This window comes from Nicotiana tomentosiformis, chromosome 5, assembly GCF_000390325.3.
Source record: "Nicotiana tomentosiformis chromosome 5, ASM39032v3, whole genome shotgun sequence".
NCBI lineage: Eukaryota > Viridiplantae > Streptophyta > Magnoliopsida > Solanales > Solanaceae > Nicotiana > Nicotiana tomentosiformis.
Window position 1 is genome coordinate 79,139,335 of NC_090816.1, and position 72,089 is coordinate 79,211,423.

General features: G+C 39.5%; 1 long non-coding RNA gene across 1 annotated transcript; it reads right to left on the reverse strand.

Moving 5' to 3' along the window:
* Positions 1-17,620: 17,620 nt before the first annotated feature.
* On the reverse strand, positions 17,621-26,749 carry LOC138891545 (uncharacterized). Its single transcript, XR_011407865.1, has 2 exons — positions 26,624-26,749; positions 17,621-20,536 (listed from the first exon to the last, which is right to left on the reverse strand). It is a non-coding gene; the product is annotated as an uncharacterized lncRNA (long non-coding RNA).
* Positions 26,750-72,089: the final 45,340 nt, after the last annotated feature.

A 72,089-nucleotide genomic window follows, 5' to 3' on the forward strand; every position in this document is an offset into this window, starting at 1 on the left:
CATGGTGGAAATACGGGTAATGATAAGATTAATCAACTATATGGTTCCATGGAATCAACCAAGTCACAATTTTTACGGTGCACGCCCACACTCCCATCACCTAGCATGTGCGTCACCTCAGCACCAATCTAATAACACGTAATTCAGGGTTTCATACCCTCAAAACCAAATTTAGAAGTGTTACTTACCTCAAACTGTATGAAACTCTCCTCCAACAAGCCCTTGCCTCGTGAAACGGCCTCCGAATCTAGCCACAAACAATTCGATACGATCAACTCAAGCTATAGGGATCAATTTCATAAAAAAATACTAAATTCTTAATCAAAAGTCAAAAAGTCAACACACAAGTCGCCCCCCGAACCCACATCTCGGAATCTAATAAAAGTCACAAAATCCGAAAGCCCATTCAACCACGAGTCCAACAATGCTAAATTTACCAAAATCCAACAACAAATCGACACCCAAATCCCCAATTTAAACTTTAAATCCCTTGCCTCAAACTCCCAAAATAACACCTCAAAACCATACAATCTAGGCGGGAAATTCAATGGGGGAACATAATTGTTGAATAAATTTAACCACAAGTGACTTACCTCAAGAATCCCTTCGAAATCCCTCTCAGAAATAGCCCAAATCCGAGTTTGGAAAGTCAAGAAATAATAAAACCCTCGGAACCCAATGTTTATATTCTGTCCAGACTTTCTCGCATCTGCGACAACTTACTCGCAACTGCGGCTTTGCGTGTGCGACTAAAGCATCCGCTCATTCGATTGGCTACGCTCATGCATACCAAAATTATGCACCTGTGGACTCGCTTTTGCGAGAACACTGCCGCTTCTACGGAGCCAGCTCCCTTTCCCATTATCGCTTCTGCGTTCAACACTTTGCACCTGCGACTCGCAGGTGCAGGCAAACTCTTCGCACCTGCTAGCACCGCCCAAATCCACTCCTGACCGCTTCTGCGATGGCTGGGGCATAAATAGGACTTTTCACCTGCGATAAAAACCTCCGCAGGTGCGATTGCACCTGACCTGGTGTTTCAACAATCTTTTAAACTCCAAATTTGATCCGATAATCGTCCGAACTCCACCCGAGGCCCCCAGGACCTCAATCAAATATACCAATAAGTCCAAATCACGATACAAACTTAGTCGAGCCTTCAAATCACACCAAACAACGCTAAAACCATGAATCGCGCATTGATTCAAGCCTAATGCACTTTTGAACTTCCAGCTTTTACATTCCATGCCGAAACCTATCAAATCACGTCTGAGTGACCTCAAATTTTGCACACAAGTCACAAATGACACCATGGACCTACTCCAACTCCCGGAACCCCAATCGGAGCCGGGTAACCATAAAGTCCACTCTCGGTCAAACTTCTAAATTTCCAAGTTCCGTTATTTCAAGCTTAATTCAACTATAGACCTCCAATTCACAATTCGGACACACTCTTAAGTCCAAAAGCACCCAACGGAGCTAGCGGAGCCATCAAAACTCCATTCCAGAGCTGTTTACACATAAGTCAACATCTAGTCAACCTTTTCAACTTAAGCTTTCAACCCTTGAGACTAAGTGTCTCATCTTATTCCGAAACCTCTCCGGACCCGAACCAACTACCCCGGCAAGTCACATAATAACAATTAAGCAGGGAATGAATAGTAAATGAGGGAACGGGACTACAATTCTTGAAACGACCGCCTGAGTCTTTACATCCTCCCCCTCTTAAACAAACGTTCGTCATTGAATGGGTCTAAAAACGTACCTGGATCTCAAATAGGCGTGGATATCTGCTCCGCATCTCCCGCTCGGTCTCCCAAGTAGACTCCTCAACTGGCTGACCTCTCCACTACTCCTTCACTGAAGCTATATCCTTTGACCTCAACTTTCGAACCTGCCGACCCAAAATGGCCACCGGCGCCACATCATAAGTCAAATCACCGTCCAGTTGAGCCGTGCTGAAATCCAAAACATGAGATGGATCGCCGACATATTTTCGGAGCATGGAAACATGAAATACTGGATGCACACTCAATAGACTAGGTGGCAAGGCAAGCTTGTAAGCCACCTCTCCAATCCTCTGAAGCACCTCAAATGGCCCAATATACCGAGGGCGTAACTTGCCCTTCTTCCCGAACTTCATAACAATCTTCATGGGTGACACCTTGAGCAGTACTTTCTCCCCAACCCGAAAGAAACATCACGAACCTTCCGATCAACGTAACTCTTCTGTCTAGACTGCGCCGTGCGAAACCGATCCTAAATCAATTTAACCCTGTCCAAAGAATCCTGAACCAAGTCAGTACCCACTAGCCTAGCCTCACCTGGCTCAAACCATTCCACCAGAGATTGACACCATCTCCTATACAAAGCCTCATACGGAGCCATCTAAATGCTCAATTGCTAGCTGTTGTTGTAGGCAAACTCTGGGAGTGGGGGAAACTAATCCCATGAACCCCTGAAATCTATGACACAAGCGCGTAGCATATCCTCCATTATCTGAATAGTGCGATCGGACTGCCCGTCCGCCTAAAGGTGAAATGCTGTACGTAACTCAACCTGTGTACCCAACTCTCGCTGCACGACACTCCAAAACTGCGATATAAACTGCGTGCCCCGATCTGAAATGATAGACACCGGCACACCGTGAAGACGAATAATCTTGCGGATGTAGATATCATCTAATCGGTCTGAAGAATAAGTAGTCCCAACTGGAATGAAGTACGCGGACTTGGTCAACCGATCCATAATCACCGAAATAGCATCAAACCTTCTCGAAGTTCGTGGGAGCCCACCTACGAAATCCATGGTGATATGCTCCAATTTCCACTCCGGAATCTCAGGCCTCTAAAGCAATCCGCCTGGTCTCTGATGCTCATACTTCACCTGCTGACAATTTAGGCACCGAGCTACAAACCTCACTATATCATTCTTCATCCTCCTCCACCAATAGTGTTGCCTCAAGTCCTGGTACATCTTTGCGGAACTCGGGTGAATGGAATACCGCGAAGTGTGGGCCTCCTTAAGAATCAACTTTTGTAACCTATTTATATTAGGAACATAAATCCGACCCTGCATCCTCAACACCCCATCGTCCCCAATTGTAACATCCTTGGTATCGCCGTGCGGAACCATGTCCTTAACGACAAGCAAATGAGGATCATTATACTGGAGCTCTCTGATGCGATCATATAAGGAAGACCGAGAAACCAAACAAGCTAGAACCTGGATGGGCTCCAAAATATCTAATCTCACCAATTGGTTGGCCAAGGCCTGAACATCAACGGCAAGCAGTCTCTCACCAACAGGAATGAATGCAAGGATACCCATACTCACCGCCTTTCTACTCAAGGCATAGGCCACCACATTGGCCTTCCCGTAGTGATACAGAATGGTGATATCATAGTCCTTTAGAAGCTCCAACCATCTCTGCTGCATAAAATTTAGATCCTCTTGAACAAGTGCTGAAGACTCCGATGATCCGTAAATACCTCACAAGACACACCGTAGAGATAATGCCTCAAAATCTTCAATGCATGAATGATGGCAGCCAACTCCAAATCATGGACATGGTAGTTCTTCTCATGAGGCTTCAACTGGTGCAAAATATAAGCAGTCACTCTACCCTCTTGCATCAAGACACACCCGATACAGATCCGAGAAGCATCACAATACATTGTATAAGAGCTAGAAGCTTAAGGCAAAACTAGAACTGGAGCTATGGTCAAGGCAGTCTTGAGCTTCTAAAAGTTCTCCTCACACTCATTTGACTACCGGAATGGGGAACCCTTTTAAGTCAATTTGGTCAAAGGTGCTGCAATATATGTGAAACCCTCCACGAAGCGAGGATAATAACCGGCCAAGCCGAGAAAGCTCCAAATCTCAATAGCTGAGAACGGTCTGGGCCAACTCTGAACCGCCTCTATCTTTTTCGGATCCACCTTAATTCCCTCACTAGACACCACGTGCCCAAATAACGTCACCGAACTAAGCCAAAACACATACTTGGAGAACTTGGCATAAAGCTTATCCTCCCTCAGCCGCTGCAACACAATCCTCAAATGCTGGGCATGCTCCTCCTGGCTACGAGAGTACACCAGGATATCATCAATGAATACTATGACAAATGAGTCGAGATACGTATGAAACACACTGTTCATCAAATCCATGAATGATGCTGGGGTGTTGGTCAGCCCAAAAGACATCACAAGAAACTCATAATGACCATAACGAGTCCTGAATGCCGTATTTAGAATATCCGAGTCCTGAATCTTCAACTGGTGATACCCAGACCTCAAATTAATCTTAAAGAACACCCTCGCTCCCTAAAACTGGTAAAATAAATCATCAATACGCGGAAAAAGAAACTTGTTCTTGATTGTAACTTTGTTCAACTGCCTATAGTCGATGCACATCCGCATAGTACCATCCTTCTTCTTCACAAATAGAACCGGTGAATCTCAAGGCGACACACTAGGCCTAATAAACCCCTTATCAAGAAGTTCCTGAAACTGCTCTTTCAATTCCTTCAACTCAGCTGGTGCCATACGATAGGAGGAATAGAAATGGGCTGGGTGCCTGATACCAAGTCAATACCAAAGTCAATATCCCTATCGGGCGGCATGCCCGGCAGGTCTGCAGGAAACACATCCGGAAAGTCCCAAAACCAAATTGGATCAAACTTTGAACTTTAAGTTTTCCAAATTCTCCGAATACGCCGAACCATACTTAGACTACTCGGAATGACATCAAAATTTGCGTGCAAGTCTTAAATGACATAACAGAGCTATGGAAATTTTCGGTACTGGATTTCGACCCCGATAATAAAAAGTCAACTCCCCGATCAAACTTCCAAACTTAAATTCTCGTTTTAGCCATTTCAAGACTAATTTAATTACGGACTTCCAAATAAAATTCCGAACACGCTCCTAAGTCAAAAATCACCATACAGAGCTATTGAAATTGTCAAATCCCGATTCTGGGGTCCTTTTCTCAAAATATTGACCGAAGTTTATGACCGAGGCCTCGCTTGACTTTAGTCACTGATGAGGCTACTGCATGGCATAAGGACTTCGTGCCACATGGAACCTGACCAATGCAAACCCGCTGCTCTGAAGTACGGGCGGTAGGAGTCCTGGCATAGATGAACCCTGAACCGATGGAGCACGGGATGAATTCTGAGCTGGGAGAGCACTGAGAGATGACTGACCCGGACGGGCACTGAATGAACTATTGCTAGATAATGCACCACGGTGAACTGGACGAGTCATCTATGCGGGCCTATAAGGACAACCCCTGCTGTGGTAGGACTGCTCCCATAAGGTACACCACTGAAACCCCCCGAACCACGAGGCCTCTTGGCCTCCCTTTCCTCACGCTCCTGACTACAAACCATCTATAGCCCCCGAGCAATATCAACCACCACGTCGAACATAGCACCTGATACACTTTCCCGAGTCATAACAAAACGGTACTGATAGTAGAGGCCATCAATGAACCTGCTAATCCTCTCCCTCTCAGTAGGGACCAACCAAACTATGTGACGAGCTAAATATGAAAACCTCATCTCATACTGGGTCACAGACATGCTATCCTGATGCAGCTGCTTGAACTGCTTGCGAAGCTCCTCCCTGTGGGTTTGTGGCACAAACTTCTCCAAGAAGAGAACAGAGAACTCATGCCATGTAAGTAGTGCCACACCGACTGGCCTGCGCCTCTCATAGGCCTCCCACCATCTGAAGGAAGCCCTAGTAAACTGAAAAGTAGTGAACAAAACACCACTGGTCTCCAGAATACCCACCGTTTGAAGAATCCGCTGGCACCTATCCAAGAAGTCCTGGGCGTCCTCGGGCTCAGCCCCACTGAAGGATGGAGGCTGGAGCCTCCTAAACCTCTCTAGTCTCCCCTGCTCATCATCAGTCATAACGGGACCCACTTGGGCCTGAGCAACTGCAATCGGCTGGGCTGGTAGTACCCCCGGTGTCTGAAGTCCTTGCATCACCTACTCCAGAGTACGGGTGGCAGGAGTCTGAGTACCTCCCCTGGCCTGAGAAGTAGCTGGCACAGTCTGAACAGAAACCGCTTGAGCAAGGCATAGTGCACACAGTTAGAATCTGAGCCAAAGCCTCCGGAAGGCCTGGAATCATAATGGGCACAGCTGGTGGATCTGCAGGTGCTTCTCTACCTGCTATACGAGCTACACCTCTGCTCCTACCGCGGCCCTTACCGCGACCCCGACCTCTCGTGGCCCTAGCCGGTGGTACTGGTGGCTGTCCGTCCTGTCCGGTAGCACGTGTCCTCACCATCTGTGAGAGAATATAATAACATAAATTTAGTTCCCGGAATAAACAAATCCGCATGACAAGAATACAAGAATGTGAAGTTTCCTAATGGTTCGGCAGTCTCTCGAAGATAAGTACAGACGTCTCCGTACTGATCCGCAAGACTCTACTAAACCTGCTCATAATTTGTGAAACCTATGTAACATAGCTCTGATACCGAAATGCCATGTTCCAAAACTTAGCCCGTCATGATGGAGGCTAACATGGTACTAGGCAAGCCGACACCTCAAAACATTTCCAACACTTTTAAATGAAAAATAAACTAAAATAGGTTTAAATAATTAAAGCTCTCATAAACTGGATAGAAGATCAAAACTCAATACAAAAGTTCCCAAAACCAAGGTGTCACTAAGTACATGAGTGTCTAGACAACACAAGTCTGAAATACTATCTATGAAAAACTGAAACTAAATATATAAAGCTGAAAGAAAGGGAAGGAGGGTCAAGGTCTGGGGACGCCATGCAGCTACCTCGAAATCTCCAAATAACTAAGCTGCTCAGATAATCAGCACCCATCGTGTCCCGAAATACCTGGATCTGCACACAAAATGCAGGGTGTAGCGTGAGTACAACCAACTCAGTAAGGAACAAGACTAACTATTGGACTGAAAGTAGTGACGAGCTTCACGGTACAGTTCAATTACAGATATTCAATTCAGGAAAGTAGGCATGCTTTTAAGTTCGACAGTTAAAGCCAAAATAGTTAAATCATGTCAAGTTCAATTGAAACAGGATATTGCACATCTTAGTAACTACATGACAGATATATATGCCAACTGATGTAGATACAATAATGAAATCATGTGCATACTCTGAGAATATCGGTCACTCATTCCTCTCATTTACTCAATCCACACAGCCACTCCATCATCCCAATCGCTCGGCTCTCGTACTCAATAGGTACCTGCGCCCACTATGGATGTGCAGACTCCGGAGGGGCAATTTCATCCCAAGCGCTATAATAAGTCAATTATGGCATGAATCAAATAAACATGTTGCGGCGTACAGCCCGCTCCCACAAATATCCTCACAATCAAGCCCTCGGCCTCACTCAGCCATCAATCTCTCCAGTCTTTTAGTCTCTCAAGAATCATGATAATCAGCCGAAGCAACGATTATATAATGTATCAATAAAGGACAACAGAGACTGAGATATAATATGCAAGTAAAAATTGTGACTGGGTACAAAATGGCAATTTAATAGATAATTCAACATATAACACGACCTCTGTGGGTCCCTACAATACCAACACATAGCCTAAGTATGATTTCTAACATAATAGCAGCTCAATTTCTCTGACACATGGTGGAAATACGGGTAACGACAAGATTAATCAAATATATGGTTCCATGGAATCAACCAAGTCACAATTCTTACGGTGCACGCCCATACGCCTATCACCAAGCATGTGCGTCACCTCAGCACCATCACATAACACGTAATTCAGGGTTTCATACCCTCAAAACCAAATTTAATAAGTGTTACTTACCTCAAACTGTGCACAATTCTACTCCAACAAGCCCTTGTCTCGCAAAGCGGCCTCTGAATGACTCGAATCTAGCCACAAATAATTCGATAGGATCAACTCAAGCTATAGGGATCAATTCTATATAAAAATACTAAATTCTTAATCAAATGTCAAAAAGTCAACTCACTAGTCGGCCCCCGGGTCCACATCTCGGAATCCAATAAATGTCACAAAATCCGGAAGCCCATTCAACCACGAGTCCAACCATGCTAAATTTACCAAAATCCCACACCAAATCGATACCCAAATCCCCAATTTAAACTCTCCAAATGCATAGGATCAAAGTCCCAAAATTACACCTTAAAACCACACAATCTAGGTGGAAAATTCAATGTTGTAACATAATTATTGAATAAATTAAACCATAAGTTACTTACCTCAAGAATCCCTTCGAAATCCCTCTAAATAATAGCCCAAATCTGAGTATGCAAAGTCAAGAAATGATAAAACCCTCGGAACCCAACGTTTATATTCTGTCCAGGCTTTCTTGCACTTGCGACAACTTACCCGCACCCGCGGCTTCACGGGTACGACTAAAACATCCGCTCTTGCGGACCAAAATTTCGCACATGCGGACTCGCTTCTGCGAGCACACTGCCGCTTCTGCGGAGCCAGCTCCCTTTTCCATTTCTACTTCTACGTTCATCACTTCACATCTGCAACCTCACAGGTGTGGGCAAACTCTTTGTACCTGCGAGCACTGCCCAGCTCCACTCCTGGCCACTTCTACGATGGCTGGTGCGCACATGCGGCTTCGTACCTACGATCAAAACCTGCGCAGGTGCAATAGCACCAGACCTGGTGCTTCAGCAATCTTTCAAACTCCAAATTCGATCTGATAATCGTCCGAACTCCACCCGAGGTCTCCGGGACCTAAACCAAATATACCAACAAGTCCTAAATCACGATACGAACTTAGTCGAGCCTTCAAATCACAACAAACAACGCTAAAACCATGAATCGCGCATCGATTCAAGCCTAATGCACTTTCGAACTTCCAACTTCTCCATTCGATGCCGAAACCTATCAAATCACGTCCGATTGACCTCAAATTTTGCACACAAGTCATAAATAATACCACGGATCTACTGCAAATCCCAGAACCCCAATCCAAGACCAGTAACCACAAAGTCCACTCTCGGTCAAACTTCTAAATTTTTAACTTTTTCCATTTCAAGCCGAATTCAACTACGGACCTCCAATTCACAATCCAGATACACTCCTAAGTCCAAAATCACCCAACGGGGCTAGCGGAGCCATCAAAACTCCATTACGGAGTCGTTTAACATCAAATCTTTGAGTTTTATGGTAGAAATTAGGGATTTTGGGTAGAAATTATGCATTTTATTAAATTGAGATTTAGACCTCCAATTGAGGTCGGATTTCAAAATAAATCACATAATCGGGCTCGGGGGTGAATGGGTAATCGAGTTTTGGTCTGAATCTTAAATTTTGACCAAGCGTGCACGAGATTGAATTTTGTTGATTTTTTCAAAAATGATCGAAATTCAACCATTTTCATTCGTGGGTAGTTTCTAAAGCTTATTTTGAATTGTTTGATCGATAATTGACTAAATTCGGTTGGTTTGGAGCTTGTTCAAAAGTCAAGGCCATGGTTGATTGATTGATTTGATTGCGGAGTGAAGTAAGTGTCGTATTTAACTTTGATTTAAGGGAATTAAGACTTGTTGGTCTATTTGCTATGTGAATTATTTGTGGGGATGACGTACATGTAAGGTAACGAGTATATATGCATCGTCGTGGGTTAAAGCATGCGGGTGGAAATTGATTTATTGTACCATGTTGCTTCTTTTACCATGCCTTATATGCTTTAGTTAGATTGTTATTCTTCATTGTTGGCTTTCGTGTTATTGATTAATTCGAAGTTGTGGATATATCAAAAGTAGAATTTATTTATCATAACACCTTGATTGAAGTTGGAATTGGGTTCACACCTTGCTTGATACTTTGGGTTATTTTTGTTGCTTGGCAAGGAAGAGTGGAAAGCACGAAGGTTGTTGTTGTTCCATATTTGCATATTGTTATTATTGAATGAGTGAATGTGAGGATTAAAGCACGAAGGGTGATGTTGTGCACTTGATTGCTTTATTATCATCTATTATATCATGTGAGGATGAGAGTAAAGCATGAAGGATGATGTCGTGCTATTTCATTTATCATATCATTATCATATGGTGAGGATGAGAGTAAAAGCATGAAGGGTAATACAGTGCCATTGCATTTATGATATTATATGGTGAGGATGGGAGTAAAAATGCGAAGAGTGATGCTGTGCAATTGATGTTTTCGTTGCTTAACTGATTTCCGGATTTGTGAATTATTTGGTTGTATTGTCGTTTATTTCAGAAAAAGGCTACTTGGTGACATTTTACTTACCGTTCTTATCTTACTCTCTTTTTATATGTTCCCTCCCCATTAATATTTTAAATGCTCTACTTATTATTTCTGTTGCTTTATATATATATATATATATATATATATATCCGTATAGGATTTTTAGTAGATGTCTTGTCATAGCCTCGTTACTACCTCGCCGGGGTTATGCTCGACACTTATGGAGTATATTGGGTCGGTTGTACTCATGCCACGCTTCTGTATTTCTTGTGCAGATTTTGGTGTCGGTCCCAGCGGTGCTTTTCTCGGATCATATCTTCATCCGGAGACTTGAGGTAGACTTGTACGACGTCGGAGTCCCTGGAGTCCCCTTCCTTATCTATCTTAACTGTTTATTTTGGTTTCGAACAATTGTATTTTATTCAAGATATTGGTTGTAGAAAATTCTAGTATGCTCATCTACTTGTGACACCAGAATCCGAGTTTGGGCTAGTCAGCGTTTGGAGTTTTATATCTATTTTTGAGATTTTGCACCTCTAAATTTTTATTATATTGCTTTCAATTGTCTAAAAATTATTAGTTGTGTACTAATATTAGCTTTCCTAGCAAGTGGACGTTAGGTGCCATCACGACCCCGCGGTTTGGATTTAGGGTCTTGACATTCATAGTATACCATGATTAATGTTGAATTATGGTATACTACATAATATATCATGATTACTGTCGAATTATGGTAAAATAAATTTTTATTAAAATAAATTTTTTCTTACTAAAAATGAGGCTAGAGTTGACCTCGGTCAATATTTTGGGTAAACGATCCCGAATTAGTATTTTGACGATTTCGGTATGTTCGTATTGTGATTCTGGAGTTGGGCGTATGTCCGAAATTAAAATCGTAGGTCCCTTGGTTGATTAGACCTATTTTGCCGAAAGCTAGCAATTTGAATATTTGGAAATTTTCTAGGTTTGATTGTAGGTTGACTTTATGGTTATCGGGTTTGGATTTTGATTTTGGGACATGGAATAGGTCTTTTTTTCTATTTGAAACTTGTCTGCAAAATTTGGTGCAATCCAGCGTTGGTTTGATAGGATTCAGATGCTTGGATGCAATTCTAGAGGTTCTTAAATTTTTCTTTGAATTTCATGTGTTTTGATGTCCGATTCGTGATTTTAGATGTTATATTGGTGTTTTGATTATGCGAGCGAGTTCTTACGATGCTATTAGAATTCTGTGCATGTTTGGTTTGGAGCCGGGGGAGAGGGGGAGGGGGCTCAAGTGAGTTTCGGAGGTGCTACAGATGAGTTTTGGATGACTTGAAGTAGTTGATTGTAACGACCCGACTGGTCATTTTGAGCATTTTCATTTCGTTCAGCTGTTTGAAGTCTTGAGTAGCTTCATATGATGTATTATGATTCGGGATCGATTCGGAAGAAATATTCTCATGTTAGAAGCTTTGAGTTGGAAGAGTTGACCAAGTTTGACTTTTGCGTATTTAACCTCGGATCGGAGTTTTTATGGCTCCGTTAGGTCCGGGTGGTGATTTTGGACTTGGGCGTATGCCCGAAATTGCATTTGGATGTTTCTTGAAGGTTTGGCATTAATTAGCGAAAGTTGACAATTTGGAGTTTTGTTATGTTCATAAGTGTAAGCGGAAGTTGACTTTAATGATATTGGGTTCAGATTTTGGTTTCGGGAGTTGGAATAGCTTCATTATGTCATTTGGAACTTGTATGCAAAATTTGAGGTCATTCCGAGTTAATTTGATATGGTTCGGCACGAGATTTGGAAATAGAAAGTTCAAAAGTTGATTAAGTTTGATTTGAGGTGCGATTCATGATTTTGATGTTGTTATGCGTGATTTGAGGCCTCGAGTAAGTTCGTGTTATGTTATGTGACTTGTTGGTATGTTTGGGCAGGGTCCCGAGGGGCTCGAGTGAGTTTCAGATTGATTTCGGATCCTTTTCCTCATGTTTAGCATAGCTGATTCTCTGTTGGTTTTGGTGTTTCGGGACTTCTTCACGATCGTGAAGGAAAAGAAGCGAGCGCGTAGAGTATTGGGGAGCTGTTGTTTGTTTCTTCATCGTGTTCGCGAGAGGTGAACTGCATTCGCGAAACGCTGAAGGGTTGGTACATCGCGTTTGCAGGTGAAGGTTCGCGATCGCGGAACAGCCGGGAGCTGGGGACTTCCTTCTTCACGTTCGCGTGATTGTGGACGCATTTGCGTCGTGTTGGTGCATGTGTTCATCGTGTTCGTGAGGGCAGTGGCGTGAACACGGAGCGTATTTTTGGCTGAGCTCATTTCTGTGCATCACGATCGCGTGGGTGCAACCGCGATCGCGTAGAGTACCACTGGACAAAGCACACAAGTACTCTATTTCAGACCCTTGAGTTATTTTTTCACATTTTGAATTGGGGAGCTCGGATTTGGGTGATTTTCACCACAAGGATTGGGTAAGTGTTCTCTACTTAGTTTTGATTATATTTCATGAATCTATCTTCGATTTTGTCATTTCGATTATGATTTTTAAAGAGAAATATGGGGTTTTTGTCTAAACTTTTATAAAGTGAATTTTTGGGCTTTGAACATTGATTCAGAATCGTATTTGAGTGAAATTAGTATGGTTGGACTTGTACTAAATGGGTTGTCGGATTTTGTGAGTTTTGCCGGGTTGTGAGGTGCGGGTCCAAGTTTGAGTTTTTGGTTGACTTTGAGCAAATGTATAAAGATTCGAATTTTATCGATTGGGTTTGATTCCTATGGGATTATTTGATGATTTTGAGTTACTTTTGGCTAGTTTCGAGCCGTTCAGAGGATGATTTGAGCGGGATGGTTCTTCTAGTGTATCGATTTGGCTTATTTGAGGTACCTGTCTTGCCTAACTTTGTTGGGAAAATTTTTCCTACTATGAAGTGACCTGTGTATATGCATGTGCTAGAGTTAATCATGCTCGGGGGTAAATTATATGATTAATTGTGCCTTGTAGAATTATGTGACCTTCTTGTTTCATGTCTTACTTGACTTCTAGATTACTAAGAATATGAAATTAAATGCTAGAAACCAAGATTTAGCTTATTATAACTTGATTAAAATTTGACGGACTTTTGTGAAACTATTGATGTGTTTAATTCGGTCATCACTATGCTTAATCACTAATACATCGCTACGACCGTTATTCTTGAGATATTGGATTCTATACTTGAGTTGAAGATCATTTTTGAGACTTGTTGAAATACTTGAATAATAAGGTTCTTGAGGTTTATTGAATTGTTATTGTGTTGAAAGTTGTGATTGATGTTCATTTGGAATCACTCTCCTTGATGTTATTCATGCTTCCTACCTTGCGTGTCATTGATATATATATATGCTTGGTGAGGATGAGATAAATGCACCAAGGGTGTTGCCATGCCATTCGATTTGATATCTTGAGTACATTTCTCACACTATGAAAGTTATGGATTTACTATCGTGGTTTGTTGGTTAACGCTCTAAGGAAAGGATTGGTCGTGATATTGAAGAATATTAAATAGTGATTTCTTCTAGTAATCAGTTACTACTACGCATATTCGTTTCTTTTACTCTTTTCTGTTATGTTGTAATATTGTTCTATTGCTAGTCTACTGCACATGTTATATCAATGAGTATCTTTTACCTAAAAAGCCTCGTCACTACTTCACCGAAGTTAGTCAAGATACTTATTGAGTACATGGGGTCGGTTTTACTCATACTACACTTCTGCACCTTGCTTGCAGATCTTGGATTGGAGCTGCAGTGAATGACAAGAGCTGACTCTGGAGATGTTCGTGCCTTCCAGTTGTGGCTACCATTTGTCCTTGGGTACTTTTAGGGTCGAATTCTGTTTATGTACATTTCAAACAGAAGTTGTATTTATTTTATATCATTTTTTGCAATAATCCAGTCTTAGCAGCTCATAACTTGTACTACCAGTCTTTGGGATATTGTATGGAATCCAGATATATCATTTGATGGTCACCTTTATTTTATTAGAATTGTGTTAACTGTTAATTAGTTGACTTAACGGTTTGGGTGAGGTGCCATCACGACTAGTGAATTTTGGGACATGATAAGTTGGTATAAGAGTACTAGGTTCGTAGGTTCTACGAATCATGAGTAAGTGTCTAGTGGAGTCTTGCAGATCGGTATGATGACGTCCATACCTATCTTCGAGAGGCTACAGAGCATTTAGGAAAATTTTCCTTCTTTCTTTCCTTATTGTGCGACTTTGTTTCAGTTTGAAACCTACGATTTTGATTCTTACTATTCATTCATATGCGATATTGCACACTTGGTATTCGTTATGCGCCAGTAGTTTGTGATGATGCGGATGGATTATGAAGGGCTAAGGATGCTTGATTATCATCGCGATGTTCTGTCTAGTCTTGGGAGCAGATGTAGTGTTAGATCTTTTAGTCGTTCATTTGTGGTACGAAGAAGATTCTTGTAACCGGTTGGTGAGCATGGACTTGGGAAGAATGGTTAGTGGCCTAGTTGTTGTGATTATGGTGGGTTCATAGTAAGATGTTGATTTGAGTATTGCTAGGGGTTATCTCCTGTGTGATGGGTTCAGATCTTGTGTTTCGTATGAAGTTTTCATTCGGTGGAATGCATATATTATTATTTCAGAGCATTTAGGGGAAGGTTTGCTTGACTATTGCAAGGATGGGTATGCGCATGGCAGACTCTTCAGAAGTGTTCTATGACTAGTATTGCGTGAGTTTTTGAAGTATTCAGTTGAATAGTAGTACGGAATCGGGGCAGCTATGAAGATATGGTACAATGGATTACCGACGATGTGTTCTATGGCTTCGAGCTAAGTGGGGGAGTTTGTTATCGATAATCGGATTGCTGGATCATATGTTGTATCAGTTTTCGGGCTAAAGGATTGCTTGGTTGTTTCTTTGAATAGTCATGTGTTGGCTATGTATTTAAGATCAGAGTAAGGTGAGTGGTTATCGAGAAGGTTCTGATGAGTTCCAGATCATAGGTGGCATTTAAGGACTTCTGAATTTGTGAATGAATAGGGCAGGTGATCGGTAGTGAATGGTGACCGGATATGTGGTATTTCTATGTCAAGGATGATTCAACATGGCGATATTAGAGAGATGCATGAAACGACTTCGGATTTGCAGAAGGTTCCTTCAGAGTGAGATAATCAGATTGAGTTACTTTCGGGTTGGCAGTCTGCGTGACTCGGTTAAGTTAGGGGAGATCAGTTCTGATGACTTGATCATGTGTTAATGTGTTCCGAAGAATTCATCATGGTTATGGCCACGAACGGAGTTGATGTTTGCTACAGGTATAGAAGCTATATTACGTGTGGTGATGTTCTCTTGGACTGAGTTAAATGAAAGATTCGCGGTTGATGAGGTGTTCAATTTGCTTATGGTTCTGAGTTGATTATGAGATTTTCGTAGTGTCGCGAGTTAGCATGTTAGAGGCGGTGTGCCTTATGGGGATTGAAAGTTGCAAGTACAAGGTTGCAGTTTATTTATGGAGGGAAGGATATGAGTTCTTGATGACACAGATGATTTCAGATGTTTAAGAGGATATGAGAACTATTTGATATTGCCGGAGGTGAGTGCACATGTTGGCAGGTGCATTGTGTTTTGACTTGTGGGTATTTTCTGTAAGATGATGGAGTATGAGTGACATATCAGCCATTTGAGTAAGTGGTGTTGAGGTTGAATATGGAGATTCTGGTATTCGTGAGGTTCATAGACTCGATATTCTCGTTGGCAGACGATTCCTTGATTGCGAATTGTGAAGAAATGTTGAGGATTGGATGATTGATGGTAGGTGTTATGGAAAGATTGCTATGGACTTTTGGAAGGTTATTTACCAGTCTGGGTATGATCGGAATTTGGTTTGGGGATTATTTATGAGCCTAATGAGAATGTGTTATCTGTATCACATCGGATTTCCTCGCGCTTGCGCACCTATTACTACAAGTATACCATCACGCGAAATAGATGTTATTCGCGCCTTGGTCTATGTTATATGTTTCTCTATTATGCTATGACGGGTGGTGAAGGTTACATGATTTTTCGCTTGCATATTGTATTTCTTTTAAGCCTTATGGCGTTATGGGCTAGATGGCCCTCGTGATGTTGACTTGCTTATTGCACCATAGTTATGCTTGTCTTTCTCAGTATCACTTATGCCTAATCATTTTCCCATAGTTATATTTTATGCACTCTATCGTTCTTGATGTGACGCACATGTGATCAGTGAGCCCGAGAATTATGGCTCGATGGGTACCCCTATGTGGATTGATATGATTGGATCGGGTTGCGCACCGTAACGGTACTGTGATGACATGTAACTCCTTATGCTTAATTGTGTATTTTACTTTCACTTTGTTGAAAATAGTTCATAGGAAAATGTTAAAAATTTCGCTGCCTACTTAACTTGATTAGTAGCCTTCTTATTTAACTTTCTTACTATGATCTGTCATGTCTGAATTATTACTTATTTGGTGTAGGAACAGCGTTGTGTGGGGCTCCATATGGCTTCTGGTGTGACTTGTTGGTTGGGCTACTTGTATTGGCAGATATGAGATTTCTAGACCTGAGATTTGCACTATCGTATTGGGATAAGGAATGTTTGGAAGAATGATACCATATCTCCATTAAGAATTTGGGCAATGGCCCTGGTCGGACGAGTGAAATTCTTAGCTTATTGATCAGATGAGTGGTTGAGAGATTCTGCGTGTTTCTTTATCATCGGCAGTGTACGAAGTTTTTGAACGAGATTTTATTTGATATGAGGTTTACTACCAGTACTGAATTTGCTTTAAGCCAGCTATGTTGGCCAGCAGTTATTGTTGTGAGTATCTGAGTGATGTGGTATATCACATGATTGCATCTTGGGTCATGGTTATGGCTTGGCACAACCTTTTCAGACTTATACAATGTGTAGATACGAGATTCGGGTCTTGTAATGAATTCCGGGTGTTGGAAATTGGGCTATAAGGTTTACAGACTAAGGTTCAAGTAAGGATCTCCAGTTAGGTTATTTTGGCAAGCTTATATGGAGCGGGGTAATGTGGGATCACCCCCGGGTATGTGCATGGTAAGGTTACACCGTGATTTGATGGCCTTGGAACAACTCTTAGCACGTTCGAGGACGAACGTACGTTTAAGTGGAGGAGGATGTAACGACCCGACCGGTCGTTTTGAGAATTTGCATTTCATTCAGCTGTTTGAAGTCTTGAGTAGCTTCATATGACGTATTGTGACTTATGTGAATCGTTGGTTTTGGTTTTTAGGTGATTTCGGATTGTCACGCCCCATCCTCGGGAGGCGCGACCGGTGCTCAACCGAGTGAACCCTGTCGAATAAGACTGTTAGATACTTTCTACCCAACTCACCCATGATTAAGAAAAGACATGATTTCATTAATTAGACAGAAGGAAGTTCATACATACAACATTAAACCGTTTTCTTAGCTATTTCGCCTTTAAGTCTCAAAATACACAGATTCTTATAGTCTGAGTGAAACAAGTGATCAAACACAACATATACTTGTTTAACATTCCCAACACCCATATACAACCCACATAGTGTCTACGGAGCCTCTAAAGATACAAAAGAGAGTAAGGATGGTGCCGGCAACAAGGCCCCGGCTATACCTCAAAAGGTGACCACAATATAAACAAAAGGTAAAATACTTGACCCCAGAATGAAATGGAGCTCACCGAGTCCACTGAAAAGAGGATGCAACACTATCTGTGATCAACACTGTCTGCTATGTAACCACCTGCATTCATTTAAATATGCAGCGCCCCCGACAAAAGGGACGTTAGTACCGTCGAATAGCACTAGTATGTAAAGCTAAACACCATCTCAATAGAATGAATAATAATACAAGATGAACATTCAAAAATTCAATAAGAGATTCAAATAATATTAAAACATCAATTTAAAGATCACATAAGTTTTCAAGTTAATTTCCACGTTGTTAGGTTGGGTGATCTTTAGTACCGATATTCCACAATTCACAATACCTCTGTATTCTTCCACGGAGTCCGATCTCGTCCCTATCTGCTAGGTCGTCTCATTTGAGACATTACCACAATTTCGTTATAATTTCTAGCACAGTACCACCATGTGTGCGGCATGGCATCCGATCACGGCCCGATCGGCTAGGCCATCTCATTTGAGACATCAACCATCTTCACAATTTCATCCACAATACCACCGTGTTCTTACACGGAGTCCGATCTCGGTCTGATCGGCTAGGCCATCTTATTTGAGACATTACCTTTTTCAGTCAATCATCTCACATCGTACTTCTTTCAAATACTTTCAATTCATTGGCACTAGTAATTACAATTACAAAGTCATTCTCGGCACTTGGCCGTATTTTATAGTTCCAATCCTTTTTTTTTCACATTCAAATATCATTATCATTATCCACAATAATAAGGCTTCCCATTCAAGACATTAGATTCACATATGAGCAATTTGTGAATCTTAGGCACATAGAGGCTTTTCATATAATTTGGCATAAAAACCTTTATTTTGATCTTGATATGAAGTCTTAACATTCCTAACACATATTCCACATTTTGAACATATTCTCAAATGGCAAGATGACATGATGAATAATTTAGAATAAACATTGAACAAACATCCTTCAATACAACCACATTAGGAATAGCCAATTCAATAATGATCAAGGACTTACTCCAATCACATGAATACCATGGGATTCGATCCTAAGAAGAAGGGGGTTTAGCCAACATACCTCAATTGAACTTCTCAAACTCTAAAATGACCCGGAATTCTTAGCAACTTCAATCTATTTTAGAAATATAACAAGTTGGACCAAAATTAGGATGATGAACATGGTTTTAGCCCATTTGAGCATATTATCAAACATTAGGTGTGCATAAATGTTTTAAGGCCCTTTTTATGGAAGATTCCATCATTCCCCAACCCATTCTCTATCATTTTTAGCTCACAATCTTCCCCATGAATTACCTTACAAATGGCCCATTCTAGTTACATTTTTGAAATTAAGAGTTTGGGTGATAGTATCTTACTTCTTAGGAAGAAGACCTAGGTGCCTCTCTTGATAATCTTTAAGGTTTTAAGTGAGAATTGAAGAGCAATTTGATGAAGATCACTTCCTCCCTCTAGGACTCTCTCTCACACTCTAAAAATATCAGAAAATATGATCAAAATGGTCCAAGGTAGGTGTTTTAATGGAATAGGGTCGGGTTTAAAAACCCCAAAAATAAAGCTCCGGAATAGGTTCTACGGTCGCATATACGACTGCATAATGGTTATGCGGTCCGTGAAATGACCACGAAATTGGGGTGCCAAAACTGAAAAATAACTGACCGGTATGCGGTCACTATGCGACCCGCAAACCTGTTCTGCAGTCGCATAATGCACCGCAGAACGGTTCTTCGGTCGCATAGTGCACCGCAGAACCTCCCTCCGAAAAATTCCAAGGCGGGATATGCGATAAGAGTGCGGCCCGTGAAACAGTGATGCGATCGTATAATGCCGTGAAATTGACAACAAAAATGCCCCAGAAAACTGTCCCACTCTGCGACCAGTCTGAGGTCTGCATAGTGGTTCTGCGGTCACAGAATGGGCCGCAGAAATGCCTACTTTGCCCAATATTTTCCTTCAACTCCCTACTTCTACGCCTACTTTGGCATCACGGAATCCGGGATTTTAGGAAAATTTTACGGGGCCTTACAGGGATCGATTCAGAAGAAGCATTATCATGTTAAAAGCTTTGAGTTGGAAGAGTTGACCAAGTTTGACTTTTGCATATTTGACCCCAGATCGGAGTTTTGATGGCTCAGTTAGGTCCGAATTGTGATTTGGACTTGGGCGTGTGCCCGAAATTGCATTTGGACGTTTCTTGAATGTTTTGACGTTAATTGGCAAAAGTTGGAAATTTGGAGTATTGGAATATTCATAAGTTTGATCAGGAGTTGACTTTGATGGTTCATCGTAGATGCGGTCCTCCCTTGGCTGGCCTAAGTCCGCATCTGCAGAATAAGGGTCGCTTCTGCGAGGCCGCTCCTGCGGCAGATGAGCCGCACCTGCGCAAGTCTCGCTTCTGCGGTCGCACATCTGCGGTCACCTTGTCCGCATCTATGATTTTTGGCTGCCCATGCTGGACCGCTTTTGCGGCTGTTGGCTCGGTTCTGCGAGCTCGCACCTGCAGTTGGCCCTCTACAGGTGCGGTTACACTAGAAGCTGGGTGCTTCAGTTGTTCACCCATCGCTAAGCGACCTCCGCGCATCGTCCGAATGGCATCCGAGGCCCTGTCCAAACATGCCAACAAGTTAGAAATCATAAAACGAATTCGTTCGCACTCTCAGAACGCGGAAAACAACATCAAAACTAAGAATCACACCCCAAACCAAATTGAATCAACTTATGAACTTCAAGTTAATCCAACTTACTCCGAACGCGCCGAAACATACTTAAACTACTCGGAATGACACCAAATTTTGTGTACAAGTTTAAATCACCATACCAAACTATTCCCAAGTTCGAAATCCCAAATGGACCTCGATAACACCAAAACCTACTCTAAACCAAATTTAAAGAACTTTTAAACCTCTAATAAGCAAACTTTCAACCTTAAGCGCCAAAACGCTCCCGTGTCATCCGAAACCGATCCTAACATATGCCCATGTCCAAAATCATCATACGAACCTATTGGGACCGTCAAATCCCGGTTCCGAGGTCGTTTACTCAAAACATTGACCAAAGTCAAAATTACCCCTTTTTGCCAACCTTAAGGAACCAAGTGTTCCGATTTCAACCCGAACCCTTCCAAATCCCAAACTAACCATTCCTGCAAGTCATAAAACAGTAAAAGTACATAAGGGGAGTCTTATTTAAGGAACGGGGACCTAGGAAGCAAAACGACCGGTCGGGTTGTTACATTTGTACTACCATTCCTTGGGAATTTTTGTATAAAAGTAGTTTTATTATCATTTCTTTTCTTAATAAATCTAATTTAAGTTTTATAGTTATTAATTGGTTTACCTAACGGGTTGGGTTAGGTGTCATCACGACTAGGTGGATTTTAGGTCGTGACAAACTTATAGCCAAAACCCTAAAATTCCATTCTTTCTCTCCTCTTTCAGCCATCTACTTCTCCTCCTTCTCTCCTCATCTTCTCCCTTCATCAACCTACCAATGACTTCCATCTCTCTTTTTCACTCCTCCTTTTTTTCTCCTTGTAACGACCTAACCGGTCATTTTACTTTTTAGATCCTTGTTCCCCTAAATAAGACTCCACATATGTGCTTTTACTGTTTTATGATTTGCGGGGATGGTTAGTTCGGGATTTGGAAGGGTTCGGGTTCAAATCGGAACACATACTTCCTTGTTATTGGCTTAAAAGGGTTAAGTTTGACTTGGGTCAACATTTGTAGTAAACGACCTCAGAACTGGGATTTGACAGCTCCAATAGGTTCGTATGATGATTTTGGACTTGGGCGTATGTTCGGATCGGGTTTTGGATGACCCGGGAGCGTTTCGACGCTTAATATTGAAGGTTGGCACATTGAAGGTTTTTCAAGTTCTTTAAATTTGGTTTGAAGTTGGTTTTGGTGTTATCGAGGTCCGTTCGGGATTCTGAGCCTGGGAATATCTCCGTATGGTGATTTAAGACTTGCACGCAAAATTTGGCATCATTACGAGTTGATTTGATAGGAATCGGATGCACGAAAGTATTTTCAGAAGTTTTTGAGTTTAATGTTGAATTCATGCATATTGGTATTCAATTCATAATTCTAGATGTTATTTTGGTGTTTCAATCGTGCGAGCAGGTCCGTATTATGTTGTTGGATGTGTCAGTGTGATTGGATGGGGTCCCGGGGGCTCCGGGTGTGAAACGGATTGGAATCGGGCTCAGAATTAGCATGGAGAACTGCTGGTGCTTCAGATCTGGTTCAATCGTACCTGCGTGGAAAGGGTTGCAGGTACGAACTCACAGGAGCGGCACAGTGGTCGCAAAGCAGACCTGAGGCTGGAGCTGGGTGGCTGCAGGTGCGAGTGTTGTTCCGCATCTACGAGCCCCCTGAAGCGATCGAGGCTCCACAAATGCGGACTTGGGCTAGCCAGTTGTGGGTCACAGAAGAGAAAGGAATCCGCAGAAGCGGAAGGAGTCCACAGAAGCGTCCCCCCGTCCGCAGAAGCGAGGAAGCTGGAGGCAGTGGAGGATCGCAGGTGCGACCTTTTGACCGCACCTGCGATTTTGCAGATGAGATCTAGTGGCCGCAGGTGCGGAAGTTGCTGGGTAGTGAGTGTTTTTAATCCGAGACTTAGGCCATTTTCCCTCACATTTCATTTGGTCTTGGGAGATTTTGAGAGCTCATTTGAGGTGGATTCTCATCAATATCCTAAGGTAAGTAACTCCCACCCATTTTCAAGTTAATTAAGTGGGTTTTAGGTAGATTAAACATGGAAAGATTATAAAAACTTGTGGGATTTGTGAAGAACCTAGAGTTTTGGTAAAAATGGGATTTTACCACGAAATTGATTATAGAATTTAGTAGAAATTATATATTTGAGTTCGTGAGGCTATGGGTAATATTTATCTTCAAATATTTTCGGAATTCGGACACGTGGGCTTGGGGGCAAATTTTAAGAATTTTTCAATTTGGGTTGAGTAATTACTCTAATAGCTAAATTATGAAGTTTTGAGTATATATTGATTAAATTATATAATATTTGACTAGTTTCGGATTGTTCGGTATCGACTTGGGGATTTTAGAGCGAATTAGTGGACCGGAAGTGAGCTTGAGAACGAGGTAAGTCTCTTGCCTAACCTTGTAAGAGGGAACTCATCCCCTTAGGTAACGAGAGTCTGTGCGTAGCTATATTTCATGTGATGTCCGGGTAGTCTTAGATTTGCATCATGCTTTAATTGTACTGTCATGCTTGTTGTGCATATTAATTATCTTAAATAGAGCTGAAACTAGAGATTTTAAAGTTGAAAACTTCCCAGTTAGATTTCTTATTTGGGAAAATAATTGAAGAATACTTAATAACTCTGAGAAATCCATATCCTATCGCGTCACAAGTACTTTAGCGAGCGAGGTAAACTTCTTTATTCTCATGGGAGCGGGTCGTTCGCCTCGGCAGTATAATAGATGCATCTATGGTTCGTACCGTTCGACCCTCAGCAGTGCACACAATATTTTGGATTGGATCGTACGACCTCGGCATAAATCGTGCGTGATAATTTTTGGAACCCGAATACACTTGATATTCTATTATGGCTTGAGAGGTATAATTTATTTAATAACCGGAAGCGATTTGGAACTAGTATGTGTTAGATGAAGATTTTGGAATTTATTACCAGTTAAAGAATCATTTATTCACTGCTTGTTATTATGTTATTATTGTTATTTCCATATCCCATCACCATTTAGAGTTTCTGCATTTTATTATTGGCCCATAGTAAGTGTCAATGTCGACCCCTCGTCACTCTCTTCGAGGTTAGAGTGGATACTTACTGGGTACATGTTGTTTATGTACTCACGCTACACTTCTGCACTAATCGTGCAGGATCTGAGGCAGGTGCATCTGGCAGTCATTCCGACGCGCACCCCCGATACCCCGAGACTTAGTGGTGAGTTGCTTCCGAATCCATTCTGCAGCACCCGGAGTCTCTTTTGCATTTGCTTTCTATCTACTCTATTTCAGACAGTAATTTAGTATTTTGTATACTCTACTAGTAGCTCATACACTTGTGACACCAGGTCTTGAAAATATGCTAGTAAACATTTGATAGTTTTTGAGTATTTATTACACCACACTTGCTCTCATATTTATTTACGGTTTATTTTATTAAATTTTTCACCTCTTACTTACTTAATAAATAAAAATCAACTATTTTGAAATTGTTAAAAAGAATAAATACATGGTTAGTTTACTGTTGGCTTGCCTAGCGGTGACGTTGGGCGCCATCACAGCCTATAGGGTAAATTGGGTCGTGACACTCCTTTTCTTCTCTTCCGCTCTAACAACACCAAACCATTTTTTAATTTTCTCTTTTCTTCTTTACAATTTCCTCCTCCTTCACATAGATTAAAAAAACTATCTTCTTTGAGTAATTTTGTGCAAAATTCTAGCGGTTATTGCCGCCTTCTTCGCTTTCTATCCTCTTTCAGATTGCAGCCTAGGAAGAAAAAGTCGTCTAGGCGTTTCCTGTTGCTCCGATCTCCCCTACGCCTCGGACGTTGTCTGGGCCAAGAGCCATAGTTAGTTGTTGTTTCTATTTGGTTGTTTCTTCCTCATTGTTGATGCCGACATTATTCATTTTATTCGCTACTGGAGCCCCTACTATTACTATTCAAGACGAAAAGAAGATTGAATCGAATACGTGGTATTGCATGATACCTTTTTGGATGAATTTTATGAGAAGATGAGATACAGAGGAAATAAAATGACCCCTACCGGAGAAAAACTTTTTTTCGGTCAAGTTGGATGTCCTCCATTACTATCAATGCTCCTTAATTTATATATCGTGTAATTATTGTATAATAATTGTATAAGCACTGTGTATACATTATACGCTGATGATACATTTATTATACATTTAGTATACACGTATTATACAAAATTGGACGTGAAAGATTATAGTGGCTACGGTGAGTACTAATAATATTATATATAATGTGTATAATTATATCCGCACATTTGTATAAAAGGTGTATTTATACTAATATAATGCATATACACATTCAATTTCATATATTGTTGTATATATTTTGTATATATAGTGTATAATGTATATATGCAGTGCGTATATAATTTATAATATGTATATAAAGTGAATAATTAATATATATTTTGTATATAAAGTGTATAATCTTTCTCTCACAAATACGCTCAGTGTTTTTTTATTTTCCCTTTTAGATCTTATTTCTTTAGTTTAATAATCTGTTTATATAATATATAAAAACAATCGCTTTTTGTTTTTTTTCTTCTTTTCATTCCTACTTTACTATTTTTTCTTCATTTTTGTGATAATTCTTTTTGTATAAATTCTCGCTCTTTTTTTTTTCTTTCTTTTTTAGTCCTTAATTATTTAGATTTGGTGGAGGAATTGAGGGTGGATTACGCTGGTCCAGGGGTGGGTGGGCATGATCTTTTATGATCTGTCTCTTTTGGGATGTGGGTAGGATAGTACGATGGCGGTTGTGCACTGGTAGCAGCGTTGGTTGTGGAATTTTGGGATGGATAACTAGTCCAAGAGTGAGTAAGTTTGAATTTTATAATATGTTTTTAGGGGTATGGATAGGGCGATGCGGTGGCAGCAGTACGTTGGAGGTTGCGACGGTGGCAGTGCAACAATAGAGGGGTAATTATGGAGTTTTTTTGTATAGTCTGACAAATGCTGGAAGAGGAAGGCGAATGGGATGGGGTTGACGAAATTTTGGGTTGACCATTTTAATATGTTTTAGGCTACTAAATGTATTTGAAATTTTGTGGCTACCAAATGATATAAGTTTATAGCAAGTGGCTACAAATGAAAGTAGCTCATAGCAATTAGCAAAGTTTTTGCCGTAGGTTATATTTGGCAAAGGCAACCCAAAAGATTAACATTATATAGCCAAATCACAAAAAACCTACTTTCCTAATTATTTTTTCTCCCAGTAACCCTCTTTCTATCTCACTTTGTCGTCTCTCTCTCTTCCTCTCTCCCCCATATTTTTTCTTCTATCTTCTCCCCTCTCTCTCGTGTATGGGTGGCAATTGGGCAGATTGGGTCAAATTTGAGCTTGTCAAAACGGGTCAGATCACTAAAGTGGTCAAAACCCAACCCAACCCAAATTTTACTTGGGTCAAAATGGTTCGGGTCAAGTTGGATCAAATAACGGGTCATAACCCAACCCGCCCAACTTGACCCAATTTTTCTCCTTTGTTTCTTCCTATTGAACTTATGAATTCAAATTTGATTTCAAATCCAGCAATTGAATCAGCCAAATATATCCGACCACAATCTTTACACTTTTTCCTCAACCTATTATCTGGATTAATGTCAAGTGGTAATTTCAAAAAATTATCCCATACCACAGAAGTCTTCCTACATGCACTTGTCGAGCTTATTTCAGTAGATTCTTAAACTTCATCCATATGCTCCATCAACTTTTTTTTTTAAAAGTAAAAAACATCACTTTCACAACTTAGAGCAAAACATAAAAAGATAAAAACGATAATATTATCTATAAAGATTTTGAATTATGAGCTCATATAAACCCTAAATTAAAAATAAACAGTAGCTTAAAACATCCAACCTTGTGTCGTCTAAGAAATCGAGAATGAAGATTAAAGATTAAAAGAGGATGAGAATAGAGCGGAAGAGCCAAAGACATTAGCCTAACCTTGTGTCGTCTAAGAAATCGAGGAGGAAAGAGCTGGGAGTAGTCTGTCTGACTTTCGTCTTCTGAGAAATTGAAGAGGAACAAGCGTAGGTTTTATTTATTTTGACCCGTTGGGCGGGTCTATGTATTAACCTATTAGGTTACGCTATCTTTACATGTTTGGGTCCAATATTTCTACGAGTCAGTATGGGTCCAACCCATTTTGATCCATTAGCTTTTTGATGACTGACCCAACCCATTCAACATTGGGCTGGTTATAATTTTTTGGGTCAAAATTGCCATCCTATTTCATGGTCAAAGAGTTTTATCATCTTCGATGTCATTTAAGCAAACTGCACATTCTAATGCTGATTTTTCAATTTTGAGATTCTTACCATCCGAGTAAAAAAACGTGACAACGCTTTCCTATTTATTTATTTTTTATATAAATTAAACACAATGCTGATTTCCTAATATTGTGATCCTTAATATCAGAGTAGAGGAACGTACACACTTAATATACACATTATTATTGTGATATACATTTATCAGCTATCTGATTTCAATATCTATAACTAGAACTTTTTTTGGGCTAATTATGTAGGTACGTTATTACACTGCATCATTTATTGACACTGGAGTAACAATATATAATAGTAATTGGCAAATTTTTGGCTTAGATTATATTGACAAAGGCAGTATTACTTTTTAACCCTTTTAGTCTTATTTAGTTAAACAAGAAATTTATTCCAATTGTAATAAGAATATATAGCAAATATCTGAGACCCAAGTTATATTCTCAAATCATGTAATTTTTTATATTTATTGATATAGGTTGTATGCACAATACGCGTACTTTGATATTAGTACTGTATTAAAGGAGAAACTACTCGGTTTGACCTTTTAGAGCGAAAATATTATCAAAATTAACCAATTCATAAAATACTAATAATATTAGTCGAAATGCTACCAATATTAAGCCAATTGGGTATATTTTTCTGTCTTTAGTCTATCTAGTAAGAAAAAGCAAACACAAATCATAAGCAATATGCAGATAAATAAAGACTGATCCTTTCGTTGCTTATGTGTCCAATAATTTCTTCGACATGACATTTTACATTACCGACTAGTAAAATCTTAAAATACAATGGAATTGTCGAAATCCAAAAACTTGCAACTAATTTAGAACTAAACTGACAAATAAAATCATGCATACCATAGTTAAAAGAAAATAAAATATAAAAAAAAGGAAAGAAAAAAACGCAAAACGATTTGTTATATGTTTCGTGACAGAAGCTAAAGAATAGTATTCATCATTATTGTATTTACATTTAGAGGCAGATCCAGAATTTAAACTTTATAGGTTCAGCCTTTAAGATATTTAGCATACAACTCATTATATTTTTAAAGTTAAGGGTTCAAATCTACTATTTGTTGTAATTTTAGTAGATTTTTCACATAAATTTATGTTCCGCATCCAAAGTTATGGGTTCAGTTGAACTCGTTCATGTATATACTGCATACGCCCATGTTTACATTGCCTTCTCCTATCTTTTCTCATACAGTAGCTTAGCAAAATAATATGAAAAATAAAGAAGATAGTTAAAACTCCATTAAAAATCATCGAAGCTCGCATAAGCTTGAGATAAAAAATTTGAGTTTTTGAAATTGAAATTTATTTCGCGTGAGTGTTGTTGGAATAGATTGGGTATATCTCAATGAGTTTGAATATCAATTTTGGGACGATTTGATAGAGATTTGAGTTGGTTTAAATTGATTTGAGCCTAATTCGAAGTAGAAGATGAAGATAGAAGAAGATGAGATGTGTATCCTCGTGTATCTTATATGTATCAAATATGTATCAAATATGTATCCCTTGTTTATCACATATACATTCATGTATACCTGTGTGTGAGATACATGTAAGATAAAATATTAGATACATGAGTCACAGAGAAAATTATAAACTCGATTTTAACTATAAATTTTGAATCTAAACAAGTTCAAATTACATCTAATCTTTCTTAAATTTGATATATTGCCTCATCTATATGATTTTAAGAATTTTAACCATATTCATTGAAATAAATATCCCTTTTTGCCTAGGTTGACAATAATTTTGAATCCAAACCACCTCCATTCTTCCTCAAAATTTGTATATTGCCTCATCTACGCATTTTTAATGAGGTCCAACCATACCCATTGAAAAATAATTATTTTGCCCCTAAATTTTTCCAATGTATATATCATTGATAAAATTTTATAGCTATTTTTGGTAGCATTGCTCAGTGGCTAATTATTGGTATGTAGTGTCAATTTGTGGCTAGACAAGAAGATGACTTTTAAATTGTGCAGGACTGTCTATTAGAACAAACATGCAAGCAGATTTTTCAATCTAAACAGTGTCGGGAGTCATAAAAATGACATTTGAGGAGCAGGAAGAATAGTCAGAGACGCTCAAGGAAGAATGATCATGGCTTACTCTGTCCCCTTTGGAATTCAGTGGTGCGTGCAATATGGTCTTACTAGATTGGAACTGGAAACTGACTCAATACTTCTCATGTATTGGATTAAGGATGTCTACTAAATTCCATGGAAGCTAGGTACTATAGTCAACGAGATTAGAAGAGCCCTGGGAACCACTACTTGGACTATTCAACATTGCTATAGAGAAGCTAATCAAGTGACAGACACCCTTGCTACGATGAGTCATACAAAGCAAAATGAATTAATTTACTCTTCCTTTAATGATCTTCCCAGAAAAATTAAGGGCCTGATTAACATGGACAAAGAAGGATTTCCTAATTTTAGGATTAGGTCCAAAAAACAATCTGAACTCTCCTTGTTAGATGTGGTTTATCCTACATAGGTTTATCTGTAATCTTAGGCTAATTAAAAATAATCTTGAGAGTTACACTCTCAACAAATCAGTAGAGTCTTATGGCTGTTATTTTTGTGAAGACTCCAAGAGTATCTCCTGGATAGCTAAATATATAGCAATGGGTATGTCCATTGTCTGAGAATTTTTTGAAGAGGTTACGCACTTTCTACCTCTTGCTCATGTATTCCCCCCCTTTTGGTTATTAATCTACATGGTAGGGGTCATGCCTAACCACCCACCCTGAATGTTTACCCGTAAAATATTATAATTGAATTTGTAACGTGATTTATATACACGTGAATTAATTTGATCCAAGAATAAAATAACTAAGAACAGAAATAAATTAATTAAAGAAACTTGAAGAAAATACAAGCCTGGCCGTGAAATGAGTTTCTCAGAAAGCAAGAATAAGAACGGTATATAGAGCAGAAATAAAGAATGTTGTTAATAGAATAAGAGTAAGTTTAGACTTTTATGCGTACAAATATTTCTTATCTACAATGAGTACATATTCTTCTATTTATAGCTCAATTCAGGGAGAGAAGATCCCCAAATCAAGCTCTTCTTTAGTATGAATAAAGACCCCTCTTGATGGCTGCATAACGATTGAGTATAAATGCAAAGATTCTTTGTAACGGCTGCTCATTGAATGCTGCTTTCTCAAACCGATATCTTCATTTCAAATTTTCGTCCCTGGTTCCAGCGTTTTCGGAACTCACACAGCACCGATCACATATTCGTAATCGGTGCCAGCTATTTACTGACTCATATCCTATTTGCCTTTACTGCCACGTGTCAACTCGACGAGCATCCACCTGTCATTCAATAATTTTACCCCATACAGATAGTCCATCTACTTTTTGATGACTGAATGTTTTATTATCGCAAAGTAGATAAGACTCCTTTTCTTGGTGGGAAAGTTCCTGAATAATTTTTTGACACTTGAAAGGATGCACGTCTTCTTGCATTTAATGAGCCGAACACGTGTTATCCTGTGATATGGCAAACACTTTTGCCAGTTCCTAGGTAATGATAGCCTTGTATTCTGCTGCCTATAAACTTCTCCACTTCTCATCAGTTTTGCCTCTCACTTTTACTAATTCTTCTTCTTCAAATTTCCTTAGAGCTTTCTGTAAACCTCTATTTCTTAGTAAAACCTTTATATTTTTACATTCTTCATAACCATGTCTTCTACTATCTCTTCCCCCTGGTTACTCAGGCACTTCCATCGGTGGCGGCCCATCCAAGAAGAATAAATCTAAGGAAGCTGACTTCGGACCTCTTACTACTAGCCCAATCATCCCCTCTCAACTAAATTTTGAGATGGATCTCCAAGTTCAACAGGAACCCCCTAACCCTAAAAATGACAGAAACAAACCCGTTAGTAGATATACTTCTTCCATTCTTCCTGCTAGTATCTTTGTTGTGAAAGAAGATTATGGCTGGAACAATATTGAAGTTTTAGCCATTAATAAAGTGGAAAGGGTCACTTTCAGCAAACTACAGTTCATGTACATTTACACGTACCCTTTCACTTTATGAATTGGCCGAGAAATCGATCCTATCATTTTGGGGTTTTGCCAAAACTACCATATTTGCTTGGCTCAGGTAGGTTCGTCAATATGTCAAACGATAGCTTGCCTTCGGTTTCTGTGCTCCCAGGCTGTTGAAACCCTCACTCTTGCTCATTTGATCAACCTTTACGCCCCAAAGATTTCTGTGGAGGCTTGATCAAACTCAGCAACCTCGGTCACCATCCCTTTTTCTTCACCAGTGCTGATGATGATAATGACCATGGTTGGATGGAAAGGTTCGCTGTCATTTTTATCGGGGACAATCTACCGGCGACAACACCTCCTATCCTTGAATCGTGCAACTTTACTCGTAAGTTTTTTAAATATCCCTCTTTCACTGCGTTAATGGAAATTCTCTTTTCCTTTTTAATCTCTAACATGATGCAATATAAATTTGTTGACTTCCTTTCATAATACGTAGGACTTCCGAGTAGGTCTTCTTTCTGCCCTGGTGTCGAGGTTTCCTATAGCCCAAGGGTGGCTCATCAACAAATTCAAGAAGCCCTTGACCGGAAGAGGGCTCGTGATGCGCTCTTGTTTCCGGTGAAGGTCCTTCTTTCTTGAGTCCCCAGTCTAAGGAGAAAAAATTAAAAAGAAGATGTACCTCCAAGGCCGAGACTCAGAAGAATCCTCCAATAAAATAAACCCTAGTAGGACCGGCCACAATGGTCCTTAATAAAGATGAAACGGAGGACGATGATGAAGTGATTTCTCTTCAAAGAAGAAGAATAAAAGGAACTTCTCCAGCTCAGTCAGATACATAATTGGATGACATCCAAGGACTCTTTACAGAGTCGGAAATGGTTGAGAATGTTGAGTCCTATTTTCGGGCCCCATTTATTGCTTCCGATTAGAGGAGTTCCACATCAGCTGCCGCACCACTAGTTTCTGCCTCACCACTGGCCCCAATTGAACAAATGGAAGATGTTTGCTCCTCTCGGTCACCCGACCATGGGAACATTGAGAACACTTTCCAGGCACCCATCCAACACCCCACTGATAAACGTAGTGTCACTCTTTCGGTTTCGAATGAGTGTTACTTACTTTCCAAGCCGGTGGGAGTTGCTAACTACTTGAAGCCTTTGTCTTCGAATAAGGACCGACAAAAGATAGAGGCTTTTTCTACGAAATGTCTGATTAATAACAGCATGCACTTTAGTGCTCAGGTATTGCCTTACTCTTTTCTTTTCCCTTTTATTCTTGCTAACCATTATCTCCAATAACTTTAATTTTTAACTTTTCAGGCTAACCTCAATGCCTCCTAGGGCTTGCAGAAGATGATCCAAGCCAAAGAAGAACTTGCTGCCGAACAGGATCAGATTGCTACTGAATGAGACCAACTTGTTGAGCGCCTTCCACCTTTAGAGGCAAGACTTGCTCATATGGGCGATCTTGAATCCCGATTGGAGCAAACTAAGCAGGAAACAATGGTTCACACCCCAGAGTCCACTCAGTTGCATACAAAACTTGAGGAGTTGAAGGTCAAGTGGGCTAAGCTGCAGGATGTTGTGACTGTGGCAGTGGAACGTGAGTCTCCTTCCATGGAACAAATCAACAACTTGAAAGCAAACTTGTGTTCCAAAATCGAGGAAGTTGTTGCGGATGAGGACAAGAGACCAAGAATGGAGGAAAGGCTCAAAAGGGTCATGGATCAAAACTGTGAACATGCGAAGACAAATTCTGACCTTTGCCAGACTTATGACATCGTGAGAGATGAAAATGACCAGAAGTGCAAAATTAAAAACCTCGAAGACATACTCCAGGATCAAGAGGATTCTTTCCTTCTTGAGAAAACTTATGCAATCTATCACCTGAGGAGGGATATTTTGGAGGATGCCAAAAAAGGCATTTCTAACATAGACGACTACATTGCTAAAGCTCTCAATTTGGAGACAACTGCCTTTGAGAACATTCCTGCCCGACCCACAACTTCAAGCTCCTCGAGCACTAGTTCTTATTCCTCTGAAACCGAGGAGGAAGCCGAAGAAGAAGAAAAAAATAAGGATGAATATGTTAGATTGGATGCGGAACAACATTCATCTTCAAAAGATGTAGCAGAGATTTCTCGTCCTTCGGACTCTGTTGATAGAACAAATTAATGTATTTCTTTTGGTAATTATGCCGAAACCTCTATTGAGTTCGACATTTTTTACTTAACTTTTGTGCAAAGATACCTTTTTAGTGATAAAGTTCAGGAATGTTTTACATCCGATAACTTTAATACCGGGTATTCATACTTTCGATTTTTACCCTTTAATTATTAGTGTTTCATAAAAGAGGACCCTTCTGTTTATGGTGCTCTTAAAGAGGACGTCTCCTATTTAGCACTAGCATTTGAATTTTAACTAACTTTCAAATGAAAAAGACCATATCGTATCATTTGGACAAGAAATAAGATAAAAATAAAAGGACTTTAATTTATTCCTTTCATTTCCAAAAGTACATTTACATGAGCAAATTTTTGTTTAAGTAAACAAAGCTTCCAATGCATGTGGCTAATTTGTATTACTTATTTCTACGGGGCTTAACATGCGGTCCTCGGTCCTGACAAGATACAACTTTCGGTTCTAACAGTCCCTAGTTTGGTTCTAACAGTCCCCGGTTTTAATGACACTTTTGCTCTAAAATACAATAGTTCCCCCCAGTGTTCAGATGCAAAGTATGAGAATCCGAACACTGGAGTTCTTGTTGTTGTCGACGATCCTTCTTCGTAGTATGCTTTACGTTGCCGCCTCATTATAAACCTTGCCAGAAAAATCCAATTGGGATAAAATCTAGATGAAGGAAAAAAAAGTGCAGCATATACTTTCAGTATCATCAAGGACCTTCAATAGTAATATCTTTTGAGGTGAGTCACGTTCCAATTACTTGGTAATTTTACACCATCTTTATTTTCCAAGTGATATGAACCTTAACCAGTTATAGCTGAAATTCGGTAAGGTCCTTCCCATGTTGGTCCTAGCTTTTCAACATTGACTTCTCGAGTACTTTGAGTTACCTTCTGCAAAACTAAACTCCGACTTTAAAATATCAAAGATTTGCTCTGTGATTATAGTATCTTTCCATCTTTTGCTTCTGTGCTAGCATCCTCACATATGCTAAATTTCGACACTCCTAAAGTAAATCCAACTTAATCAACATTGCTTCATTATTCTTCTCCTCATTTTCCCGGGAATACCTTATGGTCTCCACCGTAATCAAAACTTCCGCACCATACACAATGAGGTGTTTCTCCTGTGCTTGACTTTGCCGTTGTTCGATATGGCCATAACACTCCTGGCAACTCTTCTGGCCAGCTGCCTTTAGCATCCTCTAATTTTTTTTTGAGGTTTTGAATTATCACCTTGTTGGTTGACTCTGCTTGACCGTTAGCACTTGGATGATATAGGAAAGATGTGATCCTTTTGATCTTCAATCCTTTCAGAAACTTTGCGACTTTGAAACCTATAAATTGTGGCCCATTATCACAAGAAATGTTTTTGGTACTCCAATATGAAATCAATCATTCCTGCTCTCCAATCTTTTTGAAAGCACCTGCTTCAATCCACTTAGTGAAATAATCAGTTAAAACTAAAAGTAACTTTAATGCCTGAGACCTTGAGGCAAAGGACGAACTATATCCATCTCTCATTTCATGAATGTCCAAAGTGACACCACCAAATGCAAAAGCTCCACCGGCTTATGTACTAATTGTGCATGACGATGACACTTATCATATTTTTTTACAAATGCCTTTGCGTCTTGTTCCATCCGAGGCCAATAGTAACCAACCCTTATTAATTTAAGAACCAACGAGTCTGCACCAGAGTTGTAACGCCCCGACCGGTCGTTTTGAATTCTAGCGCGTTGTTCGGAAGTTTGGGCCTTGAGTAGCTTCACTTCATGTTTTATGACTTGTACGTATGGTCAGAATTGAATTTCGGAAGATCAGAGTCGTTTCGGAAGGAAAATTCTCAATTCGGAAGCTTTAAGTTGGAAGAGTTGACCAAGGTTTGACTTTTAAGTAAATGACCCTGGAATCAGGATTTGAAGGTTCCAATAGGTTCGTATGATGATTTCGGACTTGGGCGTGTGTTCGGGTTGAGTATCGGGCGGTTCGGGAGCATTTCAGCGCTTATTATGGAAAGTTGGTATTTTGAAAGTTTTAGAATTTTATAAGTTTGGTTTGAAGTGTATTTTGATGTTATCGATATCCATTTGAGGTTCTAGCCTTGGAATAGGTTCGTATTGTGATTTATGACTTGTGCATAAAGTTTGGCATCATTCCAGAATATTTAAGTGTAATTCGGATGCGTTCGTCGAAGTTTGAATGTTTGAAAGCTTAAAGAAAGGTTTCGATCGTCGATTCGTAGTTTTGATGTTGTTTGATGTAATTTGAGGCCTCAAGCAGGTTTGTGTCATATTTTGGGACTGGTTGGTGTGATTGGATGGGGTCCTGGGGGCCTCGGGTGTTTTTCGGGATGGTTTCGGACCAAGTTTGGGTGACTTGCAGCTGCTGGTTTCTGGTGCGCTTGGTATGCATTGCGATCGCGAAGTTAGGAACACGATCGCGAAAGGCTAAGTGGGCTGATGGCATTTTTGTTCATCGCGATCGCGGAGATGGAGCAGGTTGTTCTTCAAGTTCGTGTGGGTAGAGCGGCAAATGCGATGGGTTGTGGAGGCAGGCCTGTTTGGGAGAGTGGAGCTATGCGATCGCGGAAGGACTCACGCGATCGCAGAAGAGGAATCTGCGGAGGTTAAGTTTAGCCTTCGTATTCGTGTTAATGGGCTCGCGTTCGTGGAGGTATGGGCAGGTTGTGCTTCGCGATCGTGAGTAGGAACTCACGTTCGCACAAGGTAAATTCATGGGCGAGTCTGGTTGGCCTTCGCGATCGCATGGAGTTTTCTGTGATCGCGAAGAAGGGAGTTGTTGGGCAGTGAGCTCTTATTTCTGGACTTAGCCCATTTCTCTCACATTTTCATTTGGATGGGCGATTTTTGGAGCTCTTGGAGGGAAGATTTTCCTTATCTATGTCAAGATAAGTAATTCCCACATATTGTGACTTAAATACATGATTTATATATGGATTTAAACATGGAAACTAATAGAAATTTGGAATTTTGGTAGAAAACCTAGAATTTGGTATTTTTGGATTTTGACCACAGAATTGGACATGGAATTTGGAATAGATCATATATTTAATTTCGTGGCATCACGAGTAATGATTATCTTCAAGAATTTTTGGAAACTGGGCATGTGGGCCCGGGGGCACGTGGGCCCAGGGTCTTCAAAAATTATGATGTTGGAGTATATTTTTATTGGTTTTCATGATTGTTTGACTAGTTTTGGATCGATGAGCATGATTGTTCTTGTTGTATGCTAAATTTTGTGGGAGCTGCTCACGTACGAGGTGACGAGTGTCCATGCGTATACTAGAATTCTTGATTATGTTCGGGTAGACTTAGGTTCATGCCATGCTTTAATTATACCATTTGAGTTATCCTTGCATGTATAATTCCTTTATTTTGCATTGCGAACTGAGACTAGGCTTGCGTACAGTGATAGACTAGCTATTGTAGAGATTTGACGAGCTACTTGATTAGCCGCAGAATAGTTGTGCTTCCTTTACGAATTTCTCTCGCATTGTGCGTTTTCACTGAAAAGCTTCTTTAAATTTCATAACTCACACGTATACTCGTGAGTGGGGTCAAGGACCCGTTGAAGTATCATGTTCTTATTGGAGCGGGCCGTTTGCCTAGGCAGTATCATATTCTTATTGGATCGGGCCATTCGCCTTGGGAGTATGACAACACTACTCTTATGGGAGCGAGCCGTTCGCCCCGGCAGTATAATAGATACATCTATGGTTCGTGTCGTTCGATCCTCGGCAGTGTATACATTATTATGGGATCGGGCCATTCGCCCCGGCAGTATAATAGATACATCTATGGTTCATGTCGTTCGATCCTCGGCAGTGTACACATTATCATGGGATCTGGCCTTTCGTCTTGGCATTATATAAATACTCTTATGGGATCAGGCTGTTCGCCTTGGCAGCTTTATGAAGCACTCTTATAGGATCGGGCCGCTCGCCTCGACAGCATCATGCGTAATATTTGACCAGAAGCCATCGTATCTATGAGCTTTCCTGATTTGAGTTTTGACGATCTATCTGGTGGATACCATTTTACATGTATACTCCGGTTTAGGAGGTGACCGATAACTGAGAGCTTGTATTTATTGTTCAGAGGAGGATCGTACCACTTACCTATATCTATTTACACTTTTTATTTACCTTTACCATGCCTCGTACTTGTTTACTTTCTATTGCACTAGATATATTAGACCACTAGTAAGTGTCGATGTCGACCCCTCGTCACTACTTCTCCGGGGTTAGGCTAGATACTTACTGGGCACGCGTTGATTTATGTACTCATGCTACACTTTGCACTTATTGTGCAGGTGTGTGTGTGTGTGTGTATATATATATATATATATATATATATATATATATATATATATATATATATATATATATATATATATATTTCTGGTGGTCTTTTGGGCGCAGCTATTGCGGGGGACTTTATGGTGAGTTGCATTCCAGGTTGCGATCCGCAACATACAGAGTCTCCATCAGAGTTACTTATATTCTCCTGTCTAACTTGTATTCCAGACAGATGTTGTATTTTATTATATTTCTTAGTAGATGCTCATGCACTTGTGACACCGAGTTTTGGGAGTTCCTAGTGGACGTTCATTATTGTAGTCACGTAATTATTATCATTTTATCTTGTAATTTATACCTTATATGAAAATTGGTAAATAAAAATCACGGGTGTTCTATGAGTACCAGATTTTACTCTATTTTTTTTAATGGGATTAATGATTTTAAAGATAATGAAATGAGTAACTAAGATGGTTAATCACCGTTGGCTTGCCTGACGGTGGCGTTAGGCGCCATCACGGCCTATAATGGATTTTGGGTTATGACAAGAGTGATTTCCGCAAACCCCTTTGTAAACTTCTCTCATCACATAATCATCCTCTTATGTCCCAAAACATTGAGCCAATGGTCCCTAGAAAGATCTTCGATATAATTGACCATCAACAAGGCAATAACGAGCAGTTTTAGTTCATAGTGCCCGAGAGGCTTTAGAATCTTCAGGCAATTTTCCATGCCTTAAATATTCTATAAACTCATTTCTCCATTCCCATATTAGGTTGGTCGAGTTAACTTTGCAATATCCATCTACGTTTAGGACTGAATACAACAGCTGGACAACTGCACCGGAATCAACTCCTTTCATTTTCATGGACGACCTTAAATTGGCCAACGCTTCCGCCTCCATGTTCTTATCCCTTGGGATGTAAATTACCAACCACTCCCTGAACCAAGAAAGTAAAACTTGAACTTTATTCAAGTACTACTTCATGCACTCTTCTTTGGTATCAAAGATTTCATATATCTGATTCACTACCAACTGGGAGTTGCATTTTATTTCAATCACCTCGGAGCCTAGTCCCCGGGATAATTCAAGTCCTGTAACTAAAGCCTCATACACAACTTCATTGTTAGTCAAAGGAATATTTCTAATGGCTTTTTCCAGGGTCTCTCCCGAAGGAGTGATTAGTACTATCCCAAGACCAGACCCTTTTATGTTGGAAGCTCCATCCATAAACAAGGTCCATACACCGGAGACGGTTCCCGATACCAGAACTGCTTCTTTAGTAGCTAAAGGCATCATTCCCGAACTAAAGTCAGCCATAAACTCAGGCAAACTTGTGACTTAATAGCAGTATGAGATTTATACTCTATGTCAAATTCACTAATTTCAACTGCCCATTTAGCCAATCGACCCGACAATTCAGGTTTATGAAGGACATTCCTCAAGGGAAAGGTCATCACAATGGCTATTGAATGTCATTGAAAGTAAGGCATAAGCTTTCGAGAGGCAACTATGAGAGCTAGAGCTAACTTTTCCAGGTGTGGGTATCATGTTTCCGCACCTAAAAGTATCTTACTAACATAATAAATAGGGAATTGTGTACCTTCTTCCTCTAGAACAAGATCTGCACTCACCGCAACCTGCGATACTGCTAAATAGACAAACAATTGTTCTCCCTCCTTCGGTTTTGACATCAAATGAGGGCTAGAAAGGTACCTTTTCAAGTCCTTCAATGCTCTCTAGCATTCCAGAGTCCACGAGAAATCATTTTCTTCTGTAATAGAGAAAAGAAACGATGAAGTTTCTCCGACGACCTTGATATGAATTTTCTAAGGGTCGCTAGCCTGTCGGTTAGCCTTTGTATTTCCTTTACACTTTTTAGCTGACAAGGATATCTTCTATGGCCTTAATATTGTCGGGATTTACTTCAACCTCCCCCCCCCCCCCCCTTTGAGAAACAAAATAAAGAAGCTAAGGAATTTCCCGGACCCAACACCAAAAGCGCACTTCTCTGGATTAAGCTTCATGTTATGTTCTCTTAAGATGTCAAATGTTTCTTGAAGATGAATAAAGTGATCCCCTCCACTAAGTGACTTAACCAACATATCATCAATGTAAACCTCCATAGTTTTTCCAATTTGACGCTCAAATATCTTAATAACAAGCCTCTAATAAGTGACTCCGGCATTCTTAAGCTTAAAAGGCATTACATTAAAGCAATATGTGCCAAAGTTTGTGATGAATGAGGTTTTTTCTTGATCCTCCGGGTGCATTTTAATTTGGTTGTACCCAAAATATGCATCGAGAAAAACTCATCAATTCATGTCCAATCGTAGCATCGATCATTTGGTCTCCTTAGGGCAGGCCTTATTTAGATCCTTATAGTCTATACACATTTTAAATTTATACGACTACTACATTACCTAACCAATTAGGATAACTTACTTCACGTATAGAACCTATGTTTAACAACCTTGTTACCTCTTTTTTGCTTTACCGGAGGGAAATTAGGGTCCAACTTAACTTGTGGACAATCACATCCAATGGAATACCTGTCATATCAGAATGAGACCATGCGAAACAATCAAAGTTAGCTTTTAAAAATTTAATAATTTTAAGCTTGAGTTCGGGATTCAACCCCGTTCCCAGGTAAACCTTTTTGTCTGGGAACTCTGTGAACAAAGAAATTTGTTCAAGTTCCTCTGCAATCAACTTTGTTGCATCCGCTTCTTCCGGTACCTGGAAGGATCTAGGCATCTATCTGATAGTAATCTGATGTCTCCTCCCCTCCCTCAACTTCAACTGGGTCTGGAAGGGCAGTAGATATCCGTTCCTGTATTTGCTATTTTCTCGTTCCTTCTGTCATGCTGCTTAGATAAGGTTACTGCCTTCATTTCTCTCATAGCAGGTTGATCACCTCTAATCTGGTTGATCCCATCCGGTGTAGGGAATTTCAGTAATTGATGGTAAGTTGATGGCACATCCTTCATTTCATGGATCTATGGTCTGCCAAGGATTACATTGTAGGCCATATCACCATCCACCACTTCGCACAAGGTGGATTTCATTACTTCTTCGACATGGGTAGGTAACACGATCTGTCCTCAGGTCATCATGCTTGTTAGGTTGAACCCGACCCGAAGCTTTGTTGCCAAAACTATGTTTGCGGTTAACTTTGCATGTTCCAAAACCCTTAATTGGATGATATTGGTTGCAATACCTGGATCAACCAATACATGTTTAATTTTAAAATCTAAAATATTTAATGACATTACCAGAGCATTGTTGTGCGGTAAAATAAGTCCATTCGCATCTTCCTCCGTGAAGGTGATTTCATCATCTTCTTATTCTTCTCGGATTCTCTTTTCATGAGTTACCAATATCTTTATCTTCTTCGCTGCCGAGAATTTCACCCCATTTATTTCAACCCCACCAAAAATCATGTTTATCATTAAATGGGTTAACCCTGCAACTGGTTTCACTAGTTCCATTGCATCTAGATTCCTCCCATAATTGTTCTTGGCCCGGTCAATCTGGAACTCTCTAAGGTGACCATTTTTCAACAAAGTCACAACCTCCTCACGAAGATGCCGACAATACCTAGTCCTGTGGCCATGGGTTTTGTGGAATTCACACCACAAACTAGGATCCCTTTGACTGGGATCTAATCGAATTGGTTTCGAAAATCTCGCCTCCTTGATATTTCTCATAGTTGAAATCAATTATACCAAACTAATGTTGAAGTTGTAATCAGACAACCAGGGATATCCTGAATCCCGGGACCCCAATGGTTCTTTATTCTGCAAAGCCCTGCTACTCCGACCACGATCCATCCTTCTATCCGATAAAAATCTTTCTGATGAAAACGACTCATGGAAGACCTCCGGTCTGCATCAAAATCATTTTTGAACTTTTCTTGATTCTGATTACGATTACGACCTTTGGATGGCACTGAAAAACTTAATTGATCATCTTCAATTCCGATTTTTTATTCATAACAATTATGGACATCTGCCCATGTGGTTTCCTGAAACTCCAACAGGCTTCCCTTTAATTTCCTGGAACCATAGGAGCTTAAAGGATTGAGACCTTTGGTGAACGCTTTAGCTACCCACACATCAGGTACTGCAACAACATCCTTTTTTTTAAACTGGATTACGAAGTCCTGCAACAATTTGATTCTCATTGTTGCGATTATGAATATATCTGCTTTCCTAGCTTGGGCTTTCCTCGCCCCAGCATGAGCTTTAATAAAGGAATATGCAAGTATTTCAAAAGAGTCAATCGAATGTTCAGGTAAAAGAGAGTACCATGTTAAAGCACCATTTGTTAGGGTTTCGCCAAATTTCTTCAACAGGACAAATTCAATCTCATGCGGGGTCAAATCATTTCCCTTTACAGTCATAGTGTAAGTTGTGATATGTTCTTGTTGATCCGAAATTCCATTATACTTCAGAATATCTGGCATCTTTAATCTTTTTAGAATCAACTCCGAGCCCGCACTTGGTTTGAATAACAACTGCGTATACTTCTTTGAATTCGGACCTTTCAATACCGGTGGTGCTCCTGGGATCTGATCCATCCGAGCGTGAAAGTCTTTAGTATTTTGATCCATTCGATCATTTATTTCCCTTATGAATCTCACGAGCTCGGTTTTAAAGGGATCATTTGTGTTGTTGTCATTCCCGGAACCACTACCTACACCACCTGCTTGATTTTCATTAAATCCAAACTCCTTCCCTGAAGTGATGTTATTGGTTCTTTGTCCTATTTGATTTTCATCCACGATTAGAGGGGATCGAAATCCTCCATTGGAATTATTGGAGGGAACCGAAAGTACTTGCTGGTGCTCGGTCATTATCTGGTCTTGTCTTGAGAGATGATTCATGATTTCCCTTTATTGTGCTCTCAAAACTTTTACCATTTTGACAATAAGTTCATCATCCATATAATTTGGATTTGTACTTCTCACACGCCAAGGATTTCATTCTTTGCGAACCGGAGTTATCTCATCTGCGTTGTTGCGAGTTTCAGTGGTTGAATCATCACGTTGATCCCCATCACGGAAGATATCCTCATGCTTGTTGTTTGCTCCAACATTGAAAGAATATCATTAGTTGCCATATCTGGTTTTACTTTACTAAAGAAAAGGCATCAAAATGCATTAGTAACAGATGAATGGATCAAAGTAATACCACAATTGTCTATGCCCCTTGGTGGACGCCAAACTATTTATCCGTAAAATGTTACAGTTGAATTTGTAACGTGATTTATAGACACGTGAATTAATTTGATCCAAGAATAAAATAACTAAGAACCAAAATAAATTAATTAAAGAAACTTGAAGGAAATACAAGCCTGATTCTAAAATGAGCTTCACCGGAAGCAAGAATAAGAACACTATATAGAGCAGAAATAAAGAATGTTGTTGATAGAATAAGAGTAAGTTTAGCTTTTTTGCGTACAGATATTTTGTGTCTACAGTGAGTACAAATTTTTCAATTTATAGCTCAATTCAGGGATACAAGATCCCCAAATCAAGCTCTTCTTTAGTATGAATAAAGACTCCTCTTGATGGTTGCATAACGGTTGAGTATAAATGCAAAGATTCTTTATAACGGCTACTCATTGAATGCTGCTTTCTCCAACGGATATCTTTCTTTCAAACATTCTTCACCGGTTCCAACATCTTCAGAACTCACACAGCACCAGTCAGATATTCGTAAATGGTGCCAGCTATTTACTGACTCATATCATATTTGCCTTTACTACCACGTGTCAACTCGACGAGCATCTACCCGTCATTCAACAATTTTACCCCATACACCGAAGGTGGCTCTGAATTAAAAAAAAGGTGGGACGCCTTAAGTCAAAAGTTAATTAACCAAAATACCCATCGTATTAACCTAAATATCATATTTATTAGAGTAAAAAATATTAACACATAAAAAACCTAGATATCTCTTCATAAAAGACGCAATCATTTGGAAAAGTTATGCCAATATGTTAATAAAGATCCGTCAACTACTTTTGTTCTTTTGTATACTCTACTTTGTTTTTCATATTTCATCACTCTTATTCAAGCCCCAAAATTATAGTACATAAATGCAATATCTGAAAGATTGCATCAATTAGCATATGTCACGACCCCAAATTCCCACCTTATTATGTCGTGATGGCACCTAGTCTCTAAGACAAGGTAAGCCTAACATACATGAGGATATGACGAAAACAATGACTAAAAATATGAAATAAAGCTGATAAGTCTCATAATAACTTCAATACAGAACCCAACACAATATTCCCAAAACCCGGTGAGACTGAGTCATAAGCTCTACAGGAATATACTAAGATCTCTAATACAACACCGTCTGAATAGAGGATAAAAAGTAACAAGAGAATGGAGGAAGGTGACTCTGAGGTCTGCGAGCATCGAAAAGGTATACCTTGAAGTCTCCGAAAATAGCTGAATGATCACTAGCGTCCGACACGAGCAGATGTACTTGGATCTACACAAAAATATACAGAAGCGTAGTATGAGTACACCACAATGGTACATAGTAAGTATCAAGCCTAAACTCGATAGAGTAGTAACGAGGCCAGGTCAAGACACCTACTAGGATAAGAAAACTGAACAGAGTATAGCATAGTCTAATAATGGAAAGCGAGGAAGTAAATGACAGATAAGCAGTTCAATAACGTAAGCTAACAACAGAAATTAAAGCGGTAAAGACAACAATTACTGAACACATGATGAAACAACAAGTAGTCAAATACATACAATTACAAGTAATACAATGAAGAAAATAACAAGTACTTTCAACCAACAAGCCTCTTTTAACATGGAATGTACAACAGGAATCACAACCGAGGTACCACGCCTCATATTCATATTTCACAATTTCAATTATAATCTTTTCTTATATCACCGTGTGAGCCTTGCATTTATTTTTAAAAATATTTTCCGAAATAGCTACACGTGTTTTAGCCCCCTTATCTCACATCGTGAATTCAAGTAATTCCCTCACTAGCAACACGCGTATAAATCCCACCTTATCTCGCCGCATGCGTATCTGCCCCTATTCTTATACCACCGCATGCATATCAATATCACAACACATTAATCTACTCGCACCACATATGTGTTGCATCCTATTTTGCACTAGTCAAAACAAGATTCAACTTGTGGTTTCCCTGTTATTGATAAAAGAGAGTCGCCACCTAATATTTAAAGGTATACTAGGGTACCTATTTAATTACTAAGTCATGTTCTTTATTAGTCTGCTAACCAGTGAGATTATGGGTAAGGGTTCTTGTTCCTCTAAAGGGAAGGTATTAGGCATCCTTTAAAATCTACCCGAGGTAGCTCCATAGGACTTAGACTAGATTGAAAATTAATTATTTATACTATGCCTTAACCAGTGTTCTAGAGATATGGCTTGCCGTATATTAGGACATAATTCTTACAAAGGGAAGGTGCAGTGTAAAAGGACATGAATTAATAGAGGAAAATACCGTTAGTGTATATATACTTGAGAAGAGCTTTTGAAAAGAGATATAAGGTGTTTGTATTTAAGGAAGTATGTGAAAAGAAAAAATTAAATTATACACTTCTTCCTAAAGCATGAGTAGACCTAAATGTACCTTAATCTTTTAGACTTGAAGAAAAGCCATTTTTGAAAATCCTTTTGGGGGAACGACACTTCATATTTTCAAAATAATTTCATTCCTTTTTGGAGATAAAAACTTGTGTTTCCGATATGATTTTTACTTTTTGAAAGGTGTGGCTGCAATTTTGCTAAGCTTTGGGCTTCAAAATCTTTAAGACAAGGTAAGCGAAAATATAGTAATGGTATAAACAGATTGCAATTAGTGAATGTGGATTAGTCACTAACTAATTATTTTTTAATCCTATGTTATTTAAGGCTTGCCTATGTTTTATATGACTTAAGGTAAATAAAGCATGCAATCAAATACATGAGTATTGTATACATGTGAGACAAAATAATCAACAACAAAAGTGCAACAAAGTGTAACAAGGCAGTAGACTAAGGAAATAAAACAGTAAATGATAAAAGGAGTTTAGAGGGAGCAGATTGGACTCTGGTATTTGGGCCTCGAAGAGGCAGGCCTAACAATAAAGGGACGGCTACAGCAGACTTCAAATTTCTAGACAGTACGGCAAGGCTAGACTTGGGTCTGAGTTCCTCAGGAACTCAATAGGCCCAAACAAATTTACATGTTCAAACGAAAGAGAAGGTCATTAGATATATATTCTGCATGTTCAACCATATATGAACATATAAACAAATGATTGAAGCAAAAATATAACAAAATACCAATACTCAAATACTATGAGAAACTTATACTAATGTGGTAGTTACACATGGAAAATAATTTACATTGAAAATCTTTCGTTGTGATTAAACACTAAACCCAATGAGAACAACAAATGTCAGTGGATTAAGGGCTAAGGAGAGAGTTCTATTCAAGGTTGATGCCCCCTTTGAATCTCTCGACAAAGTTCCCAAGGGTCTCAAGGCTCAGGGCAATGCTTGCGCCGGGGAGAGTAGCCCAACCTAGAGTTAAACTCCACTCCCAAATACCCCTAACCACTAGCGGCTTATTTTTCCCTATGGGTTTAAGTGCCAATGAGGCCCTTTCAATGTAAACTAACTACCATAATACTCCCTACTGCATAAGTAAATTTTTCTCTTGACAGAATAACATAAGGACAATTTCATTTTTTATAACTACACTTCTCATAGTGAATGATGGGCATATTAAACAAGTCTGAAAGTCAAATTTCAAACACACATGGGGAGGGGGGAGGGAATCAGAGACATTATAGCATTGCTGTTAAAGATCTACACACTGAGGATCACATTTAAAGGATATGTAAAGAACACACAACTCAAATAGGCAGCAGTCCAGAAATATAAATACTTCTGTCTTGGCAGACTAATTATAGTTTGATTAGCTTAGGTCTTACTACTAACAGATGTATAAACTGGCCACACTGCTTGGAATTCTTTAAAGCATCAACAAGGATTCAAATAAACAGTCACATCAAACGACTTCTATATGTGTTATCAAAAATATCATAACATGATCAGGATTCTTAGCAGGACTACATGCTTACAGATTCAAACATGGAGTTCCTAAAGGTGCTTAACAAGATCATTCACATAATAATATTAATCTTGAGAAAACCATTATGTTCAGGCAGTAGCAATAAAGAACTTCTCATATGATTTAAAAATCAGATTCAGTTCAGATTAGCAAGAAAGAGAGTACTGAGTACAGTTTCAAAACAAAAGCATGGAATCATGAAGCCAAACAAGGGAACATACAACATTTAAAATCAACCACACATAGATACTTTAATGATCTTACAAAGACGGGGTAGGCTTCACAAAGTCAGAAATGTCATAAGGGATTAAAGATAAAGAAAGTATTATGCCAAACAGGTTTAACTCAAATATACAGACTGGGATTTACATCTAAACATTAGGTAGTTATACCAAGCTTGAAAGCAATTCTCATTCAAACATAACTGTAACCTATTTTTGAAAGAGATAACTTGATCTTAACAGAATATATGTAGAAAAGCTGTTGATGTTCATAAGAATTCACACTAATAGGACTGTTTCATATAGATGCAACCAACAGTTAGATATGAACATAAGATTGTCACAATAACAACTCAGAAGCTACACTCAGATTCAACAAACATTAATATAGAGAAGAAGAGAACTTAAACACTTAAAACTTCTCATGCTTCAGTTAAATGGTGAAGGATTAAACTATGAACTTTCAGGTTTGTCCTAGTTAGGATTATCAAGCAACAATCTCGACCACAAGACAACAGAATGCAGGAAATAGTGTATGGAGATAGAGATCACAACAGAATCATTAATAGAAAATCTAAAACCTAGGCAAGCATGAGAGGTCATTTAAAGCATATTAAGGAAACTTAATCATGTTGTCTATTTGAGATCAGAATGAAAGTCATTAAAATCACATAGCAGCTTAATAAACACTGATTAGAAACATTCAAAGTATGACAGATGACCACAAGTTAACAACATGCTATCATGAATTGAAAATGACATCTATACGCTAATTACAAACATCATAAACGAACATAATTGACAAAAGGTAACAGCATGCTCATAATATTCAAGTAAGACAATCAAAAAGAAAATAGGGTGAAGGTGTACTGACCTTCTCTAGGGCAACAGACCAAGTAAGAATTTGTTTAGCCATTTAGGATCCAAGAACTGAAAACTTCAAACAATGAGTACCTCAGAGCAAAATCAGAAATCGAGTAAGAACTTAGCCTTAGTCAAAAAACTTCTACAACACAACTATTGATTTTCTGCTTTTGTTAAGTGTTCTTGGTGTTATTTTTCTTCGGCGGTTGGTGATATTAGGTGAGAGCAATCAAGGCCCTATTTATAGTGCCATTTATGGCTCTAGGGTTTCAACAGATTCAAAATGGTAGTGGAAGATGATGGATGGTAGATGATATGAGCATGATTGAGTGAAAATCTGAAGAGACAGAGTGAAATCAGAGTGAATCGGAGTGAATATGAGAGAAAAATGAGTGAGACTCTTACCTGAGTGGATGACAGCGGTTACAAGTGAAGAATCCATCGGGTAAAGACTAGAGGTCCATAGGTCATTGCATTAGACCTCTGGACAACGAATATTAATGATGAAACTGGAGATATCAACCATGCATGCTTTGATATGAAAGAACGAGTTGGGAAATCAGACGAATGAAGTTTCGTCATTTAGTCTAGGGTTTCAAATTGGGGGTTTTGAATTTAATTAACGAAAATGGAAACTGAATCACTGGCCTCACAACCTAGGGATAAAGCAGACGAATCTACAAGTTGGATTTGAAAGAACGAAGGTGAAATGGGTGCTTCAACTTTACTGGCCGTGTCTAGCGTCTCAGATTTAAAGAGCAAAAAACGAAAATCAGTGGGATTTGGGGACGGAGAAGCAGGGAAGGACGGTTTGGTGAAGGGTTTGTGACCTTCTACTGATTTGTGCAAGGCTCCATGACTGATAGGGTTTGAAAGGATGAGAGAAAAGAGAGAGGAAATGGAAAGAGAGGCGGCAGGGTCAAAAGAAAGATGATTAGGGTTTAGGGAGATGGGGAAGCAGTCTCTGAGTTAAGTTTGACAGATCGGGTCTGGGCCGTTGATCTTTGAGATCAACGGTCCTGATAATTTAAGATTGAACGCTTTTTATGGGAAAATTTTGAGGGTCGTTAGATTCATTAGTTTCAACGGCCAAGATAAGCTTGTTGGGTTATTAAAATTAAAAGGGAAATGAAGATAAAATTCAGAGCCGTTGATCTGTGGGATGGACGGCTCAGATCAGTTGTGTTTCTTTTGTGAGGGGATGGGAGCGGTGATGTGGCACACAGTGATTGGTTCAAAAGTAATGGCAAAGATTGCCAGCAGGGATTGAAGGGGTTATTTGGGTTGGGTATTTTCGGATTGGGCTTCTGCATTGGGCCAAAATTAGTTTAGAGAATAGCCACTTTATGTTTAATTGGAGATTTACAATTGTAGCCTTTTGTCTTTTAATCCCTTTTTAAATTAATTTAAATAAACTTAACCAATTTCAATAAAATGTGGTAAAATTATAATTATTATATACATTGCTAACTATTGTAATTAATTACTATAAATACTTAATTTTTTCGAATTATAGCATTGATTTCAAAATATTAACATAGTAATCATATTTACTAGAAATTAATGCGTAATTTTGTCAAATTAATTATAGAGCCTACGTGCTGTATATGAAGGTTATTTTAATCACCTTAAAGTAGTAAATATTTTGTAATTACATAATACTAATACTAAGTGATTAATTTCGAAATTAATAATTAAATAATTTGTGGAAATAGGTATTTATTACTAGAAAATACTTTCAAAAATATTTACTGTAAATTATTAAGTATAAGTAAATTAATTTTAAAAGGGAGGGTCAAAATTGACCGTCAACAGCTGCCCCTCTTTGACCGGAGACGATGAAAGAGGTTTCGGGCAAAGAAATTGAACCAAAGCCAATATTTTCCTGACTTTAGGCATACAATTACAGGAGTGCATTATGAGTTGCAGGATTGTGTTAAGGAAGATTCTCGGAGAATTCTGGGAAGAATTTTGGAGAGATTAGGGCCAAATTTTGTCTTTGAATTGCTTACATACCTCGGGCTTAATGAGGATCTGGCCTCATGTAGTTCTGGAGTGAAGATTTTTGAGGAAGCGATATTAGCAGGAATTGCCACAGTATCGTATTATGACGATACAACGAGACGGAGGATTGAGCACTCATGATAGCTTGAATTTTGCGGCTTGATTTGAAGGATTTGATAATTATGAGTTTCACTGGTCGTTTTGTGCTTGAACTTGGATCCTTGGCCCGCTAATGGGTTTGTTATCCCTCATAGCATTGTAGTTTGGTCTGCTTCTTAGAAAAGTTCCACGTTGTGGTGTTTGTTCCTACAAAACAAATCGAATACATGCATACCAATATATTGCAATGCAGAATATATTTAGATGCGATATAAATGATGCATGAATAATGATGCCTGGCTGCCGGCGAGCCGTTATTTGGGATCGGGATGATGGGATACTTGATCTTGGCTCGATTTTTTAGCCGGATGTACCGTTACGCAGTTGTCGGAGCATTGGAAAATTGCCTCCGCTTGTTGGGAGAGCTTTGCACTGAGAAATGTCTCCGCTAGTTGGGAGATCTTGATTTGTAAAGTGTGTCTCCGCTTGTTGGGAGAACTTTACACTGAAATGTAAAGTAATCTCCGCTTGGGAGTGATTGACTAAAATCGTAATCATGCCCTAAGCTGCATGAGCAAAACATCAAAACATTCAAAGTAATAGCAAAGGAAACGAAAGCATGCCCAAGAGATACTCTTGACTGTGAAGCTAAGTTGCGGCCATCGATTGGCAGAACGTTATTGACGAGGTTTTGCAACTATCTATTCTTGCATCTATTGCGATGGAGCGGTGATGCGAATTGCCTTTTTGGCGAAGTTTGCAGTTTGCTATATACAAGGCTCCGATTGGCAAAGCCGACGTTCAATTTGTACAATGCACTCTGATTGATTGAGCTGACGATTTTCTATATACAGGATTTCAATTGGTGAAGCTGATGGCTCGTTTGTACAGGGTGCTCCAATTAGTTGAGCAGGCGGTTTGCTATATACAGGGCTTCCATTGATGAAGTCGATGACTAGTTTGTACAAGGTGCTCTGATTGTTTGAGCAAGCGATTTGCTATGTACAGGTTTCCCCATATCAACGGTTTGACTCCGAGGTACCTGCAAAGGATTCAAAGATTAGCCCTAGTTGTACAAAAACAATTCAAGTAAAAGAGAAAGAGAGATAATCTTAGGCAAGTGGCAGATCCATTTTTACCCCAGCGTGGTCTTAGTGCCTCTTTGCTCCCTGTTGACCATGCACTCAAAGAAAAATTCTTAATGGGGGCGGGGAGTTGATTTGTGTCGACCACAATGTTGGTTTGCCCCGGCCTTTGACATGGTTGTGCCGCGATGTTCGGTAGGTAGAACAAATTACTGTATTTTTTAGAAAACACTTTGAAAATACTTTATTTTTAATGCAAATGTCGTATTTCCGGATTATGACACGTTATGAACCATGTCCTGCGTCCTGCCATGGCCACGCCTTGCCATGTCCTGCGTCCTACCATGTCCTGCGTCCTGCCATGGGCATGTCCTGCATCCTGCCATGGGCATGTCCTGCGTCCTGCCATGTCTTGCCATGTCCTGCGTCCTGCCATGTCCTGCGTCCTGCCATGGCCATGTCGGGCCACGTCCAACTTCAGGCCATGGCCACGTACGACCATGCCTTGCCATGTCCCGTCATGTCTTGCATCATGCCATGGCCATGATATCAGGACATGAAGCACATCATATGTATGCCCATCACCACATTTTTGGTCTTAATAGTTGTTCATAATCGATTACAACATCGCCAATTAACCTTATATTAACCGAAACCTCATTTCGAATTTTCGCAACACTGACAACAAAATGTGAGGCATGAAGACCTCATAACTATTTACCCGACTTAACGAGTCACATTTAACGCCACTTGGCCACTCACCTCGTAGGCTAAAACTCAATAATTACAGCACAATTATGGAACAGAAACACATAAAAGAATTATCACATAAGTCTATTAGTCATAACTCCCTATTAGTACTATAGTACAAATTAAACTTCACAAAGGGAGAATTTAAACTCATAAATATTTCACCACAAGGACCTCGTCCTTATATAACTTCCACTGTTGCTTGTAGCCCGGTTTAAATATTTCATATCATATAAAAATGTGAGGATCTCGTCCTCAACTCTGAATTACCAGTATTTTGCACATTGTGCCAACTGAATTTTCAATTTCCTTTCTTTCTTCTTTTCAATAAATTTCGTAAACATTTTTCATAACACATAATGAACCCTCATACCGGTAGGGCATATAATTGATAAAATTTGAATCAATTATTCTGAAACACATCAAACCCACTGTAATGAATAATAAAAATTACTTTTGGACTTATAGCCCTCAATGGTGCCCAAAAATAAAAATGACAGACACGGGCTCACATCTTCAAATCTCCCAACAGGGATAAACATACAGGTGGGTAAAACAATTACGAAGCTCACCTATAAGCGGAGCATAATAGGAGGACTCACCTCAATATTCAGATCCGAATCAAATTAAGGGAAAATATTCTTTTATAATAAATCGGGATCGTACTTGTAACAACACCATCTGGTGTATCCGCCTCAGCCAAATCATAGCGATTATATCAACGGGTCAGGCCTCCACCTCTTAGGCGCCCTCTACCCTTCTATCCTCCACCCCTAACTGGTTGTGCATGTGGGGTAGTAGCTGCACTGGGGTCCATAGTCTGAGTGTTCTGATAAAATCCACACCTCCCAAGTCTGGAACAATTTCTCATAATGTGCCTAGTGTCACCATACTCATAACAACCCTTCTGAGGTCGCGTTTGCTCATACTGAGTCTGTGCCAGATAACTAGAATAACCATTATAGGAATCCCGTGCTGGTGGTGCATTTTAAGAACTTACTAGAGCACTCCGAGTAATCTGATGTGCGGACTGAGATGGCCGACTGCCCGAGCCTCCGCTATAATGGGTCCTAGCTGAAGAGTAAAATCCACTGAACCCTCTAGAGCTTCGAGACCTTTTGGCCTTCTTAGACTCCCTTTCCTCGCCTAGAACACTCTCAATCTTCCTCGCAATCTCCACTACATGTTGAAATGGAGTATCAGTTTGCAACTCTCGAGCCATGCATATTATAATATCATAATCGAGCCCCTCAATGAATCTGCAGACCCGCTCTCTGACTGTAGGAACCAAGATAGGTGCATGACGGGCTAACTTACTGAACCTGATAGCATATTCTGACACTGTCATAGTGCCCTGACGCAACCGTTCAAACTATGTGCACCACGCATCTCGGAGAGTCTGGGGAACAAACTCTTTCGATAACATTTCCGAAAATTGAGCCCAAGTTGGTGGTGTTGCATTGGCCTGTCTACCTTCTTCATAGATTTTCCACCACTGATACGCTGCGCCTGACAGTTGAAATGTAGTAAAGGCAACTCCGCTCACTTCCACAATACCCATGGTGCGGAGAATACAATGACAATCTTTTGGAAATTCTTGGGCATCCTATGTAGCTCTGCCACTGAAAGTAGGTGGACTATACCTCTTAAACCTCTCAAGTCTTGTTTGTTCTTCTTCTGATACCTCTGGCCTGACCTCAAGCCGAACCGAAATAACAGATTGTATCGGTACTACACCCGGAACATGACCAGCGTGAACCTGCTGCTCAGGAGTTGTGGTAGGAGTCTGAGCTACTCCCCCAATCCACGAAATATTTGGTGCAACAGAGATCAATCCCGCTTGAGTTAATGTACCGAACATACTCAGGAACTGTGCCAAAGTCTCCTGAAGTCTGGGGGTAACAACATGTACTTCTGGTACCTGTCCTCAAACTAGAGCTACTGGCGGCTCCTCAACTGCTGCTCTGACAGGTGCTCTAGTTGCAGCACGTGCCCTTCCTAGGCCTCTACCTCGGCCTCTTCCGGCCCTAGCGGTATGCTCGGGTATCTGCTCAGCTGACCTGGTGGCACGTGTCCTCACCATCTGTGAGAGAATAGAGATACAAAGGCTCAAATTCCAAATTCAACAAATTTCGCACGACATGAATGAAAGAAGTGGAAATTTCCTAACAGTTCTGTAGCCTCTCGAAGATAAGTGCAGACGTCTCCGTACCAATCCGCAAGACTCTACTAGACTCGTTCGTGACTCGTAGAACCTATGAACCTAGAGCTCTGATACCAAATTGTCACGACCCAAAATCCCACCTCAGGCGTCGTGATGGCACCTAATCTCTAAGACTAGGTAAGCCGATTTCAATTACATTTCAAGCTTCTTTTTTTTCAACTAACAGCGGAAAAAAATATGAAAACCTCCCAAGACTGGTAATACTGAGTCACGAACTCTAACTGAATACATGAAATGATCTCAAGTATCAAGGAACTGCGACGACCAAGCAACTCTACCTTGAATCCTTGCGATCACACTTTAACTCTGTCCGAGTCCGATAGCTCCAATACCTGACTCTGCACAAAAATGTGCAGAAGTGTAGTATGAGTACACCACGGTCGGTACCCAGTAAGTATCAAGACTAACCTCAGTGGAATAGAGGCGAGGTATAGTCAAGACACTCACTAGTCTAATAACCTATGCAATATAGTATACAAAATAATAGGAAATAAAAAACGATAAGGGCAACACAAATCAACCAGTGATATGCCCGGCATGGAAACAAGAACGCTATTAATATTGCTCTACAATTAATCAATACAAATACACCCAATTAAATCAAGTTCTTCAAATAAATATCTTTCACATATAATTCTTCCAAATAACTCTCTTTCAAATATAATTTTCTCAAATAAATATCTTTCAAATATATTTCTTTCAAATACTACTTTTTGGAATAACAATCCTTCCAAATAAATATTTTGAATATAATTCTTTCAATTAAAAGTCACCATGTGACACCTCATTTCATAATCATAAAAATACGGGTCTCAGCCCTTTTCATATTTTTCACGGCACTTCGTGCCCATAATTAAATCATCATATTTCCCTAGCACCTCGTGCCCATTTTTCATATCACGTCTACACGGACAATTAACGTGCCATTAACAAAACCATCATATTTTCCCCGGCGCTTTGTGCCCACGTTTCATATCTCAACTGCACGGACAATTCACGTGTCAATATCATCATTATTTACTCACGGCACTTCGTGCCCATATTTCTTTTCATAATCTGCCTGGCAATAGCCGCAGACTCCCAATTTTAACATAAATCAGACTATTATCAATTTATCAACAACAAGACAAATTGTACAAGGTATAAAAATAAACATAAGGAAAATCACAACATCACATAAAATCACCAATGCAACCACTCCACATCATCACATATCATCCCTGACAATAGCCACTCTTATCTCTCCTATAGCCACCCTTATCACTCCTATAATAGCCTCCCTTATCCCTCCGCACTGACAATATCAATAGCCACCCTTATTGCTCCTATAGCCACCCTTATCTCTAATATAGCCACCCTTATCTCTCCTATAGCCACCATTATCGCTCCGCCCAGACAATATCCCGATACACATCACAACAGTGAAATGCCACCCTTATACCCACATAATATCAACAGTGAAATGCCACCCTTATATCCTCAAAATAATAACTCAACAATTTACATAGAATATTATCACGGCAACATAACAAAAAATCAATTCATAACACAATTTGCCTGATGGCCACAACCAATTCCAAAGATATAACAAATCAATTAACTTCACAACAAATAGCTGAAGCCTCCACACAATGTGTATAAGACCTCAAAAACAATCAACACAGATAGAAATTACTCAGCATAGGGCAACACCTTCATTAATCTAAATTCTCAATAATTATATAAACACCTCTTCTTAAGCTCATTTAATTAATTATTTGCAGAGGTAAAATCCATAATGAGATTAAATTCCAAGAACTATCAAACCAACAAACTCACGGAATTACATAAATATTCAAATAACAATCACATCAAATTGTCATATAAAAATAAATTCAACAAACAAGGATTTAGGCATGGCAAATAGATAATTAAATAAATGCCAACAATTATCCAATTTACTACACAATATGCCTAAGACTTAAACCCAATATATTTTGCACATATAAGCCCGAGTACGTACTCTTCACCTCGCGTACACTCATTTTTCACATTTCACAAACGGCACATAAGACTCAATGCCTAAGGGGTAATTTCCTCACTCGAAGTTAGGCAAGATACTTAACTTTTTGAAGTTATGCCGATATTCCAAAAATCGCCTTCTTGCTTGAATTGTCCTCCGGATAGCTCAAATCTATCCAAATTAATTGTACAACTTCATTAAAATTCATCGGAAATAATTCCGGATAATAAAACGTCGACTTCAAAATTTATTCCAAAAAGTCAACGCGGGACGCGCCTCTCGGAACCCGACATAAATTTCATGAAATCCGAACACCCATTTTGATAAGAGTTCAACCATACCAATTTTATCGAATTCCAATAATAAATCGACCTCCAAATCTTAAATTAAACCAAGAGGGTTTTCATAATTTTTTCAACTTAATTCACCGATTAGATGTTAAAAACAACCATGGATTCGGGTAATTTAACCAATATTGAGTTAAGAATGCCACGCGATCGTGATCGTGATGCACAGAGTTCCCAGGCTTTTACTCTACGTGATCACAAACAATGCCACATGATCGCGTTGCACAGATTTCCCAGCTCTACACGATCGCAGCCCTCTTCACGCGTACGCAAGTCACAAACTCCCAGAGCTACTCGATCGCATCCCTCTTCACACGATTGCGTAGAACAAAACTCAGCAGCCCCCCAATTAACCCTACGCGATCGCAGAGAACAAAACTCGAATGGCCAACTAAGCCTACGCGATCGTAGACACATTCACGCGATCGCATAGAAGGAAAATAGAATCAGATATCAGAAAATTTCAGCAGCTGTTCAAGTCCAAATTTTTTATCCGTTAACCATCCGAAACTCACCCGAGCCCCTCGGGACCTCAACCAAATATACCAAAAAATCCTAAAATATCATACGAGCTTAGTCAAACCCTCAAATTACTTCAAACAATACTAAAACTACGAATCATACCCCAATTCAAGCCTAATGAACTTTGAAACTTTTAATTTCTACAAACAATGCCGAAACCTATCAAATCACGTCCGATTGACCTCAAATTTTGCACACAAGTCATAAATGACGTGATGAAGCTATTCAAATTTCCAGAAATGAAATCCAACCTCGTTATCAAAAATTCAAACTTCGGTCGGACTTTCCAAAAATCTTCTATTTTTCAACTTTCGCCAAAATGCGTCGAATTGTCCTACGGACTTCCAAATCCAAATCCGAACATACACCTAAGCTCTGAAATCATCATACAAAACTATTGCCATCATCGAAATACTATTCCGGGGTCGTTTGCTCAAAAGTCAACTCTTCTGTCAACTCTTTCCATTTAAGCCTCTAAAATGAGAATTTCTCTTTCAATTTATTTCTGAACCTTCCAAAGACCAACCTTGACCGCACACGCGAGTCATAATACATTTTTACGAAGTTTCTCGGGACCTTATGTCACTGAACGGGATGATAATTCTTAAAATAACAAGTTGGGTCGTTACAATTAGTTACTTCATTTACAATTTAAAAAATATATATTACATTACATATTAATAGTTTAGAAGTGGAAACGTGTGATACAAATATAACACCTTTAGCTTAACTTTCCCAAAACCAAGATACAACCCACACTATGTCTACAGAGCCTCTAATGGATATAAAAGAGTAGTATGATGATACCGACAACAAGGCTTCGTCTATACCTCAAAAACACTATACGTATAGAACAAAAGATACAAGACCCTGATATAAAGGGGGGCTCACCAAGTCAGCTGAGGAGATGGTGTACTGCTATCACTGATCAATGTCGCCTGCTGTGGAATCACCTGCATCCATTAAAAATGCAGCGCCACCGGCAAAAGAGACGTTAGTACATATGGAATAGTACTAGTATGTAAGACTAAACACCCTCTCAATAGAACGAGTAACGGTAAAATGAGAAAGAAACATGGGATCAATGAGAGCCTCAAACAACATTAAAGTGTCAAGTTAAGAGAAAGATAAATTTCAAGTAAATTCCAATATTTCTAAGTTGGGAGATCTTTAGTACCGATATACCACCGTGTTATTAGCACGGAGTCTGATCTCGTCCCGATCGGTGAAGTCATCTCACCCCGAGACATCCAATCACAACACCACTATGTGTGCGGCATGGCGTCCGATCTCAGCCCGATCGGCTAAGCTGTCTCACCACAATGCCATGTTGATCGACATCACTTCCTGCTAGCAATCATCTCATCCCAATTAAGGGGAACAATCTCAACACATCAATCCCATCTCATTTAAGGGGAATAATCTCAACACATAAATACGGGAATTTATCCCTCAATCACTCCTACACCGGCACATGTAGTTTCGGGGCTGAGTTATTTCAACCTACCCTTCCTCGGTGACTAGACGATACTCCCAAAACATTTATTATAAAAAGGAGTTACAGTTCATTTCATAATCTTTTACACATCTTTTCATTTCTTTGGCACTAGTGGCCACAAGTATAATTTCGTTCTTGGCATGTCGGTTGTATTTCATATTTCATACATACTCCTTTCACTTTCAGACATCATCATGGATTATCAACAATAAAGCATTTCTAATCAATGTTTTAAGTACACATATGAGCAATAAGAGTCTAACGCACATCGAGTATTCTTTCACAATTCGGCATAACAACTTTTATTTGAAACACGAATTAAAGACATAACCTTTTAATACACAAACCACACTTGAACACATTCCCGAAAGAGAGCATAATGTGATAGGGGGAATTGAAACACATTTTGAGTATATAATTTCTGACACAATGCTTATTTAGAATAATCAGATTTATTAGGAATAACTCAGGATGTGAGGAATAAGAATCATGGGCCAATCATGCTTGAGACTTACAAGAACATCATGGGATTTGATTCTAAAAGAGATGTTTAGCCAACATACTTCGCTTGAGCTTTCTTTAAATTACTACAATGTTCCGGTAATCCTAGCAGCTTCAATCTATCAGAGAGACGACAAAATCAAACCATAATTAGGAAGAGATTCATGGATTCAGCTCATTTTAGTATTTCATCAAACATTATGTGTGCAAACTTAACTACAAGGTTCTTTTACAAGATTTCCTTCACCTCACAACCAATTCAACACCAAGAGTTTACCCTTATTTGTTCAATGACATCCCCACCATCCTTATTGGTACATGCATGCCTCCATAACAACTCCCATACCCAAGAATCGCACTCCCCATTGCCCAACTTCTGCCCAAACTCGAAATTGGAGACTATGGTATGGAACCTTACCTCTTAGATGAAGACTTTGTGAGCTTTGCTTGTTCAATTTCAAGGCTTGAGCAAATACTTGATTAACAAAGGGGTTGGGGCTTCCTTATCTCTTTCTAAGATACTTCCCTCTCTCTAAAATAGTCATTTAAACTAGCCCAAATGATCCCCACTATCATTTTATAAAAATAGGATCGGGTAAAATTTATCCAACTTATGCATACGAACCCGGGTCTATGATCGTAGACCGGACCGCAAAACGAACATGCGGTCCACAAAGGTGACCGCAAAAATGGTCCCAAAATAGGGTAGGCCTGGTTAGGTCTACGACCATTATGCGGCCCACAGAACAGTTATGCGGTCGCATAACGCGCCGCAAAATCTCCCTTCGAAAATCTTTATGCTGAATCCGCGCCGAATTGTGCGGCCCGTGAAATGGTTATGCGGTCGCATAATGGACCGCATAATGATCTTCAAAAATTGGCTTAAGTTCTATTGCATTCTGCGGCCGATCTATGGTCCACGAAGAGGTTCTGCGGTCGCATAGTTGTTACATCCTACATTTTCGTATGTTAAAGTTTCGTCGTAAGTTAATCAACATAAAATTCGGGAATGAGGTTATTTTGAAATTAAAAGCATTACGTTATTTCAAACACGTGATGAGTAAATTCGTGAAGGAGAAAGGGTAAGAAAATCGAAGAAAAAGAATTTCGTTAAAGTTTGATATTTTGGGATAAAATACGGCCCAAGCTAAAATACCCGGTATTTATGGACTAGTGCCATACAAGGTACCACATGTCCATGATAGTAAGGTGTATAAAGTGTATTAAAAGTGAGTAGTATTTTATGTAATTTGAGATAATTCTTAATTATGTGAGTAATTGGTTAATTATTGGATTAGTGGGGGATTAATAAGTTAATTAAGCTAATTAAATAAATCAAGATCTTGGATAAGCTTAGCCAAAAATGTGGCAGCCAAGAAGCTTTATCTAAATATGACTCTTAAGTCATATACTTGGTGTCACAATTAGGAGATTTTATGGCCAAGTCATCACAAAAAGGTGGGGTCCACAAATCTCAAAAATAAGAGGTTTTTAATAATCTTCTAAGTGACAAAAAGCTGATATTGCTAAGACAATTGAAACCTCAAAAGATAAGAGCTTTTCATGCCTTGATTACTTAGGAATTTTCATACGGATAGAACTCAAGTAATTCATTTGAAACTTCTTGATGCGATAAACTTAGGAGTTTTCATACGGATAGAACTTAAGTAATTCATTTGAAACTTCTTTATGCGATAAACTTAGGAGTTTTCATACGGATAGAACTCAAGTAATTCATTTGAAACTTCTTGATGCGATAAAGCGTGATATTTGCGATTCTAAGGGAGTACGGTGCAATCTTTCTTTAGAATATCATACGGATTTTCCCCTACTTCGATCCGCCGTTACGTGTTTCGTTGAAAAAGACGGTGTTAAAGGGATTGTCAAGAGAATCGGTTCAGGTAGGCTATCCCGTCTTTCCTTTAGGCATGATCCAAATAATACAAATGAAACGAGCAAAATATGCAATTTTCATAAATGACTCTATTAATAGAAATACTAGGAGTGTCTATATTCTTGATTCCCCATGTGAATTATTATTATATCTTCTATTCATGGGTCTCAGAAAAATACGTATTTGATAAAGTCTATCCGAAAGGCATATTGATTTTTATGACATTCCGAGAAATCTTATTAACGTAATTCTTATGCATTTCATGCACTTATACATGTACATTGACCCATGACCAGATGGCGTTATATATGCGTATATTATATGTATATGTATATGGGAAAAGGTTATGGCGTTATATACGCACCACCACCTGATCAGCTGGTATACGTTGATGATTTGCCCACAGTGGCCGAAATGATATGATGGGATGCCCTCAGAGGCTTGATGATGTTATGAACGCATATACCTATGCATGGTATGACATTTATACGCATATACATGACATTATAAAAATGAAATGATTCATAGAGCTATGCAGATGTACATGTCGAGTCTTTTACTCCATGTTTCTCTCGTGTCTATTATTTACTGATTTTCATTCCTTACATACTCGGTACATTATTTGCACTGACGTCCCTTTTGCCTAGGGATGTTGCGTTTCATGCCCGCAGGTCTCGATAGACAGGTCGAGAGTCCTCCAAGTAGGCGACCATCTCAGCGAAAGATGTTGGTGCACTCCATTTGCTCCGAAGTTGCTTGTTTGGTCAGTATGATTTAGATGTGTATTGTTTGGTATGGTGGGGCTCTGTCCCGACCTTTATGACAATTATGTATTCTTAGAGGCTTGTAGATAGATGTCATATATATGAAAGGTTGTATGGCCTTGTCGGCCTATGTTCAGTGTACGAGTGATCGTTTTTGGTCTTATAGGCCAGTATGTCATATGTATAAGTTTATTCCCTCATGCTTTACTCCGGTTCATTTACCTATGATGGAAAGATACGAAAGATATGTTATGTTAGTACTCGGTTGAGTAAGGTACCGGGTGCCCGTCATAGCCTATTGGTTTGGGTCGTGACAAAAGTGGTATCAGAGCAATTCTGTCCTAGGGAGTCTACAAGACGTGTCTAGTAGAGTCTTGTTTATGGGTGTGTTGTGCACCACACTTATAAGCAGGAGGCTACAGGACATTTACGACTGTCACTATTTGTTCTTACTCTAGATCGTGTGGTAGAGCTCAGTCATAGAAATTCAAATTCTTAAATTCTATTATATTCGTAATACAACGATACCTACATCTAGAAAGACGGTTGGTAAGGGATTGAATATGGCTGTGGAAGAATTGAGTCAGAGGAACTCGATTTTGCATCATGCTTATGATGAGTAAATGTAAGGTCTCCAGCAGAATATGTGGATACTAAGACGTGCAAGCTTCTTAATAAGGAGCCTTAAGGCAAGAATATCTATCCACCCCTATTGTGAAAGGAAATGAGAGATTTAGAAGATAGATACAAATTTCAACAAGTAAAAGAAGCAAGGTGAAGAAGGGTACGAGATACCTAGTTAGTAAAGATGAACATTATCTACAATTCAGGAAGTGAGATATAAGCATTTTGAGTTACCTTCAACAGTAACAAAGGTATGTACAATTGGCCACACCCATCTCATTTATGCCTTATGGGGGCTAACAAAAGTAGTATAAGAGAAGGACGGATATCAGGATCCGGAAGGGGTAAGAGTAACCCAAAATGGTGAATGGATTGTTTGTGTTAGTTGACATTTCCGAAGTATATAGCAAATGTGCTAATAGATCTCCTTGTGAGATACCCAGATGGTGCACTTTAGAATAGTACAACTAGATACGAATACTAGAATGTTCAAAGACATGCACTAGAATCCTGGAAGGAATAAATATTACCATAGTATGGCTCCCGTCCCTAGTAGAGTGAAAACATTAAGCAAACCGAAGAGCCACTGGATAGAGCAAAGGGGAGCTAAAAGCAAAAGAATGTCTTCTTCGAGTTTTCAGAATAAAGTGATAGACATAAATGTTAGCGGGAAATAAGAAGAGAGTTAATGAAGCATTATGAGTAAGATTTGATACATGGATGACAATGGTAGATCAAAAAGATGACAGTATTACAGAGTCTATAGTCAAGTGAAGGAAAAGACGAGAGGTGACAGGCCTTGAGACGACAAAAGAGTATAGGCCATAAAGTCGTATCCTCATTTCGAGAAATAAGTTTGTGACTCCAATGCAACTACCAGAAGGAAAAGTTAGACCCCAAAGTAATAGAAATCAGTATGGGCTGGTGAACAAGATAAACTAAACATAAATTAGGGACTGAATGATTTGATAATGGCCGACATCATGAGAATTTCATATTGCATTTTGGTGATAATAGAATGGACAACAGAAGAAAATTCATGAGAAATTCAGAGAATGGTCATTCAGGAAGACGCCTCCCTAAAGCAAGCAATGTGAGCAAAGTTAATCTTAAGAGGCTGTATGTGCCAGTTGCACTAAGTTTCACTATCGCGATTAAGGAATTTTGTTATCCTTGGTACAGAAGGATTACCACAAGGCGAGTAAGGTCATCGATGATGTGAAAGGACGCCAAAGATGAAGAGGTAAAACATCTATAGGTAGGTCATTGTAGCTCCAACTCTTATTACTCCCATAAAGGGGAGAATATGGAGTGATGTGGCATTAAGTCAGAATTAAGTGGTTCTAGTAACTATGGAACGGTAAAAGAAGAATGCAATAAAAATGAGAAAGGAATGAGATTGCACTTATTCAGATCCTACGAATATGCTACGATTCCAGAACATTATGCAAATGCGATGTCAAGGAAAGGAAGTAAGGGTTCCTGCCCGAGATGTTATTGATAGATAAGGAGCCAGTACGAGATGTAAGTTAAGACAAAGGAAATAACCCAAGAAAGATTACGCGGAATATTGATATAAGAATGGGCCAACGAGTAGTTAGTAGTTGATTCAGGAAGAGACTAGTCATGGCTAGACAAGATGTTACAGACAAATCAGCATACCATGCAAGATAAACATAGTGAACCCAAACATGGAGAATTCAGTCTCGCAGATATGACATCGGGACCCTTGAGAAATATTCAGATAGGAGTTGGGGTAGTTAAAGGCACTGTATGAGTATTACGGGAATAACAGAGAGAGTGCCACTGGGAAGACAGTCAAATTATCAGTTCAGAAGCAACCCTAAAAGCACATGGGCGTGGAGGTAAGTAATTACAGATAATTATAGGCAAGAAAGGACATCAAAAGGTCCGTCGAGTATACAATGTAATAAGCTCACAGCTTTACAAGAGTCAGAGGATCCTCCCTAAATACTACAATGAAAGACTAGCTGAGGAAGTAAGGACGAAGGCTTCAACCTAAGCTCAGTGACCTAAGGAGGAAATGGTCTTATAACAACAGTCTCACAACAACATTGTACGCACTCCATAAGAAAATGGCACCTACTGTGGCTAATGAACGGAAAGTAAAACCAGAAGTGATATTTAAGATCATATGAGTTGTATGGAATTCAATATGTGTGGGCACTAAGATAAGCTAAGTATGCATGCAACAAGGGGGCAGAAAGACCAGGAAAAATAATAGCTTACGTTTAAAGAAAGTTAAGAAGGAACGAAAGGAATTATTCGATCGATGATCCAGAATTAGTTACGGATGTACTTAAGATTTCGGAGTATTATCCGTGCAACATATGTGTTGACAATTATACAGCCATAGAAGTCTCCGGTATAAGTTAAAAAGAAGGAATTGAGTTCAGGTCATAGCCAAAGGATAGAATTGTTAGAAAATTGTATCATAGATATTCCATAATGCCCATGAAAGGCTAAAGTAATAACTAATACCATGAGCCATAGATCAGAAGATAGCTTAAGCCTACATAAAGGCTGATCAGAAGGAAGAGAAAACTAAAGAGTTACATCAACCAAGTAAATCAGGAGTCGGATTATTGGACCCAGAAAAGTATAGACATCATGATTGAGAACATTGCAGAATCACTCTTAATATCAGAGGTACAAGAGAGATAGTCCAGTAGCCATATTTTATAATGGCTTTACGATAAAGCCTGTTAGAAGAGTACCAGCCTCATAAGAAGTCAGTATGAAGCTCCCATCGGATTGTGTATGCACCAGAGGTGCAAGTATTATAATGGAACTTCAAGTTGTGGATGTGAATTATACCTATGTGGAAGGGAGGTTATGAAAGAAATAAAAGATGTGATGTGATACTTTAAGGCAAGTAAGGTAAAGGTGAATAACGTACGAGATACTCAAGTGTACAAGATCGTGAATAGTCCATACGTCAGACAGAAGGCTAGAAATGCTGGGATTCAGTATCCAGGAATCATAGCAGCGTCGTTAGTGGCATGTCTTCCAGCCTATGGTTTCTAGGTATCGAGAAGCCTGATTAAGAGAGTAAAGAAGAGTTAGAGATTATGTGATATCTCGCTTGATGTTCCAAAATAACATTAGGAAATCTATGATGCTAGCAAGTTGAAAGGTTGTGAGTAATATAAATAGATATGTGTAGGTCGTAAGCTATTGTATGGTAAAGCAACAAGGTTTTAGGAAGACAAGAGTAAGGATAATAAAGGGCGAGTGAGAAGGTGATGAGAATGGATAAGTCCTCAGGATTAAGCCCATGAAAACAAGAGAACTGATGGTTTCTCTAAGTTATAGAAAGCTAAGTATAGCCTGAATGAACTCAAAGGAGTCTCAGACTAGTAGTATTAGAAGAGATGGAATGATGCTGTGGTAGTAGAATGAAGGTGTAATAATGATAGATGAAGGATGACGTGCAGGCCTTTGATTGTCCACATAAGGTAAATCACATTGGGATGCTATGAAATACGATTATGGAAATATAGCATTGTATCGCCCCCAGGTGGATCAGGAAAATCACTTCAAATGATCCTCAATGCAACGTGAGCCCTAGTGATTATGTATGATGTTTCAAGTTATCAGTGGCAGAGAGTAGATCAATATTGAGGTCAATCAACAATGGATGGATAAGGGTTACAAAATATGAGATGAGAGTAGGCCGTCTTTCTTAAGATGAAAAGTAATGAGGAAGCATTAAAGGACTTAGATTTACACATATATGATAAGAAGCGAAAGAATAACTTGGAGTTCGATAGCAGACCTCAGTAACGATAAATCAAGATAAGAGTTATGGTATAGTATGACCTACTTAGATGCAGTAAAGTCATGCGGATAGATAACCCGCCCTATGAAATAAGATATAGCAATATCAGTAAGTTCAACAAAGTATCTAGCAAAGAACTCCAGTATACCTATAGATGCCGAGAGAGACATCTTATCAAGCTCTGTATATGCTTACAAAGTGAGGCCTAGAGATTGGCTAAAAACTGGAGAAAAAAAAAGAGAAGAGTCGCATAGGCGCACATACAAGGAAAAAGTCGTACCGGCTGCATGACAGAAGGTAGTAAGAGTTACGAGATTGGAAGAATTCCGACCACAGATCGTGGTGTGAGAAAGAGGCCTAAAGGGGGGGAATGCCCTGGCCTTTGGATTTATTCACAGAACAGTTGCCTAAATGGCAAGAAGAGTATTAAAGTATTCAAAGAGCTATGGGTTATGAGAATGATAAGGGCATCAGTCAACATTTGAGGACGAATGTTCCAAAGGGGGGAATGATGTTACATCGCGCATTTTCATATGTTAAAGTTTGGTCATAAGTTAATAGACGTAAAATTCGGGAATGAGGTTATTTTGAAATTATAAACATTATGCTATTTCAGACACGTGATGAGTAAATTCGTGAAGGAAAAAGGGTAAGCAAATCGAAGAAAAGGAATTTTTTCAAAGTTTGATATTTTGGGATAAAATACTGCCCGAGCTAAAATACCCGGTATTTATGGACTAGTGCCATACAAGGTACCACATGTCCATGATAGTAAGGTGTATAAAGTGTATTAAAAGTGAGTAGTATTTTATGTAATTTGAGATAATTCTTAATTATGTGAGTAATTGATTAATTATTGGATTAGTGGGGGATTAATAAGTTAATTAAGCTAATTAAATAAATCAAGATCTTGGATAAGCTTAGCCTTAAACGTGGCAGCCAAGAAGCTTTATCTAAATATGACTCTTAAGTCATATACTTGGTGTCACAATTAGGAGATTTTATGGCCAAGTCATCACAAAAAGGTGGGGTCCACAAATCTCAAAAATAAGAGGTTTTTAATACATCTTCTAAGTGACAAAAAGCTGATATTGCTAAGACAATTGAAACCTCAAAAGATAAGAGCTTTTCATACCTTGATTGCTCAGGAGTTTTCATACGGATAGAACTCAAGTAATTCATTTGAAACTTCTTGATGCGATAAACTTAGGAGTTTTCATACGGATAAAACTGAGGTAATTCATTTGAAACTTCTTGATGCGATAAAGCATGATATTTGCGATTCTAAGGGAGTACGGTGCAATATTTCTCAAGAATATAATATGTATTTTCCCTTACTTCGATCCGCCGTTAGTGTTTCATCGAAAAAGATGGTGTTAAAAGGATTTTCAAGAGAATCGATTCAGGTATGTTAAGGTTATCCCTTCTTTCCTTTTGGCGTGATCCAAATAATACAAATGAAACGAGCAAAATATGCATCTTTCATAAATGACTCTATTCATAGAAACACTAGGGGTGTCTATATTCTTGATTCCCCATATGAATTATTATTATATCTTCTGTTCATGGGTCTCAGAAAAATACGTATTTGATAAAGTTTATCCGAAAGGCATATTGATTTTTATGACATTCCAAGAAATCTTTTTAACGTAATTCTTATGCATTTCATGCATTTATACATGTACATTGACCCTGGACCAGATGGCGTTATATATGCGTATAATATATATATATATATATATGGGATATGGGAAAAGATTGTGGCGTTATATACGCACCACCACCTAATCAGCTGGTATACGTTGATGATTTGCCCACAATGGCCGAAATGATATGATGGGATGCCCTCAGAGGCTTGATGATATTATGAACGCATATACCTATGCATGGTATGACATTTATACGCACATGCATGACATTATAAAAATGAAATGGTTCACAGAGCTATGCAGACGTATATGTCGAGTCGTTTACTCCATGTTTCTCTCATGTCTACTATTTACTGATTTTCATTCCTTACATACTCGGTACATTATTTGTACTGACGTCCTTTTTGCCCGGGGATGCTACGTTTCATGCCCGCAGGTCACGATACACAGGTTGAGAGTCCTCCAAGTAGGCGATCAGCTCAGCGGAAGATGTTGGTGCACTCCATTTGCTCCGGAGTTGCTTGTTTGGTCAGTATGATTTAGATGTGTATTGTTTGGTATGGGCGAGCTCTGTCCCGACCTTTATGACAATTATGTATTCTTAGAGGTTTGTAGGCAGATGCCATGTATATGAATGGTTGTATGGCCTTGTCGGCCTATGTTCAGTGTACGAGTGATCGTTTTGGGTCTTATAGGCTAGTATGTCATATGTATAAGTTTATTCCTTCATGCTTTACTCCGGTTCATTTACCTATGATGGAATGATACGAAAGATACGTTATGTTGGTACTCAGTTGAGTAAGGTACCGAATGCCCATCGCGGCCCATCGGTTTGGGTCGTGACAATAGTGGACCGTGGAAATGCCATGTCCTCAGCACCACGAGACCCCGGGTTCTAGGTGAAATTTTATGGGGCCTTACATCCTCCCCCGCTTAGGATCATTCGTACTCGAATTAGGGTCAAAATCCGCTATTAGCATCCAATGTGACTCAACTATTACTTCACACACAAACAGTTCCAAATTTTGACTAAATCCCTAAATTTTCAAAAATTTTGCCAGAGTCTCCCCTGTAATTGGGCCTATCCACCTGCCAGAGAATCCCAGAAACCAGTCCTAACAGCATAACCATAACACAATGGTGTAATACAACATGGAAACAACACCAAACACAACGTCATAAACATTATATTACCAAAAAGAACATCCTTGACATAAACTGTACAAGGGAAGCATAATTCATATAAAGTAAGCTTTTGGCATTTTCATAGAACATAACTACATAGCTATTCAAACAAATGAGGGCACTTTTTCTTCATCTCTTCTTCGACCTCCCAAGTGGCCTCTTCATTCTGTTGGTTCCGCCATAACACTTTTATGGAGGCAATCTCTTTATTCCTCAGCTTTTGGACTTGCCTGTCAAGAATGGCAACTGGAATCTCTTCATAAGTCAATTCTTCATTAACCTCGACAGTATCAATCGGAACAATGAGCGATGGGTCTCTAATTACCTTCTTCAACATAGATACATAAAACACCAGGTGTACCAATGATATCTCTGATGGTAACTCAAGCCTGTAAGCCACCTGACCAATCCTCTAAATGATTCTGTACGGTCCGACATACCTCGAACTCTGTTTCCCTCTCTTCCCAAACCGCATTATACCCTTCATGGGGGAAACCTTCAAGAATACCCAATCATCCTCTTTGAACTCCAAATCCCTGCGACGCATATCCGAATAGGACTTCTGGTGACTCTAAGCAGTATTCAACCGTTCCTTAATGACCTTAACCTTCTCCATTGCCTGATGCACAAGGTCTGGCCCTATCAACTCCGCTTACCCAATCGCAAACCACCCAATGGGAGATCTATATCTCCTACTATACAGGGCCTCGTACGGAGCCATTTGAATGCTAGCATGGTAACTATTGTTGTAGGAAAATCTTGTGAGCGGCAAATGATCATCCCAGCTACCCTTGAAGTCAAGAACACAAGAGCGCAACATATCCTCAAGCGTTTGAATAGTCCGCTCTGCCTGCCCATCGGTCTTTAGATGGAAGGTTGTACTAAGATTCACCTGAGTACCCAAACCTTGCTGAAATGTCTTCCAAAAATTAGCCGTGAACTGTGCCCCCCGATCAGAGATAATACAAACTGGAGTGCCATGCAACCTGACTATTTCCTTGATATACAATTGAGCATATTGTTCTGCTGTGTCGGTAGCCTTAATGGGTAAAAAGTGTGCTGATTTTGTAAGCCGATCCACAATTACCCTAATCGAGTCAAACTTACGAGGTGTGCGAGGTAGTCCCATCACAAAGTCCATATTGATCATCTCCCATTTCCACATCGGAATTTCTATGTTCTTTGCCAACCCACCGGGCCTTTGATGTTCAACCTTTACTTGTTGACAATTTGGACATCTTGCCACAAATTCCGCTACATTTCTCTTCATATCATTCCACCAGTAGACTTCCTTAAGATCATGGTACATCTTTGTAGAGCTTGGGTGCACGAAATACCTGGAATGGTGAGACTCGGTCATGATTCTTTCTCGGAGACCGTCTACATTAGGAACACATAATCACCCTTGGTACCTTAGAGTACCATCATCCATGTTAAGAGAAAAAGCCATAGTCTTATGTTTATGAATCCCCTCCTTCGACTGTACCAACAATGGGTCATCGTATTGCTTCTCCTTGACTTCAACAACAAGTGATGATTCAGCCCTATTTTGCACAACCACTCCTCATTCACTAGAGCCCGCAAGACGAACTCCCAAACTAGCCAACCGGTGAACTTCCTTAGCCAACGGCCTTTGATGTGCCTCCAAGTGAGCCAAACTACCCATGGATTTTTGGCTAAGAGCATCCGCCACAACATTAGCCTTTCCCGGATGATATAGGATATCGATGTCGTAGTCTTTGAGTAACTCAAGACATCTTCACTGCCTCAAATTCAGTTCCTTCTGCTTGAAAATATACCGAAGGCTCTTGTGGTCTGTGAATATATCTACATGGACCCCATACAAATAATGGTGACAAATTTTTAATGCTAAAATAACCGTTGTGATCTCTAAGTCATGTGGATAGTTCTTCTCATGATTCTTGAGTCCCTAGAAGCATAAGCGATCATCTTGCCATGTTGCATCAATACACACCCAAGTTCGATTCTCGAAGCATCACAATATACCACAAACCCATATGTACCCTCTGGTAAGGTCAACACTGGCGCCGTAGATAATCTTGATTTCAACTCTTGGAAGCTCCTTTCACAAGCGTCTGACCATTGGAATTTAGTCGCCTTCTGCGTCAATCTAGTCAATGGAGAGGCAAGAGTAGAGAACCCCTCCACAAATTTCCTGTAATACCCAGCTAAGCCCGAGAAACTACGAATCTCTATTGGAGTTGTAGGTCTAGGCCAATTCTTCACAGCTGCGATTTTCTAAGGATCAACCTTGATTCCTTCAATGAAGACAACATGACTCAAGAATGTGACAGACTCAAACCAAAATTCACACTTCGAAAACTTCACATACAACTTGTGCTGATATAGAGTTTGCAAAACTACCCTGAGATAATCGACATGGTCCTCCTGACTTCGTGAATATACAAAAATGTCATCAACGAACACTATCATAAGGGAGTCGAGAAAAGACTTGAAGACTCGATTCATAAGATCCATGAAAGTTGTCGGGGCATTTGTTAGCTCAAAAGACATCACCAGAAATTCAAAATGCCCATACCAGGTCTTGAAAGCTATTTTCGGAATATCCTTTTCCCTAATATTCAATTAGTGATACCTCGACCTTAAGTTAATCTTAGAGAAATACCTAGTACCCTGCAATTGGTCAAACAAGTCATCCATCCTTGGCAGTGGGTACTTATTCTTGATGGTGACTTTGTTGAGCTGCCGAGAGTCAATACACATACGTAGCGGCCCATCTTTCTTTCTTAAGAATAGAACCGGTGCGCCCCAAGGCGACACACTCGGCCGGATAAAAACCCTCTCTAACAAATCATTCAATTGTTCCTTTAGTTCTTTCAATTATATCGATGCCATTCTATAAGGTAGAATAGATATAGGCTGCGTGCCTGGCATCACATCAATCCTAAAATCAATCTCCCTGTCTGGTGGAATCTCAGGGAGATCATCAGGAAAGACCTCTGGGAAATTCATTCACAACTGGTATGGACTTAAGTGTAGGTGCCTCAACATCAGTGTCCGTAACCCGGACCAAATGGTAAATACACCCCTTGTTGATCATCTTCGTAGCCTTATGGTAAGAAATAAACCTACCCTTCGGCAATACATTATCCCCCTTCCATTCAATAACTGGCTCATTTGGAAATTCAAACTTAACGGTTCTGGTTCAACATTCAAGCTTGGCAAACATGAATAATGCCGGTCTATCCCAATTATTACATCAAAATCAACCATTCCCAATTCAATGAGATCGGCCATGGTGTCCTGACCATGCACCGTGACAACACAAAACCTATAAACCTGTGCGGCCATAATAGACTCAACAATTGGAGTAGATATAGAGAACGACTCATGAAGATGTTCCAGTTCTATCCCAAATTCCATAGCAACATAAGGAGTGACGTACGACAAAGTG